The 66,627-nt window shown below is 45.3% G+C and overlaps 1 long non-coding RNA gene across 1 annotated transcript; it reads left to right on the top strand.

The window, feature by feature from the left end:
- Positions 1 to 6,321: 6,321 nt before the first annotated feature.
- On the top strand, positions 6,322 to 49,048 carry LOC147659213 (uncharacterized). Its single transcript, XR_015307295.1, has 3 exons — positions 6,322 to 6,505; positions 17,791 to 17,813; positions 48,999 to 49,048. It is a non-coding gene; the product is annotated as an uncharacterized LOC147659213 (long non-coding RNA).
- Positions 49,049 to 66,627: the final 17,579 nt, after the last annotated feature.

The raw sequence follows: 66,627 nt of genomic DNA, 5'->3' as shown, positions 1-66,627 counted from the left end.
TGCTTATCTATGTGCATGTGTGTTTGAGGGCTGTGTATGCTTCAGTCTGGATGTATTGACCCTGCGTTTGTACCTCTATATGTGAATGCCTATCTATTGGTCTACATATCGCATGGTCTGGTGGCATTTGTGAGTGTGCAAATACATGTGCATCTGTGAGTTTGTGTATACATGTCTGGAGTTCACATCCGTAAGATTTTATTTGCAGCTATGTGTGAGTGTGTGTGTGTGTATATATATATATACATATATATATTTATATAGTATGGATGTGTGCCTCTGAGAGTGTGTATATGCATAGATTGAAGCTATCCGTCTGTGAGTTTGTACAAGATTTGTGTGTGTGTGTGCAAATTAATGTGTGCATCTGTATAAGTGTGTACCTCTGTGGGTGTGTGTATGCATGGACCTGGAGTTATTTATCCATCTACCTAACTGATCAAGCCTGGTTTAAGACCCGTCCTAAACAAAGATTTTAGCAATGTAGCCATGCTACGGTATTGTATATACATCCTCGAACCACAGATCATCTAACAGAGTTCATCAAAGTGATAAAGCGAGCATGGAAGCTCCAGCATTGTGTAGATGACGTTTAACCCACAAATAGTTCATCTAAACCAAATGCCCTCTAATCTTAGCATCTTTAGGGACATGTACATTCCCTTCTTCAGAATTCTAGAAATTACATGGGCCCAGCTCCGCTTCAGCCACTGTTCTTGGACATTCTCTGTTCTGCTCAATCCTCATTGTAAGGTTTTCCTGCAACAGTCTCATTAATCAGACATATTTTGACAGGTCACAATTTATGCCTTCAGTAGACCTCTGTTATAGGGATAGGCCACAGGTGACTGCAGTGCCCCAGTATAACTAACACCCGTAGCCTGCCTCAGGATGGAAGACAGGCCAGGCCTGTAATGTGGAAACCCCTTCAGCAGTGGTGCACATTTCTCACTACTCTGACACTCCTATTGGCTGTGATATTGAAGAGTTCAACAATGGTGTCCACAGTGAGAAAGTTAACAAGGTTGTCATTACCATAAACAAATCATGGTATCCGATAAACTCTCTCTCACTCTTAGTGAAGTGTTTTTCCTAATGTGCACTCTTCATTCTTTAGTGGTTGTCCCCTCACTTGTCGCTATCCCCCCCTGTACTGACAGCTGGGAGCCTTTTCGATGCTGTAAAACACTGTGCACCAGGCTCAGGGTTTGGGCACTGCCAGACCACGGTTAGGGGAGGAAGGACACTGGTCAGAGAGGAGCTAATGATCATGTTGGTTGAGGTCGTTTGTCTCTAGTGCCCTGAAGTCTGTACTACTATAGCTCGGGCCAAGGACACCCTTTGCTGCACTGGACTCCCAGGATAGCGAGGTCGAGCAGTCAAAGGCTTTATGAGGGAGGTAGAGGGTGGGGCAAGCACTCAGAACCCAACAATCAACCAACAGACACAATAATGTTATGTCTAGCGCAGTACCTATTTTTAGTAAGAAAGAGAATCTTTTAATCTCACAACAACAAAAATACTACCCAGTTCAGTAAAGGTACAATTAAAGGGTTGCACTGTACGAACCCCCTGAGTAGCGTATGTTATATGGGGATAGGCTTTAATCAAGCACCGACTTTGGGTTACCACACTGGCTGCTGTGTAGATCCATTCAATGACCTTTAATTCAAAGAGTTCACACGAGCAAAACTGATAATGCTCAGACTGCAGATTTTGTTGCGGTGCTATACCTACTCGGTGGCGGCGTGCTCGGTGTACCCGTTCCTGTTGAAGTGGCTTCAGTCGTGCAGGAGCTCCAGGGAACTCTCATTCAAGTCAAGGACCGCTAGCGATAATCAGTTTATCAGGCCTCCACGGCGCCAATTATGTTTGATAGTTGTGGCCTTCCAGGCCCGTTGCACACAGATGTTCGGTGATAGAAGTTGCGACTGCAAAGTCGGGTCTTCAGTGAATGGTTGTAATTGGCAGGTGCGGCTTTCCAGGCTGGATCAATGATCATTGATGGTGGGTCTTCAAAGGCCACTTCTGACGTCAGGCACCAGCGACACAATGTGGATTCTTCCTTGAAAGGTTTAGCACAGCTCACTATGGGAACTGCTCAGGGAAACTGCAAAAGCCCTCACAAAACAGGTTGCTCCTGTCCTCTCTCCGACTGGCAGTCAGCTTTCTTTGCGTGTTTCTTATGTTGAGAATATGCTCTCTTGGACAGGCTGTACTCTTTCATCACATAGAAGTCTCCTCTCAATTAACCAGGCAGGTTTCTAGGTGCTAGGCAGACCCTCAACTCTTCCTGCAAGCAGTGCAGACCCTGTGTGTTATCAGGTGTGGTATGACACACTGCAGCATAGAGCAGGAGCCTTTGTGTTATCAGGTGAGGTATGTCACACTGCGGCTTAGAGCAGGAGCCTGTGTGTTATCAGGTGAGGTATGTCACACTGCGGCTTAGAGCAGGAGCCTGTGTGTTATCAGGTGAGGTATGTCACACTGTGGCTTAGAGCAGGAGCCTTTGTGTTATCAGGTGAGGTATGTCACACTGTGGCTTAGAGCAGGAGCCTTTGTGTTATCAGGTGAGGTATGTCACACTGTGGCTTAGAGCAGGAGCCTGTGTGTTATCAGGTGAGGTATGTCACACTGCGGCTTAGAGCAGGAGCCTGTGTGTTATCAGGTGAGGTATGTCACACTGTGGCTTGGAGCAGGAGCCTGTGTGTTATCAGGTGAGGTTTGTCACACTGCGGCTTAGAGCAGGAGCCTGTGTGTTATCAGGTGAGGTTTGTCACACTGTGGCTTAGAGCAGGAGCCTGTGTGTTATCAGGTGAGGTATGTCACACTGTGGCTTAGAGCAGGAGCCTGCGTGTTATCAGGTGAGGTATGTCACACTGTGGCTTAGAGCAGGAGCCTGTGTGTTATCAGGTGAGGTATGTCACACTGTGGCTTAGAGCAGGAGCCTGTGTGTTATCAGGTGAGGTATGTCACACTGTGGCTTAGAGCAGGAGCCTGTGTGTTATCAGGGGAGGTATGTCACACTGCGGCTTAGAGCAGGAGCCTGTGTGTTATCAGGTGAGGTATGTCACACTGTGGCTTAGAGCAGGAGCCTGTGTGTTATCAGGTGAGGTATGTCACACTGTGGCTTAGAGCAGGAGCCTGTGTGTTATCAGGTGAGGTATGTCACACTGTAGCCTTGAGCAGGAGCCTGTGTGTTATCAGGTGCGGTGTGTCACACTGTAGCTTAGAGCTGAAGCCTGTGTGTTATCAGGTGAGGTATGTCACACTGTGGCTTAGAGCAGGAGCCTGTGTGTTATCAGGTGAGGTATGTCACACTGCGGCTTAGAGCAGGAGCCTGTGTGTTATCAGGTGAGGTATGTCACACTGTAGATTAGAGCAGGAGCCTGTGTGTTATCAGGTGAGGTATGTCACACTGTGGCTTAGAGCAGGAGCCTGTGTGTTATCAGGTGAGGTATGTCACACTGTAGCTTAGAGCAGAAGCCTGTGTGTTATCAGGTGAGGTATGTCACACTGCGGCTTAGAGCAGGAGCCTGTGTGTTATCAGGTGAGGTATGTCACACTGTGGCTCACAGCAGGAGCCTGTGTGTTATCAGGTGAGGTACGTCACACTGTGGCTTAGAGCAGGAGCCTTTGTGTTATCAGGTGAGGTACGTCACACTGTGGCTTAGAGCAGGAGCCTGTGTGTTATCAGGTGAGGTATGTCACACTGTAGCTTAGAGCAGGAGCCTGTGTGTTATCAGGTGAGCTATGTCACACTGTGGCTTAGAGCAGGAGCCTGTATTGTTCACCGGCGCTTGCTGAAAGGACAGGAATGAACAGTTTCTCGTATATAGAGTGCATTCCTGCATTTTCGAATTGGCATAGTACAGCGCTGCAAAATAACTTATGGCGCCGCCCTATGCCAATTATTTGCAAATGAGGGTCAAGTTTTGTGGATCATTAGTTATGGCCAGACCTTTTTCCTGGCCCGATGAGAGCGCAGTCTACTGTACTGCTTTGATGTGAGCCCCAGACCCTTACACTAACCTTCTGTGTACGTGTCCTGTGCATGTAGGTACGGTGGATGTGTACCACATGTGTGGTACAAGGAATATGTGTATGCTGAGAGTCAGAGGATTGGGGCCAGTGGCATCAATTTCGTATCACTTTGGTACAAGATGGAGGGTGGATACAGCTTCCAAGAGAATGGAAGTGTATTGACTGCATTCCTGTGGCTTGAGGGTGGAGATCCTGATACTAAAGTGAGTGAGGATGAGACAGCACTTATTACAGGAAATTAGGTTTAAGTCCCTGTTAGCAAAAGGGTGCTTATTACTTTTTCCTGTGCACTGCCATTTAATAGATGGTAATGCTGAAGGGTGGCAGAGCAGTTTCTGTTAGGACAGGAAATTTCTAGGCAAAACCTGTCCTTTCATCTGTCTCTTATTACAGCTTCAGGAAGGCTGATGACAGTCAGGTGGAGAGATCTCACACTTCATTGAACCCCTGTCGTGGGTACTCCTGCTGAAGCAAGCATCACTGCTGCCTCCTGTGAGTGTCATCACCTTGCACAAAGGCTGCGTCTGAGAGACTCCAGAAAATGACATTCGAAAGAGAGTCAAACCAAACCGGTTTCAAAGCCTTAGAGAGCGACCAGCCTCTCCTGTTAGTACAGTAAAGTAGGACCCAAATCACCTCACTTTGTTCTAATTCCGTGTTCTTCTTGACCCAGGGCAGGAGTGCTTTGCATGGCACTGGGATTGCTGTGTGACCAGGGCTGGTGTCTGCAGAACAGACAGTTTCCCAGAGGTGAGGGAAAATCACCTAAAGTCTGCACTGCTTGCTGGAAGAGTTGAGGCTCCTGCTGTAAGCCACAGAGTGACATACCTTACCTGATAACACACAGGCTCCTGCTCTAAGCCACAGTGTGACATACCTCACCTGATAACACACAGGCTCCTGCTCTAAGCCAGAGTGTGATGTACCTCACCTGATAACAAACAGGCTCCTGCTCTAAGCCACAGTGTGACATACCTCGCCTGATAACACACAGGCTCCTGCTCTAAGCCACAGTGTGACATACCTCACCTGATAGCACACAGGCTCCTGCTCTAAGCCGCAGTGTGACATACCTCACCTGATAACACACAGGCTCCTGCTCTAAGCCACGGTGTGACATACCTCACCTGATAACACACAGGCTCCTGCTCTAAGCCACAGCGTGACATACCTCACCTGATAACACACAGGCTCCTGCTCTAAGCCACAGTGTGACATACCTCACTTGATAACACACAGGCTCCTGCTCCAAGCTGCAGTGTGACATACCTCACTTGATAACACACAGGCTCCTGCTCTAAGCCACAGTGTGACATAATCTAAGCCACAGTGTGACGTACTTCACCTGATAACACACAGGCTCCTGCTCTAAGCCACAGTGTGACATACCTCACCTGATAACACACAGGCTCCTGCTCTAGGCCACAGTGTGACATACCTCACCTGATAGCACACAGGCTCCTGCTCTAAGCCACAGTGTAACGTACCTCACCTGATAACACACAGACTTCTATCTTGGGAGAGGACCAGATATCTAATCAACCTCCTCACTCAACCTCTATAGACACAGCAGACGTACCTGCAGTAGCCAGTGCAGTAACATTGATTTATCTGATAATTCTCCATTTTGTAGCAGAAGAAACATAATTTAATTATAACTTTGAATGTGAAAATACCACATCAGTGATTCCCCATCACTCGGAATGTGGATCATAGTAGGATACGCCCTCAGCATCTCCTTCTGGGTGAACACAGCCAGTGTCCTGGCCGGAGAGGGGCAGCCCGCACTGTCCAAATCTTGTTTCTTTTATCACAAGGGCTGAATCTTCCTGGCCCCCCTTCTTTTACATTCTCTCCTGTCTTTCACATCAACCCACACTTGACTTCAGCCCGTCTCTCCACTCAGTCTGTCTCTGGGTCTTTGACTGTCTCTGCCTGCGGTGGGTTCTCTTCCTTGCACTCGCTCCATGGGTTGAGCTTCTCTGCAGCTTCACATATTCTGATCTCTCTACAGTTCGTGGGGTGTCTGAGGGAAGAGGGAGGGTTGGAGTGAGAGAAGGACGGAAGACTGTAGAAGGAAAGTAGTAATAGGCTGCAGTTCAGAAATGATGAAACGCCTGTTAGTGTTCTGATTTAGGAAAGAAAGCATCAACCCCTCCACCCTCCCACTCTAGTGACAGCTTGTAGGAAGCCTTTTAATATGCAAACAGCTTTTCTTTGCTTCTGACAGAGCAAGCTAAGAACTGAGAAGAAGAAAATTGAATCTGAGTTTGAAAAACTACGGCAGCTCCTGAAAGAAAGTGAGAAAACACTGCACAGAAGACTGGAGGAGATGGAGAAGAAAATGACCATGATAGCAAATGCATATATCACCAAACTGTCTGTTCAAATCCCCCCTCTCAAGGCCCTGATAACAGAGATAGAAAAGAAGTGTGAGGCACCGGCGTGGGAACTCCTGAAGGTGAGATACTCTTTGGTAAATACAACAAAAGAAGGAAGTGAAATATTCATATTTTGTGTACATTATTAAATGTATGAGTGGAACACACATGATTTCCTAGCAGAGTCAATTCACAATGACCCTGTGCACTCTGACAGCTGCACACAATATACAGACATGGACAATTTACATTGTCCTACTTGATGCTAAAACCCCAATGCAATAAACAGACAGTGGAATGAACAGTGATGTCTCACAGTGTTATATTCAAGTTAATGCAACACACCAAGCAATTCCAGTGATCTCAATTAACATATGGAGACTGTTAGACCTGTCAGCCCTAGGGTGGTCTTTCCCTATTTTTTTCGCCCTTGCCTCATTTTTCCCACTTTCTTTTTGTTGGCCTTAGGTTTCTGGGCACCTTCCCATTGCTAGGCAATGCTAAGGTGCAGGTGCTCTCTTCCCCCAACATGGCTGCCACTGACCCCTGCCACTGCAGCGTGGTCTTTTTAGACGCACTCTAGTAGCCAGGAGCTGGCTAGAACCCTTAAACATTGTTGCAATACCAGCCTGCCTGCCTGCCCATAGCTAGATTGAGGAAGCTCCTGGAACCTTCCAGAATAGGGGAGTGGCCACCAACTGCCCACTGCCCACTGCCAACTGCCAACTATCACTATAAAAGAAAAGGGAGGGAAACTTTTTAGTCAGTTGGGGCATCACTTACCTGGGGGACCCTACGCAGGAGATTTAGACGGTAGGGCCTAGTCAGGAACCTATACCACTGGGGGTGACAGGGTTTAGGCGCTGCCCTCCAAGCTGTGTGAGGAACACTGAGCTAGCCCACTGATCTGGCCCGGCGGGAGGGGAACCCAGGGACCACCTGATGTGACCTGCTGAGGAAAGCCTTCAACTCAACCCCCCCCCCCCTCAAGAAACCAAGAGACTGTAACCTATCAAGGGCGCAGGAACCACCAAGCGCTAAGAACAACCCTGTACTAACCAGGACTGCCGGGGATCAACCAGGTAACCAGCTCCTGTCAGCTGCCCTGCGCTGTCCTGCCTGTGCCCCTGCTCTGTCCTGACTTAACTGCCTTGCCAAGATTGCCTAATTTATGCCTCAGTTCTCTCCTGCAGAGTCCCCTGAGAAGCGCTAAGGTTCTTGAGGAGATTGCTGCCCTGAAGCGCTATGCCCCCAAAGCGCTATTGTTGAGACTGTCCCAGCGCGGTAATCTGCCAGAGACTGCGGTGCCGCTGAACAGTTCTTGAAGCGCTGTGCCCCTCAAGCGCTGTGCTGTCCATCGCGCGGCACCCCCTGACTCACTGCTGCAGCCCGGGCTCCCCGGTGGGTGCTTTAGAGAGCTGCCCCTTTTTCCCCGAGTGCCAAGGCTGGAGCGCTTGCTGCCGATCACCCGGCCCGGCGTCCCATCATTGCAGGATCGCTGCCTCGGAGTGCGCCTGAGGGCGAGGTTTGCCGCTTCCACCGGCGCGTCCCTGGAGGAGTTCCCCCCTCGCGGGGTGCATAGTTGCGGCGGCCCTCGGTGCCAGGAGGGGGCCGCCGGAGTCAGAGTAGGCCACGCTAGGCCTGAAGAAATCCTCTCACCTCACGTGACGGGGGCGTCGAAACCAACTCCGCCCCCGCCGCGCTCCTATTGGGTCCTGACGTCGCGCCCCGTAGGCCACGCTGCCATTGGCGGCTGCGGGAGCGCCCTTGCTTCCTATTTGTCCCCGAGTGCTGCCAGGCTGAGGAAAGGCCCGGGATCGAGTGAGACACCGGCGCGGGGGCTCGGAGCGAGTTGGGAGCCCCTGCCGACTGCATGGGGCCGAGTGAGCCCCCGGAGAGCAGGAGCCCTCCCTTGCCTTCTGATTCCGTTGAAAGGGGCCGGAGGAGGCTCGAAGCCCTCAGGTAACGTCCCGGGGGAGGGCAGACAACCCGAGCAGAGCGGGGCCTCCCAAGAGTGAAAAGGAGTCCCGAAACCGCCCCTCCCTTCGGGAGGACTTGAGACTGGGCCACGTTGGCCCCATATCATGATAAGAATTGGCCCAGACTCTGGAAGAACCCTAGACCCGAGGCCAGTCGAGTTAACCCCTGCCTGGGGTAAAGTTAAAGGCTCAACTTAGTCCTATGCATGTTTAGTGCTGGCTAGTGCCAGGGTTCACTTCTGCTAATGAGATGGTTTACCTTTAACACAATGGTTTACTCCCGAATGGTTAAATGTTGCCCTAAATAGGGATCTGATTATTTCTGGCATGGTGAAATGGTTATTCCTGATTGATTTTACCTAATGCAACAGTTTACTTCTACTAAATGGAAGGTTGTTCACCCCTGATGCAATGTTCAGAATTACTTGGTGAAATGTTTTCTCTTGCTTAATAAGAGGTGGCATGATTTGTAGGGAACTGATTATTCCTACTTCATTAAATGTTATTTAAATGTCTTTATAAAGAATTCCTTGCATGCGCTAACTAGGAGCAAGGCTGTTGCTAGGCCTACAGTTTTTAATATTCAATTTCTAAGTATTTATGGCCGAACTAGCAGCCCGCCCCAGCGTTGCCTGGGGCAGAAGGGGGCTGGGGGCTGCATTTTTACCCCGGGGCAGAAGGTGGCTGGGGCAGCATGTTCTCCGACTCCCCTCCCCCCGCCGCCTCCCGCCCGGACTCGAATTAAGTTAAGAAGCGGCCCCCCCCGCCTCCCGCCCGGACTCCATAAACATTAAAGCCCGCGCTGGGCACCCGCCGACCCCCTCCCCCCTTCCCCCTCCTGCCTCCCCCCTCCCCCCTCCCTCCTCCCTCCTCCCCCCTCCCGCCTCCGGCCCTAGCAACGTACCTCTCACTGCCACTGCTCCTCCGGTTATCCCAGCTCCTATCGGCGCTGTTGTCCTCCGCTCTTCCTGGTTCTGGCGCCGCTCCTCCCCTCACGTCGCTCATGTCGTCGCCGCTCCTCCCCTCACGCAGACATTGCGGCCGGCGCTAGTTGCAAGGGACTACTTTTTAAAATGTATTAATATTTTTTAAAACGTTTTTTTTTTTTTATGTAGCCTATGTCCTTCGGCTTGCCCTGAGGTTTTCTAAGATGTCTTGGGTGTGTGGATTGGCGCTGTAGTTCCCGAGTTTACCTTGCCTAAAGGTGCAAGTTCTCTCTTTATAATAGTAGTATAGATTGAAAGGTGTTCTCTTTAATGTATGCACTCGGGCTAAGCATTGAGGGTGGTAACTTCAGGAAAAAGTGTTCTTTGCAGAGGAGGCTCATGAGTTTAGTGGGTAAAACAAGCCAAGAAATACAAACACACCAGCCAGCATAGGTCACAGAAAAATGGAAACCTCTAAATGCACCACTGACATCCATTTATGTGATTAATTTGGCTACCATACGTTGGAATGTTGAGCAATTGGTCATTTAGAAAGCACTTAAATTGATCAATACGTACTATTTCTGCACACACGTTCACCTCGAGAAAGGAACTACACATTATTGCTTTATGAATACTGATTGGCTGATCGAGTTTCATTATGACATAAACCAGTTTTAAACAATCCATTGGAATTCTTGTGCTTCTGTTCACAGCGCTGTGGCCTGCAGAAGTAGAACATGGCTATTGTGCATTAGCAAAGAAAATACCATTTAAGTATTTGTGTAGTTCTAAACTATTTACATTGTTGTAATAACAGCAGCATGATTGCTTCATCTCGTTTCAAGCTCTTCTGCATCATCCCTAAAACTAAAATATTTAAATGTATTTTCCACAGGGATTACCAGTTAATACATTGGGAAGAGCTAATCAGTATAAGGCAGAAAAGAAAGCAGCCTCGGGGTGCCACCTAGTGGTTGCATTCGAATTACAATAAAAGACCAGACAACTATCTGCATATCATTGGGGAGTGCGCCAACCAAATTGCCTAGAATGCTGAAAATGCCTCCGCCTTTCCGTTAAGTCACGCTGGAGTAAGCAATTTTATTATCTAACATGCTCACATTATGGCACCCGGAGTCGGTGATTCGCCTCATCTTAGAACAGACATTAGTTTCATAACAGCAACTTTTGCTTTTGTAATTTGTTCACTTGTAATGCCTTCCCCCTCCCGCCCCAGCAACGTACCTCTCACTGCCACTGCTCCTCCGGTTATCCCAGCTCCTACCGGCGCTGTTGTCCTCCGCTCTTCCTGGTTCTGGCGCCGCTCCTCCCCTCACGTCGCTCATGTCGTCGCCGCTCCTCCCCTCACGCAGACATCGCGGCCGGCGCTAGTTGCAAGGGACTACTTTTTTAAATTTATTAATATTTTCAAAAACGTTTTTTTTTTTTTTTTATGTAGCCTATGTCCTTCTGCTTGCCCTGAGGTTTTCTAAGATGTCTTGGGTGTGTGGATTGGCGCTGTAGTTCCCGAGTTTACCTTGCCTAAAGGTGCAAGTTCTCTCTTTATAATAGTAGTATAGATAATGAAACACCTGTGCTTTTAAGGGAAGGTAATAAGTTATTACTACTGTGATTATTGAGTGCCCTGATCTTGGTTTTAGATAAAACGTATTTATTTGAATCAAACCTACTGGTGTGGTCTCAGTCTCTGCGTGCACTTATTGTCTCAGTGGAAGCGTGTGCTGTGCAGTCGCTTAGCACCTAAGCTTCGGGTGCCTAGCGGCTCGGTCCATGCTACCCCCGGGGATCTGGTGACCCCAGGTCCTACAGACACCAAGGAGCAAAATGTGAAAACAGCTGAGCCAACATCTTAGAGAATTGGAAAGACCCACATTTCTCATCTCGTAGGAAGTTTGAAAACATTTCTATTCTAAAGCAGTTATTTTTCTCCTAGTACAAGTGTCCACTTACTTCCACACGCACCGATCTCTTGGTAAAGTGAACAGCTATATAATTAGGCATTTGGAATAGATAATGGCAGCTCCCTGGGTTTTCTTGTTACCCCAGATAAAGATAGAGATTGCCTCAGAAAACTCCATATTTTGAAGAATAGTGACAATTTTATATCATGGGTATCCCTTGGTTATATTACGGAGTGTGTGAAATGAATGTCCACAAATAGCTGCCCGGCAGCAACAAAACTTTGATTTATAGCTGGATTCTCTTGACACCCTACACGGCAACCAAATTCCTCACCAATATGGCTTTGGGTGGGATTAGAGGTATAAACCACCTTATTGTGGTCATATGCTGTCTGCTATTTTTTTTTTACCAGTTGTATATTTATGTAATGCTGATTTATGTGTCCCTTAGAGTAGTACAATGAATCTTTACTAATATCTAACTCAAAGGTATGACAAGGAACATCCCTACCTGGTTCAAAGTTGTTTCTGAAATTGTTTAAGTTGAAGTTGCCTATACTGACCATGACCTCTCAATGTTGGTACAAACATGTAATTCACCAGTTAGCCTAAACCAGGGGTCTTCAGACTGGGAGGCGGCACCCCTAGGGGGGCTTCAAGTGATCACAGGGGGCGCCAGGCTCTAGCTGAAAGAAGCATTATGCTGATAGCAGTACTTTTGTTTTAAGTGGAAAGAAATGAGTGTCAGTAAGACCCGCTGTTATGGGCCATCACTAGCATCTTTTGTCATTTACATCCTGTCTGGTAGAAGGTTTCAAAAGAGAAGGGATTCCAAATATTCTTCGGAACCCCCTCCTCCATTTCTAATAATCACACTCTGGATACGTTTACACGTAAGTAAGGCCTGTCTGACCAGAATACTATGTTTGTCAACCATGTATTTGATTGCATTTTAAAAAAATTTAGCATAACTTAACTGCTATGTTGAAATAAGTCTAGACATATTTAAACATTGGCCGTTTAATAGACTAATTGTTGACAATTTTGAGGGGGGGGCCCCGGTGATGTTCATTTCCACTGGGGAGGGCGCTGCATTAAAAGGTTTGAGGACCACGGGCCTAAACACATATTCAAATGCATTTCAGCTTCGAAGAAAGTTATAGATAACAAATCTATGTCTCCCTGGGTGACCAATTTGGGAATCAAGCCCATCACCAACGTAGCTAAAAGTTTGGCGTATAGTTTTGCGTCAGTGTTGAGAAATGAAATGGGACCAGTAAGACCCACTGTCCAAGGGAGGCTCCTCCCTCTTACAAGAGAGGACCACTCTTGTCTCCTGCTAGAATGGTGGACCCTGACCCGGTGATATGACCTCGCAATTCAGTCTAGGATGATCTCTTTTGACCTTTTTGATGTAACTTCTCTTGTAAATACAGGAAGATTACTCTTAACCGGTGGATGAACTTATTTTGTCTGCCGATGATGATGGCCCATAACCTGTGAATGACCCTCAAACAATCCTATTACTTTGTCTGATAACAGTGGTCCTTTGCTTGGTACTACTCACTAAGACGGGAGCCCTACTGACTTATGATTTAAATAGACAATGCTCAGATGTGGAGAGCAGTACTCTCAAAGATCGTCGAATTGTAGAGAAACATGTGAATAACACACAATTTTTTCATGAAATAAAAAAATATCAATGTTTATTAGAAAGATATTTATCATTGACACATTCTGAATCCTATCAAACGCAAAACACCATTTATGTCATTAATGGTCATGAATTGCTGTAGTAGTCCCATGTTCAGCTCTTCCTAAAAGCTCTGATGTCACAGAGCATTATATCACAAATGCTGGTCCTTGGAGGGTGATCTGTGAATGAATACAGCCACTACAGCCAACACACATCCCACGGTTGTAAACATTGAACCCAAAGGACATCCCAATTATTTCTTTAACAGTTCACAGTCTAGAGTTATACTCTATTTTTAAAAAGGGCACTTTCCATTCAGCAGCTGTCTAAATGGTGTCACCCTCTAAACAGTATGTTTGAGTCCTTATACTGATGTGAACTTGTAATGTAGCCACGCCGCATGCAGGTCACAGACGACTCGTCATAAAGAGTCCAATATTCCAAATCCTTTGCTCATACCTGCTTCTTCTCCTACATTTTATAGAGGGTCCCCCATCCCAGCCTCTTCACTCCAACAGCTCACACCTTTCTGGGATGAATTAATCCAGTAATTGGCGGGAGCTTCACACAAGCAGATCCTTCAAAAGTCCATAACTGCACAAGAGGTGGTCACATGTCTTTGTTATTCCTGGCAGCTGTGATCTCATTTCCTAAATGGCTTCCACTTACACACATTCCTCTAATGCCCCTTCTGCCCGTACTTCCTCCCCCTGCAGGGCACTCTTCCAATACCTCTTCTGCTCGTACCTCCTCCTCCTGGCACACTTCCAGTACCTCTTCTGCTCGTACCTCCTCCTCCTGGCCACTGTTCCAGTACCTCTTCTGCTTGTACCTCCTCCTCCTGGGCACACTTCCAGTACCTCTTCTGCTCGTAACTCCTCCTCCTGGCCACTGTTCCAGTACCTCTTCTGCTCGTACCTCCTCCTCCTGGCCACTGTTCCAGTACCTCTTCTGCTCGTACCTCCTCCTCCTGGCCACTGTTCCAGTACCTCTTCTGCTCGTACCTCCTCCTCCTGGCCACTGTTCCAGTACCTCTTCTGCTCGTACCTCCTCCTCCTGGGCACACTTCCAGTACCTCTTCTGCTCGTACCTCCTCCTCCTGGCCACTGTTCCAGTACCTCTTCTGCTCGTACCTTCTCCTCCTGGGCACACTTCCAGTACCTCTTCTTCTCAGTGAGTTGGCCTCTTCCACCAAGGTAGATCCAGCTCCTTCAGCAGAGTTAGGACCCAAGCCCCTTGCACCGCTCCTTACTCGCCAGTCAAAAGGACTGATGACTCCCCAAGGCAGGCTTCTCACTGGGGATTTTAATTCACCAACTGCCTCTCTCCAGCAGGCAGCTCCTCTATTCTATAGGTAGCCTTCAGCTCTCCTTGCAGGAGTCCTTTCTAGGTTGCCCTCACCTGTAAGTAAGCCGGCAATCGGGGATCCTGGCTCTGGAGCTCATATATTTGTCTCCATCAGTGCTTTGTGGGTCTTGACACAGGTCAAAGAAAATCCTGGGACAGTGCTCTGGGTTTCTCACAAGTTTTTGTTCTAGTTTTTTAGATGTAGATGAAAATTCAAGAGCTCCTTCTCTGGAGCTGGTTTCAGGCAGTTTTAACATTTTATTTATTAGCACAGACTGGTCAGGTTAAAGTCCTTCTCACTCAATCTTGGCAGGAAGAGAGAGTAGAGCTGTGTGTGCCATGACAGATGAAACTGAGGCAAAGGCTCAGAAGAGACGCCTTCACACTCAACTGCCACACAGAACTGCATTAACTCTTCTGGGGATGAAGGATGCAGGAAGTGGGATGTGAATGTCCTTCAGAGCATCATTTGTCTCCCTCATCCCTTCCCATGTCTGGTCCATTTCAAAGACCCCTGGAAGGTTTCCACAATCTACCTCCCTGTCTGGCAGGCTCCCTCCATCCTCCATCATATGTACTATTCACACACAGGATCCAAAATGGAGTCCTGTCCCCATACATTAAATCACAATAGACACACTCCATGCTCACTCTAACCCCCTCATGTAGCACGTAGGCAACATGCACTCTCTCCTTAGGTTTCTAGGCACTATAGATTACAGCTAGTACCTTAATTATAACAAAGATTATAGTAGTTGAGACTCCATTAGGAAGGCTCAGATCACTGCAGAGGTCTGAATACCTGTATTCAAAGCGTGACATACAGAGGGTTCATGGGTAGAAACCAGTGTCCATTTGCCACTCCAGCTGTGCTCTCAGTGTGTGTGATATCACCTGTAGGTCTTGTAAAATGTCTCATCTACGGGTGGAAACCATTCATGACTTGTAATATTATGTGAAGTTCGCCATGGGCTGAGTTTTGTGACACAGATTAGAATATAACAGACAATGCGGTGTCATGTGACCTCATTCAGAATATCACAGACTGTCATGTGGCCTCATTCAGAAAATTATAGACTTCACTGGTTCATGTGATAACATTCAGAATATCACAGATTGTGCCATGTGAACTCATTCATATGACCCACTGCTGTGTCATGTCACCAAGGACATTGATTCCCCAAAATGCCAGCGATAGTGGAAGTGACATTCCACACTCGCAGACCAATGGCCATTTTAGAAACCATCTGTATTATGGTGGAGACCTGATTTTTGAAAGTGGTAGGATGTAATACTTACCCTGGACCACATTTCTTCTCATATGCTTCAGGGGAGGAGGAGGGACTGGGGAGCGCTCTCCCTCTGACAAATGCCTTTTAAAAAAAATTTAACTATTAGTGTACTAAAAAGCACAATTTTCACAGAAATGTGTTTTTTTAAAAAAAAGCAGTTTGAAAGAGCACTCATTTATATTCAAGATGTGTCAAGCCAATGCAACCTGACCCTCTCAAGGAGTTCACCCCATTGTTTACAGAATGTGCTATGGATGCTCCCTTAGGTCAAAAGACACCTCCATTGTGCCAGGGCCAGCGTTTTATCAGGGGTGTCCCTCATATGCAATGCGTGCCCCTTAATGCCACAAATTACCTACACTATCCCAGTATCAGCATTTTGCAATTAATGCCATCACAACCTTAGGTTACCCTTAGGTCAAATTACATCTAGTACATCGGGACTAGAATGTTTTAATGGTTGCGTCCCTCCCCAAGCCCCCCAATGTGCCATGGTTTTCCTCCCTTATGGCAAGAAGCATCTCCAATGAGGAGCTAGTGCCAGCATTTTGTCGTGGGTGCCCCCATGCCAACAATTGCCTCCAGTATTTCTCAATGGGTTCCTATCATGCCAAGATTTACCTCCAGCATGCCAGTACCAATATCTTTCACAGGTGAATGTCATTCTAACAATTGTCTCCCAAATGCCAGCGATAGAATTTTTCCGTGGGTCCCTCTATAAGCCACAAATTACCTTCAGTGTGTAAGGGCCAATGGCAGACTAGCAAGCATAACAATACATTTTCACTCACATTTACTTACTTTAACTCAACCACACTCAATCATTCATTCTCACAAGCCCTCATTTATTCTCACTCAGTCTAAGTCACTCTCACTCATTCTTACTGACACCAACATGCTCACTCATACTTGCACTAACTCTGTCATTCTCTCACACTTTCACTTACTCATTCCCTCATTCATTCACACTCACATTCTAGCTCTTACACACTCATGCTTTCTCACTTGTGGGATCCGTTTTATTGTCACTCATTCTGGCTCACTCACACTCATGGACACTTAATCTCACTTATTTATTTTCAGCCACTTCCTTTTAGTTGCTCTCACTCATTACCTGTCACTGACTCACTCACTTTTACTCTCACACACTCATACTCACAAACACAAACACACTCTCACTCACAAGCATGCACACTACATACATTAAAGAACATGTTTTACTTAAGACATTTGCACTGAAGTTCTCATTCTAGATCCTAGTGCAGCATTTTGTTATTACACTTATAGTGAATAATAAACTTGTTATTCACTATTAGTGTTATAAAAAAAATTGGCAGGAAATGTAGGTGTTGCATGACTCATTAAGGAGAAGCTGTCTCGATTGGTTCAGATGCTCCGTCCATCACCACCCCTTTTGTACCGCTTTGTTCGCCGTAAGTGTGGCAGGGTATGCTCAGAAGTGAGTCCCTTGCTCACTTTGCCACTGGATTCAAGCAAGCCTGGCTGAAGACGGCTGGAATGCCAGAAACCGGTCCTCGGAAGCTTGTTTCCAGTCCAGGGAAGACATGGCTTGGCAGTTCGGGCTGGACTGTTCCCATGAGGCACAGGGTCAGACTGATTTGCATATGGCCATGTCTGAACTGGGGTGGCAGAGTGGGCTAAAGAACGGTGATGGATTAAACCCAGATCTGTTGACTGGGTGTGAGTGTTTGATTGGTTCAGATGCTCCGTCCATCACCACCCCCTTTTGTATCGATCTTCTTGGCCCTGATTTTGCTACCTCTGAATCCAGGGGTCGCACAAGCAGTGGCAGGGGTCACGAGGCAATCCAGGAGTCACAGCTGCGACCCCTGGCAATCCCTAAATAATGCCCATGCATGTGACCCTGTACACCATACAATGTTTCAAGTGACTCCTTTCAGAATATCAGAATGTGCTGTGTTTTTGTGACTCATTGCAGAATGACGCTGTGCTCTGTCATTACCATTCAGAATATCAGTTTCTGCTATGTCATGTGACCTCATTCAGAATATCGCATTTTGTGCTTAGTCATGCGATACCCCACAATGTGCTGTCATGTGACCCCAGCCACTGTTTTCTAACCATAGATAGTTAAGTGTTTCACTCCTAAAAATACTGCCATAACCTTAACATCTCCTGTGGAAACTGATTTCACTGTGTTTGTTTCTCTGTTTTGCAGGATCTCAGAAGCATCTTAAGCAGGTAAGGCTGGTTTATTATCCTCCTCTCAGTGTGTAAGGAGCAGGTCTCACTGCTGCATTGTGTAAATGCCACTACTGAGCTCACACAGAGTGTTAGTAAACTTTCAGATTCTCATAAAATCTCTTTGCATCCTCAAAAAAAAACCCTTATGCCCTCAGAAATTTCCTTTGATACCCCTGAAAGTGTAAGTCCGTGGAAAACTTCCCTGTGTCATGCGGAAACTCACTTACATTTTCATAATTCCTTCAAGTCGTTGGAAAAGTCCTTTGAGTTCTGAAATAATTGCTACAGAAATGAGATGCTGTCCTCACAAACATATTTATATCTCTAAAACGTGACTGAAGTCCTCTGAAGGGTGCCCTGAACACAAAGAAAACTAATGCACATTCTGGAAACTTTCGCTCAGATTTTCCTCAATTAGGAATTGTGCAAAAACTCATTCCAGATTTCCTATCTAGGATGCCAGTCTTGAAAACATCCCTTCAGTGACTCTGGACATCATTGAAATTTCATTAAAGCCATATTCAGCCCTCATTCATTAGTGAATTCCCTCCAATGAGAAGAGGTCTCGCCCAGTTCTCATAAACCTCATTGTAATCCTCAAATCTGCTCCTAATCCTAATAAATCTCTCTCCAGTCTGCAGTGACCTCCCTCCAGTCCATGGCATCCTCTTGAGTCTTCAGAAGTCTCATTTCAATCCTCAAACCTCTGCCCAGGTGACTGACCACTCATTCCAGGCACCAAATTCTTTTTTAAGTCCTCCGAGACTTCCTTGTGTGTCTTCTAAAGCCTCATTTCAATCAATTTTTTCAAAGTCTATATTGATCATTTTTTGTTAACAATACAGATTCAAACCATAAACATCAATGGATCATCGTCATCAGTCCCATGTTGTGTGATGGAACAATGCTTCTCTTAACAACGCATGCCTGAACCACGCAGGTTTAACCACAACCTCGTCTTTACCATGCACGCCTCTACAACGCATGGGTTTAACACACAATTTTGTGGCAGACATGATTGGTAAAGGGACATCTGTGGTAAAGAACACACCCCTACCTAAACCCCTAAAATGTGTCCCTCCTGCAGTGTATTCTACCCGCCTCAGCCCTGTAAACTACCCTGACCACCAATCCTGAGCCTTAAAACCCGTCCCCTTGCCCCAAGAAACTACTGCGACCCCAGCATCCCCACCCTGAGCCCAAAACCCAGCCCCCACCCCCTAACACCTACCCCCACCACCCCCAAGCCCCAGCCCAACTACCCCCTAGGCCTGAAGCTGCCCCTTTCCTACCCCTGCTCTAGGCCCTAAAACTCAGCCCCCTAAAAACGACTCCAACCCCAGTCCCCCTCTCTGATTCCTAAAACCAGCCCCCACCTCCAAAACCTACCCCACCTCCCCAAGCCCCAGCCCAGCCCAGCTTCCCAAGCCCCGTCCCTGTCCGTCCTTCCTGCTGCACGCTTTCCGGCTCCTCTCCCATCCGCTCGCACAGCCACGCCGACCGCCTTAGCTTGGTGGAAACAGCCGCATGATTAAGGCCCGCAGCGAAGGGGTTAGAGCTGTTTCCATACATCATTGAAAATATAGGGTATGGTTCGGGCGCATCAGTTTATTGTAATTTTTCAATTCTGAAATAAGATAAAGAGACATTTCTTTACAACTATTGTATCATGGTCACACCGTTGGCCGGGGTGTCTGTCTCGACGCATCTCTGTTCCTATGGGGGGAGGGGCTGACTCCAGCCCACTCAGCCACCTTCCCTCACCTGCACAGCCTGACCCCACATCTTTATTTCCTGTGGAGTGTCTCCATTCCCGAGGGATCCTTCCACAGGCCTCATTTCAATCCTCAAACCTGTAAATAAGTTTCCAAACCTTCACCATGAGGTGACCCACACAAATGTGCTGCTTGTTTACAGGCTGGTCTTGTAACTCATTATTAACATATCTTAATGAGCACTGTACTTCTCAATGATGTATTCTGTTGTGTCGCTAACAATGCAATCTCCACAAAGCCTTAACAGCTACACGCCCTCTGGATCACTTAACAAAATAATCTATTATGGTGGTGGACGACTCAAAATAATTGCACAAGGTTTCAACACTGATCCACGAAGTGAAGTTCCAGTCAGTTTCACAAGGAGTGTGCGGCCTGGCTGTTTGGCTGTTTGGCTGCTGTGGTCCAGAAAGGTGCAAGGTATGAACAAGATTTAAAATATATAACGCGTTTGTCTCCCTGAGAGTTTAGTAGTGAAGCGAGAGCCCAAGTCTTGCTGCTCTGATGCAGTTTTATTCCCCTCTGAGAGCCTCGCGCTCAGCAGACTGGGCGGAAGTTCTTTCCATGTCCTTGCCCCAACCCCAGGGAACTCTTTGCTATCTTCGCTAAGATCGACTCAAAGCCACTTAAGTTTTCCGACGCAATTCAAGACCTGTATGTTTCTTCCTTATCCTAGCCTGCCTTCCTCCTCTTCTGTCGTCTTACCTGTGACCAGCTTTAGAAATCGATTTAACATGATTCAACATTTAAAGAAGCACTTTATGTAATGCAGCCAGGTGCAGTCTAGTTATGCCTGACTCCAACCTATATTAAGCATTATTATTCTGATAAAATAATATTTCTCCACAATATGGCACTTTGCCAAAATGGCTTACCCTTTGCCTCATCTTTGATTGCCACTTTTATACTTATGGGCCTTTAATATATCCTTTGTATGGCAGACATCAGTGAGTGTGTGTGGTATGTCCAACCCTGTGCATAGATGCACCAGTAGTGTCTCAAATTTATTAGTGAAAAAACATGTCAACAAATATAAGTTCTTCATGTCTTGTTTGTTGATATCTGTTTGGGCGGAATGTGTCCACTACGGCAGAGTTAGATTCTAGAAAAGACCAGAATTTCTATGCCTCACAGGACTCGCTAATATTGGCAGCTGCCAGTAAATGAGACACAGAAAGTATTAAGAAGAATTAGCCCAGGTTTTTGAAAAAAAGAGGGGCGCAGGTTTCTACTTTGTTTATTCCAGCTTCGCTTTAGACTCACAGTTGCACTTCCATGAGCACCACAGACTCCGCTGCTGCGCTCAAGATTGTTTGACTCGTCAGTGAACGAAGGAGAGGGTGGGATTGAACTAGGGAGAGGGGACAGATTTGGAGCTTGGTTATTTATTAGAAACAGAGATTCATCAACTGAGAAATTATGTGATCTGAGAGTAGTAGGACATAGAACATGTCTCAGGATCATTGAAAGAGACTTGAGGTAAGGGCCAGTCCAGAGAAGGACTGAGCCTTCTGGGGCGAGGATGTAACTTTACGGCTAGAGCGGTCAACCTCGCACCTGAGGAACCCGGTTCGAGTTTCGGCGATGACGCTCAACATCCTGTGATTCTGATTCTGGGAAAATCACGTAATCTTCCAGTGCCTAACAAAAATTAATGTGTCCTTCTGTAACGAAACTGGTGCTCGTGTAAAGCGCTCGGATACCCGATGTCTCGGATCTAGTTTGCTCTATAAAAAACTCCTAAAATAAATAAAAAAGTACAGATTCCTGTAAAATCTGCTTGATGTTTGTAGACATCCTGTGGTCTCATGAGTCCTGTCTCTGTTGTTACCCCTCATGTAGTCTCACACCCTTGTCTCTTTTGTACCCTCCTCTCTCCTTGAGGCCTAGCTAAGCTCTCCCCTCCTGTGGTGTTGTAAGGCCTGGCTGTGGTCTCACTGGTCTCGCACCATCGTACTCCTCCTGTTGTCTCTTGAGACCTGGCTCTGCTGTCCTTTCCTGTGATGTAAAATCCTGTCTCTGTTATACTCCCACATAGTCTGGTCAGGCTTGTCTCCGGTGCACCCTTCTCTGGTCTTGCAAGGTATTTCCCTGTCTTACCCTCTTGTGGTCTCACAAGGCCTTGCTCTGTTGTTCCTTCCTCTAGTCTCACGAGGCATCGCTCTATTTTCCTTTCCTTCCTCTCACAAGGACTTGCTCTGTTGTATGGCTCCTAAAAGTCTTATGAGCCCTGACTCTGTTGTACCCTCCGATGCTGTCATCATGCCTGGCTCTGCTGACCCCCTCTTATGGCCTCACAAGGCCTGGCTCTGTTGTACCTCCTCTTGTAGTCTCACTAGGTCTCGCTCAGTTATACCTCCTCCTGTGGTCTTAATGGGTCTCGCTCAGTTATGCTTCCTGTGGTCTCTCTAGGTCTTTCATTGTTGTACTTGTGCTGTGGTCTCACTAGTATTTGCACTGTTTTATTGTTTAGAAATTCTTTTTATTAAACAGTAGAGAGTCAACATTTGTTAGAGACAAATAAAAGGGAAACTACCAGTCTCAAATATACATACATGGATAGTTACATCATGCACTTATTCTTTGATCACTCAATTGTAACCTTTATGGAGTACCCGGATCTTCAAGAGAGTGGGTACAGGGTGGGACGCAAATATTGCCAGGAAATGTGTTCCATTTGCACCATATAGAAGACCACTTTTGGGGACAGCCCCGTGCAACTTATACAGTTATTTCTCTGAGCATACACCAGTCCATCTTTTCTTTCCAGGTCGCGACACCAGGCAATACCCCGGAACCCCACAACTGGTCTATATTTCGTGTGGCCACCATCAATCCTAGAGTGACCCATATTGGGTAGGGGATTTTAATTGTACCATGTGCAAATATAGTAATGAAAGAGTATGTGGTATTTGGGATACTGATGATCAACCTTTAGCACATTTTTTTCATACCCCCAGGGAGAGGCACTGAACACTGTCATTGTGGAGAACAATCTGGAAAGTTTAGCCAATTACTCCGTAGCTCGGTGTCCAACTTTTATTGGAGGGGGGAGAGAAAGTACAATTGTTTTTATGTTTATTTCTAAGGAGTATCTTTCCTTAGTATTTGATTTTGTTATAAAACCTGAGTTAGTAAGCGACCATAACCCACTAATAGCAAAGTTTAAAGCTATAGCCAAAACAGTAGTGGGTGATAATCGTAGCATTGAATATACCCGGAATAAGGGTGTGAGGATAAACTGGGGGGAAATTAACCCAATTCCATTTGAGGAAGAAATTATTCAATCAAATCATGACTTGCTCTTAGCTTGCCTAGATTATGACACTTCCCCAGCCATACTAGTACAAAATTTTGAACGACTTAGTTCCATCGTACCCAATAACTGTATACGTCAGGCTAAGTCCAAATAACATCGGGAGTTTTGTAGGTTCAAAGCAGAATGCTCCAGGGCGCGCAAGTTCCTAATAAATGCCCTTAAATTAATGCCTCGAGATAGAGAAAATATAAAGCAGGCGAGGTGTTTATATAAAACCACTATTAAAGTCAGAAAAGAAGAACTAAGGCACATTGCCTGGCAGGACTTGGAGAGGGTTAGTGCCCTAAAAGATACGAAAAGTTTCTGGGCAGTTATTAATCGCCCCCAGTTCACAGAGGAAGTAGGGAAAGTGGAGTGCAAGATTTTGGGTGATACTTTAGAAACACATTTTACTTCAAATTTTAATCCAAATGGTAGGGAACTAGCTGTAGGGCATGAGGATCCAGTAGCTGACATGGCACAAGCAATAGAACTTAGTAGTTCACTTACGATGGCAGAGGTGGAGGAAGCACTTCTAAAAGGAATAGGTAGAAAGGCCCCAGGCCCAGATGGAGTCCCATTGGACTTTTTTAAGTTGACTGTATATCTCTGGGCTCCCCTGTCGACCAACCTGTTTAAATCCATTAAAGTTGGACCAATCCCTCTGTCGTGGAAAGAGGCTATAGTTGTCCCAGTGTTCAAAAAATGGAAGAGAGATGACTCCGCCTGCTATAGGCCCATTTCACTAATCGATTCCATGGTGAAGGTACTGGGCAGGGTAATCCTGGCACGACTGGAGACATGTGCCGGTGGTAGGGGGGTCATCTCCAAAACACAGTATGGATTTGGTAAAAGATTGGGAACTACAGAACAGTGTCTGAACTTGTCCTTGATCATGGGAAAGTACATGAAGGCAAAGAGTGGCTCTGTTCACTTTGCCTTCATGGACTTGTCAAGTGCCTTTGACACTGTCAACAGAGGGAAACTGTGGGTACTGATGGCAGAGATGGGTTTTGAAAATGCATTAATTCAGCTCTTAAAAAGATTACATTCGAACACCTCTGTCTCAATAAGATTTGGCACTCATGGGGAAAGAACAAAACCTATTGCTTCAACAGAAGGAGTGTGCCAAGGATGCATTTTAGCCCCTTTCCTCTTTTAGTAGACACAAATGGTTTGGAGGATTTCCTGTTGAGTCAGAAAATTGATTTCCCCCAAGTCAAGGGATAACCGGTTGCGTTACTGTTCTTTTGTCGCTGACAGCGAACGGCTTACAAATTTCCCTGGACGTCTTTACAAATTATATGCCGACGTTAGACTTAAAGGTTAACTTTTCAAAGTCTTATATAATGGTCTGTGGTCCAAAACATGTAAAATCCAGGAGTTTTAATGTCGGAGGCAAACTGGTCGAAAGGGTGGACAACTTTACATATTTAGGTAATATGTTCAGCAGCGATCTTAAATGGGATTTTTGTATTACAACGAGGGCCCCACAAACTAATAGAGTACTGGAGGGGCTTTTTAGGTTTGCTCGTAAGCTAGGTCGTAGGCCGGTGCCACAGCTTGTTACTCTATACAATGCTCTGTTACCATTTTCTGTGGCTGAGACCAATTCAGCTACGTGGCTTATCCACAGGTTAATAGCTCTACCTTTTCCCCTTTTCAAGTTCGAAGCATGTTTGAAGTACTATGCAATTGGCAGATATGAACCTCTGGGCACCGCTTTTCTTCATGAAGCTTGGTCGCTACCATTTACCTATAGATGCCTTAGGGAGGGAAAAGAGGTTTACTTGAATGGTGAGGATTGCACTACAACGCCAGATCACTCATTAATGTGTAGGAATATCCAATTACATGGCTCTTGTAACCAGAACGAGTCAAATTAAGCCTGTGTTTTAAAAGGTACACCAGCACCTGCTATCATACCAACATTCACATTACTGGCAAACGGGAGTTATTTACTTTTAAATAATGAAGATTGTTGTTAGATGGTGGCAGGAATTCCTTACGTGGTTACCGTCAGTGAGTGTGTAATTTGCTGTAAAAATGTGATGTTCCCTCCTCCACAAGGGAAGCTTGATGTTTCAATCTGGCCGAAATTTGCGACCTTGAAAGCAGAGTTCAACAAAATGAGTCGTATAAGAGCTCTATTGTCCCAGAAAGAAGTCGCCCTCCCATCTGCTCGTGAAACATTTGTCCTTCACGTGGCAAACACCCGCACAGAGGTGCATGCTTTCTTAAATACTCATTTGCCCTTGCATTTCGGTGAGTTAATTTACACTATCTTTAATGCATCCTCCACCACAGGGCTGGCTCACTTTTTTAAAGTTGTTAGCAGTGGCCTTGTGACTTCTTTTCAAACTATATTTGGGGTGTTCCCGGCATTTTTTCATTCAATTTTTTCAAGCCTGTTTGGTGGATTTCCCTTAATGCAGGCTCTGGCTGCAGGCGTACTTCTGCTGTTTTGTTTATTTCAAAATGGATGCACGTCCTAAATTGCGAGGAGATCTGTCACGACTGTTGCTGCAATGCAGCCGAATGCTTGAGTATTATGGAGCGCTGCCTCTTGCTACATTGAGTGCGGCTTATGGATTATCGTTTCGATTTTCCTACTTTACATGCGTCCAGCCTGTCTTTCATTGCCTTCGTTGCGATTTCAATTGAGCCCCTTAGTTGCTCATGAATTGCTTTGTTCTGACGGAGGGATTATGGCCTTTGCAGCGATGCATGGACTCCTGGGACGTTTTCGCAGCGGCTCAAGATTTCTTGGCACGCAGCTTCATTGAAGAAACACAGAGTTGCCCTCTGATGGTGCTATAGGCTCCGGTAATTGAAGAACATGTATGTTCTTTCCCTTTGCTAAATTGGATGGCTGACATGTTTTCGGATGAGAACAGTGACTTTCTATTGGAGGCTGTTGCTACGTATTTTGCATATACATTGTTGGATTGAGATGTGTCATCGCTTCTCTCTCTTCCATGACCGAGGTCACGAGTTGGACATCGGATATTTTTTTCTCTCAGTTTCATTTTTTTCTTCTTCTGCCCAGACCTATTCACTTCACTATGTCCATGTCTAAGATTATTTGTTTTGAAATCCATTCAAATTATGGAGTTTTTTTTTTTTGCTCACGTTTTTTCCCTGTGGCAATTTGAACTTGGGCCTGACAGTCGTTTAAACGCCATTTTTCCTTTCTGCTGCCTTTGCACACGGCACACATTATTATAAATGTTTAGAGTCTAGCAGACTGTTTTGCTTCACACGAGAATAATATGTTTTCCTATAGTAGCAGCCTTGCTTGGTAAGCTTTGTCTGAACAGTGAGTGCCGAGGCCTTCAAGGTTATATTACAGAGGAGTAGAAAGAGTCCGTTTCCTGTCCCACCCCATACTTCAAGTGGCGGCATGCCATATCTGTACCGAGTGTTGGGTGGGTCCCGCAATAGGGATCGCATTTGCAAGAGTTAGAGCTATTGGTGGTGCAAATGACAATGCCTTTTACCTATGTGGTTTAGTTTTAAGTGCAGTGGCCTTTGGGACGTTATAAGTGGGTCATGCAGTCTGATTCAGGAATATACGCTTGCCCCTGGAAACATTTATGGACAAATCTTAAAGCTTGAGGACCTGTGATGGCTAACTGAAATGTGATTCCTATGGCTTCCTCCCCAGCATAGAGGCCATAAAACAGTAAAATATACATTTGCCTTTTCCGGTCCTGTATGGCAAACACCGTAAAAGGAGGCTATCTCCTGCTCTCTGGTAGCTGTAAACATCTGTCTCTTCGCCTTTTTGGAGAATACACCTGACAACCGCAAACCTAGTGTCCCTAAAGGCGTTATGCAGGGTGTTATCTCTACCGCAGGTGATATGATGAGGTACAAATAAAGTGTCCAGCAAATACCTATAAATGTATAAGTCAATGCTGATATGTTTGAGTCAACATTTATTCAAAAAGGCTCGGGATCACTCATTTAGAAACAATATAAGTTTATTAAAATATTAAAGTGCAATACAGAAGGTAAAGAAATAGATAGTCTCAATTGCATAACATATGAGTCATTGGGGATAGACAGCATGAGCAAAATGAGAAACAATGGTCTAAGTCCAGACTATGCAGCAAATCAATAGAATATCAGGCAGCATCCCAAGCGGCTCGAGAAAAAGTCTGAAATATCTCTCTGGCTCCACCGCAAACATGCATCCTTTTATAACAAAATGAACCATAACCACAACTTAAATCGCGCAGTTAGCATAGGGTATGCAAATATACGGCACAACGTCCAATCAGAATACAAATTTTATAATGCCACCATCCTAGCACTATTTCTCTAAGTTGACAATAATTAGCTCTCCTTTGACCTGAAGTCATCGGACGTTTTAGCACAAACCTGGCTACGTAAACAATATCAGCTTTAGGAATGGATAGGACTACAGCAAGTGAGCAGGAAGAGGCAGAGAAAAGCAACAATTCAGCTAAAGAGTAGCAAATCAACACAAAGCATTAGGGTAGATTTTGCTTTGAGCAGTGTCAGTGAGAAATAAAAACATGGCTATTTCCCAATCCAAGATGGAGTCAGACTAATTGAGGCCTTATTCGCCCATGTCAAGAAAACACAGTTCTGTACTTCACAGCATTGTCATTTCAATTGCAAAATGTTTATTTTACAAAGCAACTATTATTTAAACTGAAAATAACACCAACTGGGTAATGCATCTCCTAAGCGACACCTGAACAGTTTTAAGTATATAAAAGCTGCCTGAAGTGTGACCTTTCATGTTTCTCATATAATCTTTAAACATGAGCATGCAGACTAGCAGTGTCAGATTTGCTGTGATGTGACGATACCTTAAGTCAGTACCACGTCCTACTCTTCCCTTATAAGGCATAGAAACAATAGCACTCCTCTCCAAACCATAATATAGGTCCTTCTGTAATCCATCCGGAGAGTACAAAGTGCCACACTAATGGCAGTTGCATGCTATAGAATTGCCAGATAACACAATATGTCAATCTTGAAGACTGTGTTTTTGCGTTGCCTTTCTCTTCCTGCTTAAATTCTAAATGTCTTCAAGACAAGAGCAACATCACCCAGTTAGGATTTTTATCAAGCAGCACTTTGCATTCATCTACTTTCAATTTATTTTTTCCTGTACTGTTTAAGTAGTAGGTTTAGGCACGTACTGTGGAATAAAGTCGCCATGTAAAATTATGTTGGTTAATATTATTCAATGCGTGACTTAAGGTGTATCACTCAAGCTTGGCTACTTGTTGGCTATCACTATACAACGCACTTTGTATATTTTCAGTTACTTAAATACCGTACATATTTTCTTGCTACCTACTCTCATCATAAATGTACAGGTTCTCTGATCACAAAGGTGAAAACTTATTAAAAGTGATAATTTATTTGTTTTGTTTATTTTGCTTTGTGGGTTTTTAAATTGATGTTGCAAAGGTGCTTTGGGTCCTAATGCAAGAAATCAAATTGGGGCCCTTTCCCCCAGCTTTCAATAAAAATAATATAAAACACAACTAATATGAATACAATGGGCTCCTTGTGCCCCTGGGCTTGGTGCCGCTGCTCCTGCTGCACCTATGACAGCTACACCCCTGGGTTTTTGCATAACTCTCCAGTATATTATTGCACGGCGTGCTGTTTGTTTGCAGAACTAATTTGATATATTCTTGCATCATTATGTATATTGCTTACAGAAGCGGTACAATGCCTTTCGACTGTAACCAAGTTCTTGTTCCATAAACATTATGTTCGAGGCATATGAGCTGCAGATCGTATACTATGCATTAGATCGCCACCTGATGTTGGGCTCGGATGATTGCAGGTTATTGTCTTCTTGGAAGAAGTCTTTGTAGTCACGAGATAGGTGACTCCTCCCTTGGACAAGGCTGCGCATGGTCATCCACTCCATCCTCAGATTGTTTTTGTCCGCCACTGGGTTCAGATGAAAGTTCTCCGCTCCGGCTAGAAAAACTTTTCCAGCAACTTCGAAGTGCAAAAACTTTATAAAACTAATCTCGACGTCGAATATACTACTTTCGACCCCATATCATACCTTCAGGTCAATGACGCGGGCCGCTGGGCCTACCGACGCCATGCGGCCTACACCTCATGGACAGACTCCATTTAAAAGATGCCCGTTATGTCGAGCCAAATTCCCTCATAGCGATCGACACGAGGTTTGCAACCTCTGTCTGTCACCAGATCACGACGAATCGACCTGCACAGCCTGTGCCTCCTTTCGATCAAAGAAGACTATTCGAGATCGGAGGGCCAGTCGACACGAGATGAGGCAAACGGCCCCAGCACCGGAGGCCATCTTCGACGAAGAGATCTCAGACGAAGAGGTCTCAGAGGAGGACGTCTCCGAGGATGAGGCCCCACTCGCCGCTGAAGAAGATTCACCTGATCTCCAAATCGTATCAGAGGCAGAGGCACATGAATCGGATGACTCGATCCCATCTCGTCAACCCGTGAGTACTCTTGCCCCTGCATCACAGACACTGCCCAAACCAAAGGCATCGGTCAGCACTCCGCCCATGGGGCCCAGTCGAGACCGTACTACTCCCTCCAACGCCCCGCCCTCGAGCCCTGCTGCGAGGAAACCAACTATGCCTTCCGGTGCTTCGGCACCGAACAAGCCACACGTGCCAGTTCCCCCTCTTCCATCAGCACCAAGGCACCCTTCGGCACCGAAGCCAAAACAACCTTCGGTGACATTAGAAAAAGTTCCTTCGGCACCCAAACCTAAAGATGCACCGGTGCCGAATACTACACCGGAACCAAAGAAGCATAATGCTCCAAAACCTTTCGGTCCAAAGGACAAAGACGGAAAAGCAGCGGTCGATGCCTCGACGCCAAAAAGACCTGCTTCCACCCCAAAGACTCCGGTCTCAGTACCGAAGAATACTAAACCTGGTCAGAGGCCCCCACACCCTCACCCAAGCCAAAAACACCTTTGGCACCGAAAACATTGCCAAGGGACTCTACAACAACTCCTAAAGCAAAGGACACAAAAAGACCTCTATCGGCACCGAAAAAAACGACGCCGAAGAAGGTGATAGAGGAAGAAGAACTGTTTAAACCAGACCCTAAACAAAAGAAGGTCTATATAAATCCAAAAACTGGACATGTGGAAGCTATACCTCATAAAAAGAGACCAGCAGACATACCACTTCAACCTGTGGTTCCTGCCAAGAAAAAGGATTGTGCAACGTCTCCAATGCACCCTTACTCTCCTTTACCTTCTTCTCCTCCTATCCTTCCTCACATTTCACCTACAGCTTCTCCTCCTCAATCTCCTGCATCTTCACACCACACAGATGAGGAGTATGATTTGGGGGGGCGGAGGGGGAGGTGGTCACCACCCTTGCTCTCCTTTACCTTCTTCTCCTCCTATCCTTCCTCACATTTCACCAACAGCTTCTCCTCTTCAATCTCCTGCATCTTCACACCACACAGATGAGGAGTATGATTTGGGGGGTGGGCGGGGGAGGGGGGAGGGTCACCAGATCCACACACAGATCCTGGAGACGTAGTTGAGGAAGAATTTTATGTGTACCCACATAATGTGCCTGATCCTCAGTCATACCCCACAAAGCCTTCCCCTCCAGAGGATAGCATTGGCTTTAATCACCTCTTAAATAGAGCTGCGCTCTACCTCGGGGTTACAATGCATTCTGATGCTATAGAAGAGAATTTTTTACTAGACACATTTGAGCAGTCACAAAGGTCTACAAAAATACTGCCTATGATCAAAGGGGTTATTAAACATGCTCCAGAAGTATTTAAAGACCCTGTACGTTGTAGAGTCTTAAATCCAAGAATTGAAAAGAAATATAGACCAGCACCAGCAGATCCAGTTTATATTAAAGGACATATGCCACTGGACTCTCTAGTAGTGTCTAATGCCCGAAAGAGAGCTAATTCGCAAACTTCTAGTGGCACACCCCCTCCTGACAAAGAATCCAAAGTTATTGATGCATCAGGAAAACGTATTGCTGCGCAAGCTACAAATATATGGCGCATTGCAAATACACAAGCCCTACTCTCACGTTATGACAGGGCTCATTATGATCAACTAGAGAAACTATTACAGCACCTCCCAGATCAATTTAAAGATCAGGCTAAAGAGCTCATTCAGGAAGGGAAACTAATATCCAATGCCTCCATAAAATGTGCACTAGATGTAGCTGACACAGCATCCAGAGCAGTCAATACTAGTGTAATACTTGGACGACATGCGTGGTTATGCATTTCTGGATTTAAAACAGAGGTTCAAACTACTATTTTAAACCAAACCTTCCATCAAAACCAATTGTTTGGCCCTGAAGTAGATGCTACACTAAAAAAGATGAAAAAGGACACAGACACAGCTAAGTCTATGGGGGCTTTGCAGCCCACACAGACTAAAAGTTCTTTTTGTCGCTCCTTCTACAGAGGAGGCGTCAAACAAACTGGTACAGATTCAACATCGGCTTTCAAAGCAAACACACAAGCCTCCTCTAACAAAGGCTTTTACAGAGGAGGATATAGAGGCAATAATAACAATGGAAGAGGTAGAGGTAATAACAACAACCGCCCCTCTTCCACTCCCAAACAGTGACTTCCCACTGTCTCCCCCTACAGCATTCCACTCCTGTGGGGGGCAGACTATCACAGTTCCTACCTGTCTGGAATTCCATCACATACCCAAACATACCACCCAAACAGCGCCCAATGTCTACAGACCATTTGACTCTGCTTCAACAGGAAGTTCTAGCGCTTCTTCAAAAGGACGCTATTCAAGTAGTTCCTTTAGAAGAACAAGAAACAGGGGTTTACTCCCTGTACTTCCTAATTCCCAAAAAAGACGGGACTCTACGTCCAATTCTCGACCTAAGGTCCCTCAACTATTACATACAATCAGATCATTTTCATATGATCACTTTGCAGCAAGTGCTCCCACTACTACAATAAGGCGATTTCCTATCAACACTAGACCTAAAGGATGCCTACTTTCACATTCCTATACATCCTGCTCACAGGAAGTATTTAAGGTTTGTCATACAAGGACAGCACTACCAATTCAAAGTACTCCTGTTCGGAGTCACAACAGCACCAAGAGTATTCACAAAGTGCTTAGCAGTAGTAGCGGCACATCTCAGAAGACAACAAATACTTGTCTTCCCTTATCTTGACGACTGGCTCATAAAAGCAAAAACATACAAACAATGTGTCCATCATACAAAGTACACAATTCAAACATTGCACGACTTAGGGTTTACGATAAACTACACCCAGTCGCACCTAGAGCCTTCGCACGTTCATCACTATCTAGGAGCTACCATAGATACATCTACAGCTCTAGCGTATCCCAGTCCAGCCAGGATACAGAGCATTCAGACCTTAGTCTCTATTTTTCAACACCAGCACGCTCTCCAAGCCAGAGTCTTCATGAGACTAATAGGCATGATGGCATCTTGCATCTTCATAATTACACATGCAAGACTGCAAATGAGACCATTACCAGAATGTCTGGCACAACAGTGGAATCAGGCTCAAGGTCAGCTCTCAGACCTGGTGTTGGTAGACAGCCGTACACATCGCTCTCTGCAGTGGTGGAACACCAAAAACATGACAAAGGGACGGCCGTTCCTAGAGCCTCTTCCACAGATAGTGCTCACAGCCGACGCATCCCTCACAGGATGGGGAGCCCATCTCTTGCAATATACCACACAAGGTCAATGGAACACCCAACACAAACTGTTCCATATCAACCATCTAGAGCTGCTAGCGATCTTCCTAGCACTCAAAACCTTTCAAGTGCAGGTACAAAACAAAGCTGTCTTAATCCGGACGGACAATATGACAGCCATGTACTATATACAAAAACAGGGGGGACACACTCTCTGCAACTGTCCTAGCTCGCGCAGAACATTTGGAGATGGGCCATTCCTCAAAACATACACCTGACGGTAGAACACCTTCCAGGAATTCACAATCAAATAGCGGATCTGTTAAGTCAACAGTCACAACAGATTCACGAATGGGAGATACATCCACAAGTTCTTCAGCCATTCTTCCAAATGTGAGGGCATCCACAGATAGATCTGTTTGCCACCCACAAAAATGCAAAATGCCCAATCTTCGCCGCCAGGCTCCCACACCCACGGTCGGAGGGGAATGCAATATGGATAAACTGGTCAGGCAGATTTGCGTACGCTTTTCCGCCTCTCCCACTCATTCCACTAGTAGTGCGCAAACTCAGACAACAGTCTCTCAAACTAATACTAGTAGCTCCCACATGGGCACGCCAGCCGTGGTTCACCACACTGCTGGATCTCTCACTAGTTCCACATCAAAAACTAAAGATCACACCCTCCCTGTTAACACAGAACCATGGAGAAATAAGACGTCCAGAACCAAGCCAACTGAATTTGGCGATCTGGCTCCTGAAGTCTTAGTTTGGTTACCTGAACCTACCACCAGATTGTATGAACATAATAAAAGAAGCTAGAAGACCCACTACCAGAGCGTGCTATGCCGCTATGTGGAAAAGATTTGCGATATATTGTAACAATAATCATATTGATCCATTGGATGTTTCCATCCGAAATATCATTTGCTATCTTCTACACCTGCAAAGGTCCAATTTAGCGTATTCTTCCATACGTCTACATCTAGCAGCAATTGCAGCCTATTTACAAGTTAGACAACATCTATCTCTATTTAGAGTACCTGCAATCAAGGCTTTTATGGATGGATTAAAACGTATAATCCCACCTAGTTTACCACCTGCTCCAGTATGGAACCTGAATGTGGTCCTTACAAGACTCATGGGACCCCCTTTCGAGCCTTTACATAAATGTGAATTACAGTTCCTAACATGGAAAACTGCTTTCCTTGTTGCTATCACCTCTCCTAGAAAAGTTAGCTAAATACAAGCATTCACAATACAAGAACCATTTTTTCAAATACATAATAAAAAAGTGGTTCTCAGGCCTCATCCAAAATTTCTGCCAAAAGTGATTACTCCTTTTCACCTTAATCAATCCATAGAGCTACCCGTGTTTTTTCAAAACCCGGACTCTGTTGCAGAAAGGGCTTTACACACCTTAGATGTTAGAAGAGCCCTGTTATACTACACAGACAGGACTAAAGCCTTCAGAAAGACAAAACAATTATTTGTATCTTTCTCTCCTCCACACAAAGGCAACCCCATCTCTAAAGGGGGGATCGTCAGGTGGATTGTAAAGTGTATACAAATATGCTATCAAAAAGCTAAACGTACACTAACAGTTCCTCCTAGAGCACACTCTACTCGTAAACTACGAGCCTCTATGGCTTTCTTAGGAAATATACCACTAGAGGACATATGCAAGGCAGCGACATGGTCTACAATACACACCTTGTGTTGATGTGCAAACCAAGCAGCAAGCTGCAGTAGGCCAAGCTGTCCTTAAAACACTATTTCAAAATGCTGCAACGGATACAGGTGACCACCGCTAGGGGAGACACTGCTGCACAATCAATGCATAGTATACGATCTGCAGCTCATATGCCTCGAACGGAATATGCTACTTACCAGTATGCATCTGTTCTTGGCATGTAGAGCTGCAGAGTCGTATACGCCCACCCGCCTCCCCGGGGCTTGTATCCGTTCCAGCTATCATCTTAATTAGATGCACACGCATGTACATCCTTTTCTTTATCTTTACTTCTACTAACCCCATCATTTCCCATCATGGCGAAAAACAATCTGAGGATGGAGTGGATGACCATGCGCAGTATTGTCCAAGGGAGGAGTCACCTATCTCGTGACTACAAAGACTTCTTCCAAGAAGACAACAACCTGCATTCATCCGAGCCCAACACCAGGTGGCGATCTAATGCATAGTATATGACTCTGCAGCTCTACATGCCAAGAACAGATGCATACTGGTACGTAGCATATTCCTTTACAAGAAAGTTACCAGAACAGTTGCTTTAGGAAAGAGGGCCGAGCAGTAACGCAACGAAACATTCTCCGTGCGTGGGTTTGGTGAGTCATTTCCTCATTCACCTCGCGCAGACTACAGCCAATAACTGAGGCGAGTGAAGTTGAATTTAGTTACCAGGAGTGGTTTCACGTGTACCTCAAAGTACGATACAACCAAACTCCCTGCACAGCAATGAACCCTTTTTAGGCACAATCTGTGGATACAGGTGGCTCCTACAACACTGCAGCTCTTGCAACATGGCAGGAGGGGAGAGAGATAGGATGGGAGCACCAGGCACTAGGAGGAGTGGGAGGGGCTACCAAGGTTCTAGAGCAGAGATGATGGTGATTACAGTGTTAGCGGTTGTGTGCTAGTCCACCAAGGTTCTAGAGCAGTGATGATGGTGATTACAGTGTTACCAGTCGTGTGCTAATCCCTTCAAGGTTCTAGGGCAGTGATGATGGTGATTACAGTGCCAGGGTTTGTGTGCCTGTCTGCCTCTGTAGTGAGGGTATGTGGGCAGAGATCTCCCAAAGTACTGCAGCTTTTGAGCATTCATCATTGCTGTTCAAAAAATAGATATTGTCCACTTTGATGGTGTGCAGTGAACCCACCCAAGCAGGATGAAAGGATAAGTGTGCCTTGCTGGAATCACAGTTGTGTCTTACAGGTCAGACAGATGCCAGCAGTGTGTAATTCCCTCACTGAGCCCTCTTGTAAAATTGAGGATATATTTTTAGGGGAGATTGTGTTTTAAAGTTTTAGAGCAGTGAAGATGGAGTTTGTAGTAACAAGGTTGTTTGCTAATCCTTCCAAGGTTGTAGAGGAATGATTTAAATTTTTTTGGCCTCATGTCACCATCCAGCTAAGTGAGCTGTGAGCCAAGATGCCTTCAACCAGAGTGTCCAGCGTAATTGTCTATTGAATATTTGTATGAAGGAGAACCATCCATTTCTCTGCAAGATAGAGGTGTAATCATAGGACGTTACGATTTACTTTGCCATATCACAAAGGGACGCCATATTTTCTCTACTGTGGCCGACTTGTGGTCCAAGTCCAGTCTACTGACATCTCTTACAGATCTGCCCCATTCTATACCCTTGGTGAGTCGGGAGTAACCAATTTCTTACAGATTTTTTTTCTCGCTAGAAATATCAGAAAATATAACAGCGAGGTCTGATTGGAGTTTAATTTGTCCCAGTAAGGGCACAGTCGATCTCAAATAGGATCAGGCAGGGGCTTCGCAGCCAATAGTTTCTCAAACATTCTGACTTGCATACCCCCAGAAGAAGGCCAATAACGGGCAGTCCACAAACATGTGTATATTGACCGCCTCTGTTTCACTTCACTTCTTAAATATTGATTGTTTCAGCTTGATCTTAGCCAACTTCACTGGTGACCAGTAAGCTCTATGGGGGTAAACAAATTATTCTTTTTAAGTGGTACTGGTTTGACCAGAGTGTATGACAGATTTCAAGATACTCGCCATAATTTTTCTTTAACCAGCTCCGGAAGATCCTTTTCCCAGTGCAGGTATGGAACTCCCATTTTCTCATCTGCTGCAGAAATAAATATCCAATACCACTGGGAAACTTCTTTCTTAGGTTGTTGCTTAGCTCTCACCAGCTTGAGAAAGTCCTCCAGCACCGAACCGCTCATCTCTGACAACTTTTGGAATGACCTCCAAGAACATAGCTGCAATGTATTTCAATTTTGAAAGCCCCCCCTTCAACAGGTCAGATAGCTCTTGTTATGTGATGAGGGCATCGCCCTTCCTGAAGGCTCTCCAGGTTGAACATTTGCCATGCTTGAGAGGATAACCAAGTTTATCTTTAAGACCCTTGAGTATTCCAGGAGAGCCCCAAATTGATGCCAGGTCCGCATAGTAATCTATTCCGAGAATTATCCTAAAGAATACCCACACCCTCAGGGCTGTTAAGAGCATCTTCAAATTTCCTTGTTTAAAAACGTTTGGGTACCCAAACTTAAAGGAAAAACATATTCAGATCTAAATGCTCCAACATAGCTCTATACAATTGACCCATTTAAGAATGATCTAGTTATCCAGCCAACAGCTGGGAATTCTTGAACTGGAAGGCATAACAATGGGTTTGAAAATCCGGAAGAGCCAGCCCCTCTTGCTTGAGTCACCTCCGGAGCTTTTTACATGAGATCCTGGCTCCCCTGGATACCCATATAAAGCTGCTGACCCTCCCTTGCTTCAGTCTCCTCCTTCTTTCATGAGATCCTGGTTCCCCTGGATGCCCAAATAAAGCTACTGACCCTCCCTTGCAACTTTTGCAAAAGCTTTTTGTGGAAGGGAAGTGGTTTAGTGTTAAACAAGAAGGTCACCTTCAGGAAGAACCAGCATCTTAATGTTCAACCTCTCACAGATACCGAGGGGCAGATTTTCCCATCATCTTGTAAGGAGAGCATCTATATCATGGTGTTACTTGAAAATGAAATATCTTTGAAAAACTAGAGACGAGGCCATCGACAAAACAGGAACAGTTTGTTTAATAAAACATAGCGGCCGGGAGAACAGTCACAGCCACAGGTTCGAGGACTGTCTCAAATTACAATCGATCTGTAGCATTCTTGTATACAGTTTATTATAGGCAATAACATGTTTCTTGTGATCCTTGTATGGTGAGGATTGTAAGTTGCTGCCTCTAGATTCCTAAATTAATTTTAATGGATAATACTGGTGGCCTCTACCTTGCTTGGACTCAATGTTACCAGAGGTTAACGTGTCCAGATGTCTGGCATGGTGAGCGTGTGATCACTGTGTGTGCTGTATTCTGATTAGCTCTGTGTTACTAACTCATGTGGCATCCGCCTTTATGATGCTTTGGGAGTGCGTGCACCGTATCCAGCCATTCGTACTTTATTAGGGCCAATCTCCCTTGACCCTTGTAGTGTTTCTGCGTCTATCTGTGGGATTGATCTAAGGTTTCCTGGCCATGCACTTGTCTGCCGGCTATGTGCCACCCCACTTGTGACGTGCCAATTAATAACCTCAGACCTAGGTCTCAGTGCTTGCCTGACTATGTATTTGCAAATCGAGATTGATGAGGAGTTAACGGGTGAATTTGTTAATAAGAACCTTAGGTTCGAGGCATATGAGTTGCAGATTCTACACTTTGCATTAGATCGCCACCTGGTGTTGGGTTCGGATGATTGCATGTTGTTGTCATCTTGGAAGAAATCTTTTGTAGTCCGAAGATAGATGACTCCTCCCTTGGACGATAGTGCACATGGTCATCGGCTCCATCCTTAGATTGTTTTTTTCCGCCACTGGGTTCGGATGAAATTTTTCCGCTCCGGTTCGAAATCTACTTTTCAAGTACTTCGAAGCGCAAAAACTTATTAAAACTTCACCTAACTACTTTCCATATCAACAAACATCATATCGACTCCGTCAGCTCGATTCCGGTTGTTGACGTGGGCCATTGGGCCTATCCATGCCGTGAGGCCTACACCTCATGGAAAGGACACCGTTAAAAAGATGCCACAAGTGTGGAGCAAAGTTTCCACACAGTGACCACCACAAGGTCTGTAACCTGTGCTTATCGCCAGAACACGACTAATCCAGCTGTACAGTCTACGCGTCCTTTCCATCCAAGAAAACCATTCGAGATCGGAGGATCCGTCGACACGACATGCAGAGATCAGCTCCGGAACCGGTGGATATCTTAGACGAAGAGGTCCCGCTTGTTCTCGAAGAAGATTCCGATGATCTCCAAATCGTCGTATCAGAGGCAGACGACTCAGATGACTCCATACCATCAGGTCAGCGCGTGAGTACTATTGCCCCAGCACTCAAATCAAAGGCAAAGGTCAACACTCCGCCTCCGGGGCCCAGTCGCGACTGAAAGAATACTCGGCTCCGAAGAAAATACTCAAGCTTCTGGTAGCTCCTTACCGTGCCGATCCCAACAGCCGAAAGAAGTCTCTGCTCCTAAACCGGCGACGTCTAAAGACAAAACTATGAAGCCAGCATCCGACGCCTCAAAGCCGACGAGACCGGCTTCCACTCCGAAGCCATCATCTGCGGTACCGAAACCTACAAGGTCTGATACCGGTGCGCTCAAGCTTTCAAAACAGCCTACGACTCCGAAGACAACACCTTCGGTGCCGAAGGATACAGTAACAACTCCTAAGGCTAAAGACAAGCAGAAACCACGCCCCGGAACCGAAAAAAATCGGCGCCGGCAAAGGTTCCGCAAGGAGAAGAACTTTTCCAACCTGATCCTCTACAAAAGAAGATCTACATTGACCCAGAAACAGATCATGTATCCACCACACCACACAGGAAGAGGAAGTCAGATACAGCACCTACACCTGTATTGCCTACCAAGAAGAAGGACTCTGCCACATCTCCTATGCACCCTTCTCCTATACTTCCTTCTCCTTCATCTCCTGCTCCTCTTAACAATTCACCTCAAATTTCTCCTCAACATTCTGCTCTTCATTCTTCACATTCACCTAAAAATGATGATGAGTACAGCCTAGGGGGAGGGGTCGACCCAGATGAGCCTTTCCCATACCCTATTGATGATCTAGACTGGGGGTACCCAAACCCACAACATGTGCCAGATATTCCTGACCCACAGTCATATCCATCAAAACCTTCTCCCCCAGAAGATAATAGTAGTTTTAGACACTTGCTGAACAGGGCTGCCGTTTACCATGGGGTCACTATGCATTCTGATAAGGCAGAGGAAGATTTTTTGACTCCACACCACTGGAGTCAAGCTATCCTGGCTGAAGACGGCTGATAGCCAGAAACCGGTTCTAGGATGCTTGATTCCGGTCCAGGGAAGACATGGCTTGGCAGTTCGGGCTGAACTGTTCCCATGAGACCCTTGGCTGAAATTCACCTTTACATCCAGCAGAACAACAATCGATTTCTTGGACCTGACCATTTTTTCCGAGAATGGAAAACTAGAAACCAAGACCTATACGAAGCCCACGGCCAAGAACTGCCTATTGTCATACTACAGTTACCACCCACGGCCGTTACGAGACAACCTTCCGTACAGCCAATTTCTCAGACACAAACGTAACTGCAGCAAAACAGCGGATTATAAGAAACAAGCCGAGGAACTCAGTCGCAAATTAAAGAAAAGAAACTACACACCGGCAATAATAAAGAAGTGCGAGAAACGAGCAAAACACCAGCCGAGAGAGTGCCTCCTACAAAGCACCACTAAAGAACCGGTGAAAGATCTCGTGACTTGTGTAACAACTTTCTGCCCTGCCACCTATGAAGTCCAAAAACTTATAAAGAAAAAATGGCAAATACTCACCTCTGGAAACTTGAATTGGCCTAAACCAAGGTTTGCAAATAGAAGAACTAAAAACATAAAAGACGTTCTGGTCCATACTAGACCGAAAAAATCTTTACCTAGGTCAAACATCAGAGACATTAATATGATGCCAGTCACTGGACATTACCCTTGTGGCACATGCGGGGTCTGCAAATTTACCACCAGCACTAAAACCCTTCAATTGAATGACAATCTACTGTGGACCCAAAGGAGTCATACGAATTGCAATTCCACACATGTGATTTACCTAATCACATGCCCCTGTCAAAAACAATACATCGGCATGACCTGCCGCAAAGTCAAACTCCGTATAGGAGAACACCGGAGCAATGTGAGGCTGAAAAAGAACACAACCAAACTGTGTACCCACTTTGTAGAAGCTGGCCATACGTGCGATGAACTAAAATGGACAGTTCTGGAAATGCTAGATTTCAAAGACCAAAATGCTGAGCAAGTCCTGTTCAACAAAGAACAGAGATGGGTCGATCGCTTGAGAACCGACGTAGTAGGTATGAATGACCACATTCCATGGCATCAGTTCTGTTAATCCTGCCATCCAATGGAGTGATAACCATACGGACCGAATCAGTATATCCATAGGATACCGTAACACTTCACCAGCGATTCCACCATCTTACAGTGTCGTTTCAATTTCTAGACATTAGTCCTTTGTTAGTGTCTGTGACCAGTACATAAGCACAGAGAGTTAAGACCCACCCTTAACCGGGGGCAGAGTCAGCACTAGGCACGAAATCCGCGCCGCATGGGTAAGAATGGCGTTTCCTGATTTTTCCTGCAGCAATCAGGTAAGAACGCCCCTGCTAATAACCATAGACCCTCTGTTGTCTCCCACTCAGTAATACTCCAGGAGCGACTCCCAGTCCCTGTTGATGCCAAAAAACTCAACTAACAAGGTAATACATTAATGAATGTATGGGTATCCTTTGGATATGTTACACACGGAAGGTAATAACAATCACTGATTGCCTGATGTATGGTGTAGTTACAGAGCAGCGACTATGATCATGATCACTACTCTATGTTCTGCTCCCAACACGGTCATCATATAAAGACTTCTGCATGACAACCGTCTTTAAGACATTGATCAATTGACGGCCATTTGGCTGGATCCCACTCCCCCCTCTTAGACCTTTCGTTTCTCCATTTTTACCTCTTTCCTAGATTACTTCTACAATAAGGGTAGTCTTGTATAAGCGTAAATCATGCTTTATACATAATGTGTGCTCTAGAATGCCATACCTCACATACAAGCCAACTTATACTTTGCTTGTTGGTTCCTTTTTTTCCTTTTCCTTGAATACAGCTTGGAAATTCCAATTCATCAATTACTCGAACCACACAACAATTGTGTGTGCTCTTTTTTTGTATGTTTGTTATTTGTCCTTGTCCTGACGAAAGCTCCCCTGACCCTGTAGGGCCCCGAGAGCTGAAACATGTCGACACCCTTTTGAAAAATGATATGGTAGTTCAATAACTCGACTACCTGTATATCACAATGGTTTTAAGTATAGTGACTAGTCTCTAGTTTTGAAATTAAAGTTTATATTTTTTGACCTAGTCATTATTTTTAAATTTTCCAAAACCCACTTTTTATTTCTGGACACTTCTGTAAATTCCAGAAGTAGCCTCTGGTGAGGCAGGCATCCTGCACGTTAATCGTTGACCCTATGACTATGCCATGACTCCTGACGGGGCGGAAAAAAGATATACCGCTACGATAAAATTCCAGGAAGTCTATGAGGGTTCTCGATAAAAAACTATTTGGTTTTTTGCTGAAACTAGTGTCCATTCTCCTTTTTGATTACCAGTTACTCATACAGGGGAACCGAATGGACTCCATATCCTCTTCCCTCCCTTTTTGATATCTAAACTGTTCCCATGAGGCACAGGGTCAAGGCTGATTTGCATATGGCCATGTCTGAATTGGGGTGGTGTGGAGTGCAAAAAAACGATGGATTCAGGCCCAGATCTCTGTACTGGGGTGAATGTATGACATTGTTCTGCATTCTGTCCATCAATTGTTGTTTTTAGATTTTTTGTTAGATACATTTGAACAATCGCAAAGGTCTGTTCAAATTCTTCATATGATTAAAGGGTTCATCAAACATGCTCCAAAGGTATTTGAAGATCCTGTACGTGCTACGATCCTAAATCCTAGAATTGAGAAAAAATACAGGCCTGCACCTGGGGATCCAGCCTACGTTAAAGGACAACTACCCTTAGATTCACTAGTTGTCTCAAATGCTAGAAAAAGGGCACACTCACAGACGTCAGGTGAAGCACCTCTACCTGACATAGAATCTAAGGTTGATAGATGCTTCAGGCAAAAGAATAGCTGCACAAGCTTCCAATATATGGCGTATAGCTAACACACAAGCCCTCCTTGCAAGATACGACAGGGCTCTGTATGATCAGTTGGAGAAACTACTAGAGCAGCTACCTGACCAATATAAGGTGCAGGCAAACAACCTTATACAAGAAGGCAAATTAATTTCAAATTCCTCAATCAAGTGTGCACTTGATGTAGCAGACACTGCATCTAGAGCTGTAAACACTATTGTCCTACTTAGAAGATATGCGTGGCTACGCATTTCAGGACTTAAGCAAGAAGTGCAAACTACCATCTTAAATCAGCCATTTAACCAACATCAATTGTTTGGACCAGAGGGAGACACAGCACTTGAAAAAATGAAGAAGGATACAGATACAGCCAAATCTATGGGAGCTTTGCAGTCCACACAAGCTAGAGGCTCCTTTCGTCGCCCCTTCTATAGATGAGGCTCCATACAAACTGGAGCAGACAATACAACAACATCCTCTAGCAAAGGATATTTTAGAGGAGGATATAGAGGCAACAACAACAAGGGAAGAGGTCGGGGTAACAAGAATAATCAAACCTCTTCCACCACAAAACAGTAACTTCCCTCTGCTCCCCAACAGCATTCCACTCCTGTGTGGGGGCAGATTTATACAGTTCCTACCTGCCTGGAATTCCATCACAACCGACAGTTGGGTAAAACAACTTATTCAGTATGGTTACTGCCTTTAACTTACATCAACCCCTCCACACATACCACCCAGGCAGCATCCAATGTCTGCAGAACACCTTACACTGCTCAAACAAGAAGTCCTTTCACTTCTTCAAAGGACGCAATAGAAATATTATCTTTACAACATCAAGGAACAGGGGTTTACTCGCTGTATTTTCTAATACCCAAAAAGGACGGGACACTAAGACCAATTCTCGACCTCAGGCCCCTCAATCATTATATACAATCGGATCATTTTCATATGATCACTTTACAACAAGTGCTCCCTTTGCTGCAAAAGTGCGATTTCATTACAACACTAGATCTAATAGACGCCTACTTCCACATTCCTATACATCCTGCTCACAGGAAGTATCTAAGGTTTGTACTGGAAGGACAACATTATCAATTCAAAGTCCTTCCATTCGAAGTTACAACTGCACCAAGAGTATTCACAAAGTGCCTAGCAGTTGTAGCAGCACATCTCAGAAGACAACAAATACATGTCTTCCCTTATCTAGACGATTGGCTCATAAAAGCCAAGTCATTCAATCAGTGTGTCCAACACACACATCAGACAATTCAAACATTGCACGACTTAGGGTTCACAATCAACTACACCAAGTCGCACCTGCAGCCCTCTCATGTACATCAGTATTTAGAGGCTACAAAAAACACGTCTACTGCTCTAGCTTATCCCAATCCCAAGTGGAGAAGTGTGGCTCAATGGTTAGAGCGGCAGACCCTGATGCAGAGGTCTAGCCCGGGACCAGGGTTCAATTCCCCGCCTCGGCGGGTCTTGGGCTCAAAAATTCCACGGACCTGATAATTCTCGCCTCGTGCCTATTCCAATCGTGGAGTCCCACTCTGCAACTCTGGGCAATAGCTTGCTTAATCTCCACAACGGCCCCACAACGTTAAGGATGCCTGGCCTCCACCTTGGGGTGCCCAGGAGTGGACACCTCAGAGGGAAAGCCAGGATGGGTTCCACAGTGGTATTCGTACAAGCGCCTTGAGACCCTTGCGGGTGAGTAGTGCGCTATACAAGTATAAATTTACATTTTTACATTTACAATCCAGCAAGGATACAGAGCATTCAAGCCTTAGTCACAAACTTCCAACATCAACACTCTCTCCAAGCCAGAGTGTTCATGAGACTAATAGGCATGATGGCATCTTGCATCTTCATTGTGCCATATGCAAGACTGCAGACGTGTCCGTTACAGGAATGTCTAGCACAACAGTGGAATCAGGCTCAAGGGCAACTAACAGACCTAGTGTTGGTAGACAGCCGCACACATCTCTCTCTGCAGTGGTGGAACACCAAAAACTTGACAAAGGGGCGGCCGTTCCTCGAACCTATTCCACAAATAATACTCACAGCAGACGCATGTCTCACAGGATGGGGAGCCCGTCTCCTACATCATACAACTCGAGGGCAATGGACCATTCAACAGAGATCGTTTCATATCAATCATCTAGAGCTGCTAGCAATATTCTTAGCACTCAAAACATTCCAAGTACAAGTACAAAACAATGGTGTCTTAATCCAGATGGACAACATGACAGCTATGTACTATATACAAAAACAGGGAGGGACACACTCTACAACTGTCCCAGCTTGCACCGAAAATTTGGAGATGGGCCATTCCACAAAACATATATCTGCTAGCAGAGCACCTTCCAGGAGTTCACAATCAGATAGCAGATCTGTTGAGTCGGCAGACATAACAAATTCACCAATGGGAACTACATCCACAAGTTCTTCAACCATTCTTTCACAGGTGGAGTCATCCAGACATAGATCTGTTCGCCACACACGAAAGCGCAAAATGCCCAACCTTCGCCGCCAGGTTTCCGCACCCATTGTCCAAGGGCAATACAATATGGATGAACTGGTCAGGCAGATTTGCGTACGCTTTTCCGCCACAACCACTAATACCATTAATAGTGAGCAAGCTACGACAACAGTCGCTCAAACTGATTTTAGTAGCTCCCACATGGGCACGCCAACCGTGGTACACAACTCTGCTAGAACTATCCCTAGATCCACAACAAAAGCTACGTCTGACACCATCCCTGCTAACGCAGAACCATGGAGACGTTAGACATCCAGACCCAAATCAACTGAATCTGGCGATCTGGCTCCTGAAGTCTTAGAGTTTGGTTATCTTAACCTACCACCAGACTGTATGGACATCATTAAAGAGGCCAGGAGACCTGCTACCAGAGCTTGCTATGCTGCTAAATGGAAGAGATTTGCCATTTATTGCATCAATAAGCAGATTGATCCTCTGGATGCTTCTATCCAAAATATAATTTGCTACCTTCTACATTTACAAAGATATAACTTGGCATATTCATCTATACGCCTACATCTTGCAGCAATTGCAGCATATTTACAAAACAGACAACATCTGTCTCTTTTTAGAGTGCCTGCTAATAAAGCATTTATGGAAGGATTAAAAAGAATCATTCTCCCCTGGTTACCACCTTCTCCTGTGTGGAACCTGAACGTTGTTCTTACAAGGCTCATGGGACCCCCTTTTGAACCTCTACACAAATGTGAACTGCAATTCCTCACATGGAAAACAGCTTTCCTTATTGCTATTACCTCTCTTGGGAGAGTAAGTGAGATACAGGCTTTCACTATACAAGAACCATTCTTAGAACTACACCATAATAAGGTGGTTCTAAGAACTAATCCTAAATTCCTTCCAAAAGTCATTACTCCTTTTCATTTAAACCAATCTGTAGAGTTACCTGTGTTTTTCCAAAACCCTGACTCTGTAGCAGAAAGAGCTCTACACACACTAGATGATAAAAGAGCTCTTCTCTACTATATAGATAAGACTAAATCTTTTCGTAAAACAAAATAATTGTTTGTATCTTTCTCTCCACCATATAAAGGCAACCCCATCTCTAAAGCTGGAATTGCAAGATGGATTGTAAAATGTATACAAATATGCTATCAAAAAGCAAACTGTACATTAACAGTTCCTCCTAGAGCGCACTCCACACGCAAACTGGGAGCCTCTATGGCTTTCTTAGGGAACATCCCCCTAGAACACATATGCAAGGCAGCAATATGGTCTACAACACACACCTTCACTAAACACTACTGTGTTGATGTGCTAGCCAAGCAGCAAGCTGCAGTAGGCCAAGCTGTTCTAAAAACTGTCTTTCAAACTACTGCAACAGATACAGGTGACCACCGCCTGGGGAGACACTGCTGCACAATCGATGCAGAGTGTAGAATCTGCAGCTCATACGCCTCGAACGGAAAATGCTACTTACCAGTATGCATCTGTTATTGGCATGTAGAGCTGCAGAGTAGTACACGCCCTCCCGCCTCCCAGGGACCTGTATCTGTTCCAGTTTTATCTTAATTAGATGCACACGCATGGACATCCTTTCTTTACTTCTACTAACTCCATCATTTCCCATCATGGCGAAAAACAATCTAAGGATGGAGTCGATGACCGTGCGCACTATCGTCCAAGGGAGGAGTCACCTATCTCGTGACTACAAAAGACTTCTTCCAAGATTACAACAACATGCAATCATCTGAGCCCAACACCAGGTGGCGATCTAATGCAAAGTGTAGTATCCTGCAGCTCTACATGCCAAGAACAGATGCATACTGGTAAGTCGCATTTTCCTTAGGTTTACAACTGATATTTCCTCCAAACTAGTTTGAAGCCCTACCATTGCCCTACCTTTTCTTTAGCCCATTTCCTAATCTCAGTCTTCCTCTTATAGATTAGATACCCTGAAAGACCCCCAAAATCTCTGGCATGCATCTCAAGCTTAGGAACAGAGAGCTCTCGGTTTGATGTACACAGAACTATGTCCTCAGCATACAGTGCTATATCGGTTGGTAACCCTGCAGCTTCAAAGGGAAGAATGGTCTTATCATGCCACACCATCTGGGAAAAGAGCTCAATATGTAGACGAAACCGAATTGATGATAAAGGACACCGATGTCTAGTACTCCCGGATTTCTGAAACGAAGCTGTAAATTTGTCATTAACCAAAATCTTGACTGCTGGCACCTTACATAACATTTGTACAACTCCAATAACATTCTTGCTGAAACCATAATTCCGCAATACCTCTCAAAGATAGACCCAAATACAGCTATCAAAAGATTTAGCAGCATCAATTCTTGTGATTGTCAACAAGAAATTAAATGCCTCATCCGTATCATTAGCACAGATAAGTCAGTGGGTTAATTCATACAGCGGTCTGTCAGCACAAACCCCTGTGATCAAAATGGATCAGCGTTTGCGAGATATCTGCCAAACTCTTAGCCAAGATTCCTGTGATAATTTTGTAATCAAAGTTCAATCACAATATAGGTCTGTAGGAATCTGCTACCCTAGCATCTTTACCCGGCTTAGAGATCATAACCACAGTTGCCTGATATTACGGAAGGGGGAATTGAACAGCCCTACAGATAGATCTCATTAAAATAAGATACCCAGAAAGGGACCAAAGAGTTTAACAATTTATTATAGAATTCAGATGGGATACCATCTGAGCTGCTGCTTTACGATTGCTGAGCCTCCTAACCTTATCTCTCCCTATGTGATCCTTCCCCTAAGGCCTAGAATATGCTGTTCTGTAAAACATTGGAATTTTTGTTTTGCAACCAGTTTTTCATGACTCAGGGGTCTGGGTTCAAATCTTCCTTATATATCTCACTGAGGCTACCTAACATCTTGGTTGTAGAGGAATGGTGACACAGTTTACACTGGCAGGGATTGGTGTGGCAGTGTTGTGGGTTCTGGCAGGAATTCACATGGACCCCACTTAAGGTATTTATTAAGTACTAGCTTACCCGTTGCGCGTTGCAGTGACCTCCGAAGAAAGGAAATTCAAGGAAACTCGTTATGATAGCATTCAATTTACATTGTGTCATTTTTTTTAAAACGTATTCATTTTAATATGGAAAACATTTCAAAGTGTCGTTTTAATTCTATTTATTTTTTCGAGTGCTTGTGGATACACAATTTTTTGTTTTTCTGTCTGGTGCGTACATCAGTATTCGAAAGATTATGAGGGCCCTGGATGCCGATATTTAAAAACAAATTATGCCAGAAACCTTCGCGGGAGTGTACTCAAGAACTTCCCAAAGTTTCCTAGCGATCGGATGAATGGTGTTTTAATTCTATTTGTTTATTCGAGTGCTTGTGGATACACAATTTTTTGTTTTTCCGTCTGGTGCGTACATCAGTATTCGAAAGATTATGAGGGCACTGGGGGGACGATATTTAAAAAATGTGTATGCCAGAAACCTACGCGGGAGAGTACTCAACAACTTCCCAACGTTTCATGTTGATCGGATGAATGGTGTTGTAATGCATAAAGGACAAACAGACAGACAGACAGACAGACAGACAGATATACTTTCGTTTTTATATATATAGATATACCCGAGACTCCACCAGGAGCAGATGGAACCTGTTAGTCAGCCCTACTCTCACTGAGCTAACCGCCGCTCCTGTAAGACCCACGTGTAGCACTCCATTGCAACATATGAATCATGCTTGTCTCAGTGTGCTATTTGCCTTAGAACACCCCCATCCTGTCATAAGATATGGAACATACTTTTGGATATCGTTAGAGCTTTGGCTGTTGTGTATAAACAGTAACTCATACTGAGCTCTAGTCCGCAGGCGCTGCTCTTAATACTGAATCTTGTTTCAAATACAGGTCTTATGTGATGTTCATCCTTTGTTATTACAGGTGTGATGATGTGAAGATTCAGTGCCTAGAGGTGGCGAAGAGTTATAAAGGTAAATATCCTTGTGATGAGGAGCTTTTATATTACTGTTCATGAATATGATGAGGTGTGGTATGGGATGGTGTGGTATGGTATGGTATGGAATGTTATGGTGGTATGGTATGGGATAGGAAGGGAGGGATGGGATGTGATCGCATGGTGTGGTATGGAATTCTATGTTATGGAATGTTATGGTGTTATGGTGGTATGGTATGGAATGTTATGATGGGATGGTGTGGTGTGCTGTGGGGTGGGATCATGGGATAGAATGGTATGGTATGGTATTTATTGGTAATGTGCACTCGAGTCGGGGCACAGTTGATTTGTTTCTGTAAGCTTTGTCTTTTTCAGATTTTTCTAGAAGTTTACATCTCTCCATTCTGTATATGTGCTGCTGCATTTCCTGACTTCCCACTTCGACATTTATGCTCAGTTTGTCAGAAATTCAGATGCGGTAATTTCACACCTCACATTAATGATACTGTTAAAATGGACATCTGCGGGCAACTCCGTTAGTGCAGTATTCTGAGATTTTCACTATTGAATGGGAAATTATCTCAGAAATAGATATTTACCGCATAACACATTCTATGTTCCAGAGTTCTAGCATCTATACTGACCCAGCGCATGCACCTACACAGACACAGCGCATAGACCTACACTGACACAGATTGTGAACCTACACTGACCTAGCGCATACATCTACACTGACCCAACGCACGCACCTACACTGGACTAGCACATGCACCTATTCGCACCTATTGCAAATACCTACACTCATCTGTTGCATGCTTTACAGTGACCTAGCACATGCATCCACACTGGCCTAGTGCTTGCACCTACACTGACCTATTGCCCGCACATAGTTTCTAAATCTTCCCTCACAGCCCACACTCGTACCTTGCACCCACTGCAGTGCCTGTCGCATCATTCACATCTGTGCTCATGCCATGCACGCACACACCAGGCAAGACAATAGTAGTGTACTACTGCACTGATTCCCACAAGTTGACCTCGCACACCAAATAGCTGTATAGTAAACACAATGTCAGTGTTCAATCAACATTCATTTTATAACCAAAGTAAAGTCCAACTGTTCTCCCAAGAAATTAGTACAAGTCAATTTTTCTTCGTTTTGTTCTCTTTATTTGTCGAAACACTCGCAGATAAAAAATAGCCAACGCGTTTCGTCCGAAACCGGACTTCTTCAGGGCTTTGCGCAGTGTGATCTTATATTAAAGGTCTCATCCGTCCTGGCCGGTGTACAAATAGTGAGATTTATGGTTAAAAAGTTGGCAGATTTAGTAAGACATCCTTTCATTTAGGGATCCGGTAAAATAAGCAAGAGATCAAAGTAAGTGCCTTAAATTCGGCGAGTACGTCGCGTGCACGTGTGGTCGTCTGGTCTCCCGGAGACCAGACGACCACACGTGCACGCGACGTACTCGCCGAATTTAAGGCACTTACTTTGATCTCTTGCTTATTTTACCGGATCCCTAAATGAAAGGATGTCTTACTAAATCTGCCAACTTTTTAACCATAAATCTCACTATTTGTACACCGGCCAGGACGGATGAGACCTTTAATATAAGATCACACTGCGCAAAGCCCTGAAGAAGTCCGGTTTCGGACGAAACGCGTTGGCTATTTTTTATCTGCGAGTGTTTCGACAAATAAAGAGAACAAAACGAAGAAAAATTGACTTGTACTAATTTCTTGGGAGAACAGTTGGACTTTACTTTGGTTATAAAATGAATGTTGATTGAACACTGACATTGTGTTTACTATACAGCTATTTGGTGTGCGAGGTCAACTTGTGGAAATAGATATATGGAACAAATTTTATTTGTTCTAAATTGGGATCTAGGGGGTTGTATCCCAGACCATTCGCACCCTCGCTTTGAGTAACTATTGGGAACCTGACTTGTGGTGCGGCACTTAAAGCCTCAATCCCCTTCCTTGTTGTGATATACTACTGCACTGATGTCTGCAGATAATTCTTAAATTCCATTTGTCATTTTCTTGCTACAATTTCTGTAATTTCTGCTGAGGCGGAGTGTATCCCCGCTAATATCTGGTGCAGTGGTACAGCATGTGGTAATACTGCATGTGGCTATGCTGCGTGTGGCTATACTGCATGTGGTAATGCTGCACGTAGTTATGCTCCATGTGGCTATACTGCATTAAAGTGATACTGCATGTGGTAATACTGCACGTGGTTATGCTGCATGTGGTAAAACTGTATGTGGTTGTGCTGCGCGTGGTTGTGCTGCGCGTGGTTGTGCTGCGCGTGGTTGTGCTGCGCGTGGTTGTGCTGGTGATCTGACTGCACGTGGTCTGGCTGCACGTGGTCTGGCTGCACGTGGTCTGGCTGCACGTGGTCTGGCTGCACGTGGTCTGGCTGCATGTGGTTCTACTGCACATGGTTATTCTGCATGTGATAATACTGCATTAGGTAATGTCATATAGTTCCTATAATAATTATACAGGATCTGCGCGTTAAGACATAGGATTGGTGCCAGACTGATTCTGAATACGTTGTATATTAGCTTTTTGTACCGACTAGCTCACAGTGCCACTAGAATCTCCTCTTACAAAGGATATAATAGTTCTTGGCAACCATCGAACATGACTACCCTGATCCCTCAGTACTGTGGAAACAATATACTACTTTTCGCTCAGTCAGTCTGTCTCGGAGATATACACAGAATAAACAGGCCGGACATTTTCAATAAGTATTTATTGAACAGTTGTTATTCTGGTGTCAAATAGATGAACTGCAACAACCGTTAGACAGTATCTATACTACTATTATAAAGCAAGAACTGGGAACCTCTGAGGCGGGTAAACTCGGCAACCACACTGCCAATCCAAACACCCAATACATCATTGGAATTGTCAGGGTCTGCAGAGTGACATAGGCTATATACCTTAAAAAAATATACGTTCTTTAAAAAATATATGTTAAAAAAAAGTTGTCCCTTGGAAGTAGCGCCGGCCGTGTGCGCTAACGACGTGCGTGCTGACATCATCACGAGCGCGGGGAGGAGCGGCAGACAGGAGCGGTGAACTTTGGCAGACTGGAGCGGGCTGAGGTCGGTCAAGTGCGGGGAACTTTGGCGGACTGGAAACATGGCGACACGGAGCATTAGAGCCTTGCATGCATAAAACAAATTATTCGGGGTTAGCAATTAACTCCCAAAATGCTATGTGCAAAAGCGGCTGTGGACTTTAGCCATTTCGCAATAGCCCCCTGGGAGACTCCACGTGTCGAAATGCCTCTGCACAAAGCTTTAAAATTATCGTGCGCAGGTCGGTTTCAGTTTTTCATCTTCTAGAGTAGGTTGGCAGCACAATCGGAAATAAGGAAAGTTGTAATGTGCTGCCAGACTGACCGAAGAAACCGGAAGTCGTACACTGACTTAACCTCCAATAAATGACATGCTCTCGCCATCACCGACACTCATCACTACACCACTGCCCTGCTAGAAAGAAGCCTTGCCCGTAAAACAGAGACAGCGTGGGGGTATGTTTCAGTTCTGGGCCGTATCAAAATGGATTTTCGCGGCGCAGCACCAACGTCTGTTTTATCAGCCTGCAGTTTGTAATCAGAATTCATTTAACCCGATATTTCTTCATGTTAGTGCTTTATTTTCAGACAGTACTAACAGCTCAGCCACAGAACGAGGGAAACCGTGCTCATTGCTTCCGAACTGCACAATCTGAAAATAGGCCACTTACTCAAAGTAATAGCAGACTAAATTAATTCACTTAATGCCCAGCAGATGCATGAGACAGGAACTCCTATGTGCGCTGGGTGAGGAGGGGGCAGCAGCACCTGTGCAGCATTAGGGAAGGGGCTGTCCTGGGCTGAAGGTTAAACACATGCTGTAAAGAGCTCCAGCAGGTAAAATGCGGAGCAGCTAGACGAGGCTGGGTTAGGGGGCAGCAGCAGCACCTGTGCAGCAGGGAAGGGGCTGCCACTGAGCTGAAGGTTACAAATTGCAGTACAGGTCTACAATAACTAAAACGAGGAGCAGCATGACGAGACTGGGTGAGGGGGCGGATACATGCAGGGTGCAAAAGTTTCTAGGTCAGCCCTTTTCTTTTGTCTAGCCGAGATTACTGCTTCCAAAAGCTGATGACAACCGGACGCCGAAACCTTACACTTAATTGTGCCTGTGTTATAGATGTTTTTGCTTGGAGACAGATCAGTGCTATCTGCTACAAGAAAAGAGGAGAGTTTGCTGTGCCTTTACTAGAAAGAATCCATGTCAATGCCACAGAAATCAGTCTTTCTTAATAAAAATGCATGTTATATATATATGTTCGAGGCATATGGGCTGCAGATGGTACATTATGAATAGATCGCCATCTGGTGTTGGGCTCGGATGATTGCACTTTGTTTTTCTCTTGGAGAGTCTTTTGTATGTTGGTGACTCCTCCCTTAGTTGGTAGTGCGCATGGGCATCGGCTCCATCCTTAGATTGTTTTTTTCCGCCATCGGGTTCGGATGAAGATCGAGACGCTCCAGATCAACTTCATAAGAAAGTGATTTTTCGGCGCGTATTCCCTTTCCAATTCGACGGTATTGTTATCGAACGCGTTCTTTTCCATTCCGACGCGTTATAAATTTAAAATAGAAGAGAAAAACTTGGATCTACGTCGAAGAACAGGAGACCTTTCTCGACGCAGTCAAGCCCGGAGTCCATGGAAAGGACTCCATTCAAAAAATGTCCATCGTGTGGTGCTAAGTTCCCACACAAGGACCTACACGAGGTGTGCAACCTCTGTCTATCGCCTGAACACGAATCCAGGGACTGCGAAGCCTGCGCAGCATTCTCCTCCAAGCTAACGATTAGAAATCGTCGAGCTCGAAGACACGAGGCTTCCAGAATGCAGGCGGAGGCAATCCCGGAGCTGTTCGGAGACGAACAAATCGAGGAAGAAGAGGACCAGTCGGGGTCGGAAGGGGACCAGTCGGAGGTTGAAGAACTCTTCGAGCAACAAACCGTGAGTGACGACGTCCCCTTACCGAAAAACCGACCCCGTGCGGTAACGACCCCGCCCTCGGGCCCGGTCAAACCGCTGAAAAAAGTTTCCGACGCCCCGCCCTCGGGCCCGGCAACGAAACCGAAACTGAAACCGAAGCACTCGGAATCCCACCATGTCGGATCCGAGAAAAGGGCGACATCGACTTCGACACCGAGGCTACATACAAAGGAGAGCTCGGTATCGAAACATTCCATGTCGAAAAAGAAATATTCCTTATCGCCCAAGAGACACTCGATACCCAAAAAGTCGGAATCGAGCAGACATTCGGTGTCGAAAACAGCAAGATCTGAAGATCAAAAACAAAAACAGCTCTCGGAACCAGGACCTTCGGTACCGATTCAAGAGCAACAAACAGATCCCAAACAAAAGATCTTGTTTATTGACCCACAAACTGGGAAAGTGGTCACGAAGAAGAGAAAGAGTGAACAGTCAGAAGATAAACCTCTTCCTTCAAAAAAGAGAACAATGGGGCCGAACATAACTCCTCCTGCTTCTCCTCGTCCTAGAGACACACCCTCTTCTCCTATTCCTCACAATAGGCCACATATTCCTACACCCTCCACACCAAGACCAGCTACACCTCAGTCAGAGGTAGACAGTGATATAGGGGAGGGAGAACCTCAAGGGGATGACAAATCCATCCCAGATGAGGAAGATCCATGGGAAAATTACGATGTAGGGTCAGATGAGGACAACGACCCAGAGCTATATCCCTCAAAGCCTTCACCACCTGATGATAACACAGGTTTTGTGCAGCTCATTAATAGGGCAGCAAAATATCACAAACTAGATATGCACACAGAACCTCAGATAGAAGATTTCTTGTTAGAGACTCTACCTAGTGCACAGAGAACATCAGGTACTCTTCCTATGCTGAAGGGTCTTCTCACTCACACAGAGGAAATATTCCAAAACCCAGTGAGAGCCAGGGTGTTAAACCCAAGAATCGATAAAAAATACAAAGCGGCTCCAAAGGACCCAATATTTATTAGGGGGCATGTACCTCTAGATTCGCTGGTGGTCTCAAACGCTCGTAAAAGAGCAAACTCATTATCTACAGGAGAGGCTCCTCCACCAGATAAAGAGTCGAAGTTAATAGATGCATCAGGCAAAAGAGTAGCATCACAGGCAGCGAATAGCTGGCGTATAGCCAATACACAAGCACTACTCGCACGTTATGACAGAGCACATTACGATGAGTTAGAAAAACTTCTCACACATCTTCCAAAAGAACATCAGAAGAAGGCAGACCAATTAATACAGGAAGGTAAAATAATAACCAATACTTCCATTAAGTGTGCATTAGACGCAGCAGACACTGCAGCAAGGTCTATTAACACTAGTGTCATGCTAAGAAGGCACGCATGGCTTAGAATCTCAGGATTCAAACAAGAAGTACAAACAGCCCTACTGAACAAACCATTTGATCAAAAGACATTGTTTGGTTCAAGTACAGACGAGACATTAGAAAAGATGAAGAAAGATACGGAAACGGCTAAGTCAATGGGAGCATTGCAACAGCCAATGCACAGAGGTTCCTTTCGTAGATCCACCTATAGAGGGGGCTCAAAAAACACAGGAACAAATCAGCAATCCACATCTTTCACACCAACATCACCCAGAGGTAATTCAAGAGGTAGTTACAGAGGTAACAACAATAAGGGTAGAGGCCGCGGAAATAATAACAACCGCAACGCCTCAACACCAAAACAGTGACTTCATAGAACTCCCCCCAGACCACATAACACCGGTCGGGGGACGTCTATCACAGTTCCTACCTGTCTGGGAAAACATCACGTCAGACAAGTGGGTGAGACAGATTATCCAACATGGTTATTGCCTAGAACTCACAGCCACCCCACCAAACATCCCTCCCAAACAGCGTCCAATGAGTCAGGATCATCTGACATTGTTAAGAGAAGAAGTGCTAGCACTTCTACAAAAGCATGCAATAGAGAAGGTCCCAAAGGATCAACAAGGAACAGGAGTATACTCTCTATACTTCCTGATCCCCAAGAAGGACGGGTCCCTACGACCAATATTAGACCTCAGACCTCTCAATGCTTACATAAATTCGGAGCATTTCCACATGGTCACGCTCCAACAAGTACTCCCTTTACTGAAGAAAGGGGACTTTCTTTCTACACTGGATCTAAAAGACGCTTACTTTCATATCCCAATTCACAAAGCCCACAGAAAATACCTAAGGTTTGTGTTAGAAGGACAACACTACCAGTTCAAGGTCCTTCCGTTCGGTGTCACAACAGCACCAAGAGTTTTCACAAAATGCCTAGCTGTGGTGGCAGCACACCTAAGAAGACAACAAATACATGTCTTCCCATACTTGGACGATTGGCTAATAAAGGCCAAATCAAGGGAAGAATGTCTTCACAACACACAGAAGACAATTCAATTGCTGCACCACCTAGGGTTTACGGTGAACTACAAAAAATCACACCTGCAACCAAACCAGATCCAGCAATACCTGGGGGCTACAGTAGACACAGAAAAGGCAATAGCATACCCCAACCCAATCAGAGTGCAGACAATGGTAGGGTTAATACAAAGATTTCAACCACAACACTCACTACCAGCACGAGTGTTTATGCAACTATTAGGCATGATGTCCTCTTGCATACTGCTAATACCACATGCCAGACTACAAATGCGCCCACTACAAGAGTGTCTAGCGACACAGTGGAATCAGGCTCAAGGTCAGATTACAGATCTGGTGTTGGTAAACGACCGGACGTATCGCTCTCTGAAGTGGTGGAACACCGAAAACATTTCCAAGGGACGGTCGTTCCTAGAGCCAATTCCACAAGTAATAATAACAGCGGACGCATCGCTCTCCGGATGGGGAGCGCATATGGACAAATACACAGTACAGGGGAAGTGGAGTGTGCAGCAAAAGAAACTGCACATCAACTACCTAGAACTATTAGCAATATTTCTAGCACTAAAAGCTTTCCAAATGCAAATAACAAACAAGGCAGTCCTGATCAGAACAGACAACATGACTGCAATGTATTATATTCAAAAACAGGGGGGGACACACTCTCTCCAACTGTCCAAACTAGCACAGGACATATGGAGATGGGCCATTCCTCAAAAGATCTACCTGTTAGCGGAACACCTACCAGGAATTCAAAATCAAATAGCAGACATCCTAAGCAGACAGTCAGAACAAGTTCACGAATGGGAGCTGCACGACCAAATACTACAGCCATTCTTCCAAAAATGGGGGCAACCAGAGATAGATCTGTTTGCAAATCATCAGAACGCAAAATGCAAGCAATTTGCATCCAGGTACCCACACCAAAGGTCCCAGGGCAATGCACTGTGGATAAATTGGTCCAACAAATTTGCTTACGCGTTCCCTCCTCTACCATTAATTCCATTACTGGTGAGAAAACTGCAGCAACACTCAATGACAATGATACTAGTGGCACCCACGTGGGCAAGACAGCCGTGGTTCACCACGCTGCTACAACTCTCACAAGTACCACATCAAAAGCTAAGGTTATTACCCATGCATCTTACACAGAACCATGGAGAAATAATGCACCCAGATCCCAAACAACTGAACCTAGCGATCTGGCTCCTGAGGTCTTAGAGTTTGGGTATTTAGATTTACCACCAGAATGCATGGAAATCATTAAACAGGCAAGACGTCCTACCACCAGAGCATGCTACGCAGCAAAATGGAAGAGGTTTGCTATACACTGTAACAGTAAGCACATCAACCCTCTGGACGCATCCACTAAACAAATCATTTGCTATTTATTACACTTACAGCAATGTAACCTAGCATATACCTCTATCAGGGTTCATCTAGCAGCCATAGCGGCGTACCTACAAAACAGGCAACACCTGTCACTGTTTAAAGTACCAGCAATTAAAGCTTTCATGGAAGGACTCAAAAGAGTCATTCCACCAAGAAGACCACCTTCCCCAGTCTGGAATCTCAACATAGTGCTTACCAGACTAATGGGGCCACCCTTTGAACCTATGCATAGGTGTGAAATACAATTCCTCACATGGAAGGTAGCCTTCCTCGTAGCTATCACGTCACTTAGAAGAGTAAGTGAACTGCAGGCTTTTACGATTCAAGAACCATTTATGCAGCTACACCAAAACAAGGTGGTTCTTAGAACAAACCCAAAATTCTTACCAAAGGTTATTTCAGCATTCCACATCAATCAGTCAGTGGAATTACCGGTTTTCTTTCCAAAACCACAAACAGTAGCCGAAAGAGCCCTACACACACTGGATGTTAGAAGGGCCATATTGTACTATATAGAAAGAACACAAACTTTCAGAAAGACAAAACAGCTATTTGTTGCGTTTTCTCCCACACATAAAGGCAATCCCATCTCCAAAGCGGGCATTGCCAGATGGATTGTAAAATGCATTCAAATATGCTACTTAAAGGCAAAGAGAACATTAACTGTTCCTCCTAGAGCTCACTCTACACGTAAACTAGGAGCATCTATGGCATTTCTGGGAAACATTCCACTAGATGACATATGCAAAGCAGCTACCTGGGTTACACCGCACACCTTCACAAAACACTATTGTGTAGATGTGCACACAACGCAACAAGCTAGAGTGGGACAAGCAGTATTAAAAACATTGTTTCAGACAGTTGCAACAGACACGGGCGACCACCGCTAGGGAGAGAACTGCTGTATAGTCTATTCATAATGTACCATCTGCAGCCCATATGCCTCGAACGGAATATGCTACTTACCAGTATGCATCTGTTCTTGGCATAGAGGGCTGCAGAGTGGTACATGCCCTCCCAGCCTCCCCGGAAACCTGTGTCTGTTCCAACATTATCTTATTTAGATACACTTACATGGGCACCCTTATCTGTATTCTACTATACTACTCCATCTAACCCTACTATGGCAAAACAATCTAAGGATGGAGCCGATGCCCATGCGCACTACCAACTAAGGGAGGAGTCACCAACATACAAAAGACTCTCCAAGAGAAAAACAAAGTGCAATCATCCGAGCCCAACACCAGATGGCGATCTATTCATAATGTACCACTCTGCAGCCCTCTATGCCAAGAACAGATGCATACTGGTAAGTAGCATATTCCATATCTATCTATGCTACTATTATAAAGTAAGAACTGGGAACCTTTGAGGCGGGTAAACTTTGAACCCTGTATGGATTTTATTTTTCCTGTACTGGCGAGGAAATTGTTTGTGCAATGGAGGCTTGGCACACTCCCTACCAAAACTTTTACTTGTAAATGTACTAAAGGGGGTGACAAACTGTGTCCATGTTGCAACACCCATGAGGAAGATGACCTCCATATCATGTTTGTATGTCCTGCCTATCACAGACCCAGGAAATATTGGATAGCGCCCCTCTGTAGGAATTTGGGGTTCAGGAAGTACACACAGGCGTACAGAGTAATGAAAACTAGCACTCTGGGCCACATTGTGTTTGCTATATCCAAATTCCTAATGGCAGTATGGATAATTAGAAAGAAAACAGCCCTCTGAATCATGGTATTGTTGTGCACTCCCCATTCCTCGCTGGTCGAGAAGAGACTCTTTTATAATGTATTTTATATTGTATTTTAAATGTATGTATTGTATTTTACTGCATCTTTTATGGTCTATATGGCCGAAATAAAGAATTTTTGGATTGGATTGGTAAACTCGGGAACCACAGCACCAATGCAAACAGCCGATTCATCATTGTAATTCTCAGGGTCTGCAGATGGACATAGGCTATATAAAATAAAAAAAATACGTTCATAAAAAAATTTAAGATAAAAAAAAGTAGTCCCTTGGAAGTAGCGCCGGCCGCAACCTGAGTGCTGACATCAGGAGCGCGGGGAGGAGCGGCGTACACGAGCGTGAGGAGGAGCGGCGGACATCAGCGCGGGGAGGAGCGGCGGACAGGCGGGGAGGAGCGGTGAGGAGCAGCGGAGGACAGGCAGTGAGGAGCAGCGGACAGGTGGTGAGGAGCAGCGGACAGGCGGTGACAAGTGGCGGACAGGCGGTGAGGAGCAGCGGACAGGCGGTGAGGAGCGGCGGGCAGGAGCGGTGAGGAGCGGCGGACAGGAGCGGTGAGGAGCGGCGGACAGGAGCGGTGAGGAGCGGCGGACAGGAATGGTGAGGAGCGGCGGAGGACAGGCGGTGAGGAGAGGAGGACAGGCGGTGAGGAGCAGTGGACAGGCGGTGAAGACCGGCGGACAGGCGGAGAGGGGCAGTGAGAAGCAGCGGACAGGCGGTGAGGAGCGGCGGACAGGCGGGGAGGAGCGGCAGCAGAGGTAGGTGAAGCAGCGCGGTTGCGCTCATGGGGCGGGCGGGGGCCCTGAAGCCTGATTGCTCCCGGACAAGTTCGAGACGGGCTGCTAGTAAGATATAAATGATTAGCAGTACTAAAAAGGTAAAGGGATGGTATAGCTCTACCAATTTACAATGATCATGAATACATAAGAGTATATAAAACACATGTTAAAAAGATGCGTACTCCTGTGATGCGTCACTAACTAGATGTACTTAAATGTACCTAGCATGTGTATAGGTGTTAAGCCAAGAATCCCTCTAGGGTTTAGTCAACCCTGTTACCTGAAGTGAGAGACTATGGGACTCCGCCCTGGTCTCGAGCCGGACACCCCGCAAGGGATGTTAGACCACTGCGAGCTGGAGTGTCTGCATGCAGGAACCTCCGCGTCTCTGGCCAGTGTGTCGGCCGGGAAGTCTTGGTCTCCTCTGATCTATCTTAAAAAGATGTGATGCATATATACCCCTAGGTCTCCCAGGGGTCCTACCTCGCTGTATTACTGTGACGGCCTAAGGATGACGTCGGGCATGAACTTTATACATAGATATTTTACAGGAGATGGTCGTCCTGCTGTGCTTCCAAGAACCCTCATGAGATCTCGAACCAGGGAAAATCCGTGTTCTGAAAGCATTGTCGTAAGAGGTCAGTCCATGTTAACCATGACAAGTGTAATGTAGGGAAGAATATAGGTGAAGGGTAATGAAGTTACCAGGACCTATATTATGGTACCTGTATGGAATATAACAGTAATACTGCATGTGTTAATGCTGCATGTGTTAATGCTGCATGTGTTAATGCTGCATGTGGCTATACTGCATGTGGCTATACTGCATGTGGCTATACTGCATGTGGCTATACTGCACGTGGCTATACTGCACGTGGCTATACTGCACGTGGCTATACTGCACGTGGCTATACTGCACGTGGCTATACTGCACGTGGCTATACTGCACGTGGCAATACTGCACTTGGCAATACTGCATGTGGTTATACTGCACGTGGTAATACTGCAAGTGGTAATACTGCACCTGGTAAAAACATCAGTGAGAAAATCAATGATGACTTTAGTATTGGCCTCCATCCATAACAACTAGGATGTACTTATTCTGTTCACATAAAACATCATATGGTCCCTGAACGTCAATACCCACCAATGGCATAACGAACGTTGAGGGGGCCCCCCTGCAAAGCACATTGAGGCTCCCCCCTCTGGACTCAACCAATGGCTCCCAGGCCTGGGGAGTGTGCTGAGGGGGCCCTCTGGAGCAGGCCCCCTGCACTGCGGGGGTTGCGTGGGCCTTTGTTACGTCACTGATACCCACCTTAACCCATGGACCATCAGGACAATCAATAGGAAGTATAGGAGGTGTAAACACTTTCATAGACTTGTTAGAGGAACTGCAAACGCAACACTCATGGACCATGTTCTCTACATCAGCATCCATACGAGGCCACCAAAATGCATCACGAATGCGACGTTTTGTGAGTATGGCGCCTCGATGTCCTTTATGAGCATTTCTCAAGATGTTCAATCTGAGAGAAGACGGAGGGATGAGCTTCTCCTCTCTCAACAATAAACCATCCTCTAAGGATAATTCAATTTCAATCTTGCAAAATAGTTGCAACAAAGGAGAGAGAACTTTTTCATGTGGCCAACCTTTCATTACCAATTCACGAACATCTTGGAGAAAAGAATCGGCAAGAAAAGAAGACCTCCATTCTTCTTCAGAACCAACTCTGAGTTCAGGAATATCCATAGTGGCGACAAAGCAATCTTCACAGTCCTCATCAACAAGATCCTTAAGTTTAACTTCCTCTAGCTCATTGCTACCAAGTGGAAAACGAGACAGAGATAAGATTTAGTTTCTTCCCCAAAAACCAAAACATCATAATGAAATACCAAGACAGAATCCAAGTCTTTCAGAATATTATTCATGACCCTTTGGGAGACGGAGGCCGCGGACGCTGACCAAAAAGACATGCAGTGGTACTGAAAGGTGCCCAAGGGGGATATAAATGCAGTGAGATGCTTAGAATCAGGATGGAACTCAACCTGATGGTATGCACTAGCAAGGTCAAGCTTAAAAAAGCACTCAGCACCCTTGGTGGCAGCAAATAGATCACAAATGTTGGGTAGGGGGTGTGAATCAACCCATATCTCCTTGTTAAGGGATCTCAAGTCGACACAGACCCTAAGTTGGCCATTTTTCTTACAGGCCACGACCAGGGGAGACAGCCACAAAGAAGACTCAGAAGGATCAATGACCCCCTTGGCACACAGATCCTTAAGTTCTTTCTCTAGGTCAGACCTAACACTATAAGGTACCCCACTGAGTTTATGGTTGACCGTTGTGGCACCATCCTTGACAAATATTTTGTATTTGAAACCCGTGATTTATCCCAGCTGTTCCCCAAACAAAGAAGAAAATTTGGCTTTCCAAGTTTGTTTGGTATTGTCATTGCATTCCACCACCAACACTTGTTCAAGTGTGCCAGGTCTTAAAATCATACCAAATAAGCATTGGTGAAACCAGTCAAGGATGTTTAAACCCTTGACTGCTACATAGATCTTTCCCCTAATATGTCTTCCTTTGAAAAACATGTCTTCCTCGAACAATCCAAGTAGATCAATCTTGCACCCTTCATAGGACACAGGAGATCGACACAGGAGATCGATCATGAGGAGACAAGACTATGGAATCACCCCAAGTTTCTACAAATAACTTCTGAGTTATCATGGTGATGCGAGCACCTGAATCAACAGGCAAAGTAAGAACCTTTTTCTCAACAGTAGTGTTGACTATGGTATCGACTCATGTGGAAGGATCACCCTCAATGGCTTTAGAATGAGTATTGACATGATCATTTTGGGTAAAGTCATGCTCTTCCCGAATAACCGATATGACCTTGGAGTCACGCTCACAATCAGAATCAACAACACACACAACCGGTTTCTTGGGGTTATTTCTTTGGAGACAGACCTTGGCAAAATGTCCGACCCTCTTGCAATAATTGCATGTGACAGTAATTGCCGGACATCTTACATTTTTAGCAAATGGGTTACCGCACCTCAAACAGATATTAGGATTAATACCATCAAGTTTTACCGGTTCGAGAGAACCTTTTGTACTAAAATTCTTGGCTTTAGGATGTAATTTACTAATACTGACCACATTAACATTCATTAACCTTGTCGTTGCTTTTGTCATCAAGCTCTTTCAAGGATACTATAGATATTTCAAAACTCTTAGCAATTTTGATGGTCTCATCTAAAGTAGGATCACCTAAACCTAAAAGTTTTTGTCTAATGATTTTATCTTTGCATTGACAGACAAATTGATCTCTTATGAGCTGATCTGTAAAATTTTCAAATTTGCATACTACTGCCAATCTTATCAAAACAGAAATGTAAGAGTCCACAACTTTATCATCTGTTTGTTTTCTCTTGAAAAATGTATGTCTTAGAGCCATAAGACTTGGCTGTTTGTCGAATCTATTTTTCAATTTCAAAACAGTCTTGCGATATTCGTCAATGCCGTCACTTTCTTCCAGAAACAAATTGGGTAAGTGTTTGTAAATAGATCTTCCTTCAAACCCTAAAGAATGAAGGAGACATTCTTTCCTGTCAGGACAAAATCTGGTTGCCCACTTGGCTCCTAGGTAAGTTTCAAATGCATCATTCCAGATTTCCCAACAGACGGGAGGTTCTCCTGGGGTGTCTAAAAATGCAGGAGGTGGGTTGACTGCTTGCACTGTGCACATATTGTTATAGTAACAGTAAAAGTAGTGTGCGAATCACTGTGTGACACACAAAAACCAGAAATAGATATTTGAAAACTAGAAGTGGCAGGAAAAAACTCTATAATAGTGGAATCACTGTATGGCAATAATAAACCTGAAATAGAAAAATGGTGTGTGTATCACTGTGTGACACACAATATTATTGTAAAGATAATTAATATGAAATAAATAAATGGTGTGTGTATCACCGTGTGACACTCAACATTATTGTAGAAACACAAAAAGAGGTCATTAAAAAGAAAAAAATGTAGGTGTGTGTATATCACCACCTGACACACAAAAGCAAAGGTTTCATAAGTTTCGAAGATAGAATTGTGGGTTTATGTGTGACACTGCTTTTCCAAAAATGATGAAGCCAGACGAAAATGAAGAAAACGTCATGACAACACCACTTCGCAACATTTTCAACGACCAGCCAGATCGGCGATAAGATCCCAAAACAGGCGATAAGGCGCGTTAGCAGCAGGGATGTAACACCTGCTCTTACCTGGTGTTTAGTTGGACGACAACTTGCACCATAAAAAGGAGCCCAGCCCAAAGCCACACCTGAAGAAGAAAAGATGCCATGGAGCTACTGATCATGCAGCTCGGAGCCCCAAGAGGGCCACAACACCCACTGCCACCGCCCCTCCCCGGACTACCACAGAGGCAGCGCAGACAAAGACAGCGGACCTTCAGAAAATGCACCAGCCTCACAGACTGAACACCAGAGGATGTAATTGCCCACCACTGGCTCAAAAGGACAATCATCCTCCGCATCCTGACCATAATTGCCCACAGGCTGACTGTACCAACCCAGCGGACAACCAGCAACCCTCCTCAGACAAAGCTGCTGGCTGTGCTGCACCTGTTGGCCTCTGGTACCTTCCAACCAACAACCGCCAGAGTCGGAGGAGTTTGACAGCCAGTCCTATCAAAGTTCATCACAACTGTCTCGGATGCCATCATCAGCTTGGTACCCCAGCACCTTCAATTCCCCCACACTGCGCAGGAACAGCTGGAGACCAAGCAAGGCTTCTACGCCATAGCTGGCTTCCCGCATGTGTTGGGGGCAATTGACTGCACACATGTCCTACTTGTGCCCCCTGCCGACACGGCACACAATTACCGCCACAGAAGGCACACGCATTCCATCAATGTGCAGGCAATAGTGGACCACCGGGTACTCTTCACCAATGTCCTCGCCAACTACCCAGGCAGTGCGCATGATTCCTTCATCTTCGGACATTCCAACATCAACCAGCGCTTTGAGGCTGGCACCTATGGAAATACACTGCTCGTTGGTAAGTACCAAATTAACTCTACAATCATGCAACTCACAACTCTGGGAATGCACACGTTACAAACTCACATACAACATGCCAAACAACATGTCCACCTACCAGACACAACAGCACAACTTACTGTGGTTACCTGGGCTAGCCATGTACACAAGCCATCAATGTCATGGCACCTCAGCCACACAATAGCAGAATGTGGGGAGAGGTGGGAACCAGGCATGTGCGAAGGAAGCAAGTGACCCATGATTAAGAATGTACACAATGAGAGGAGGAGCTACGCTAGCACCCAAGATGGCCGCATAGGCTCCCGGCTCCGCCGACCTCCGTCCCCCGTCGGATAATCCTGCTACAAATCCTGAACTTACACCCTGCCTCCGGGTGTGTGAACTTTTGTGTTGTACTTTGGAGCGATCCCGGGACTTTTACCAGCTTGGTGGATGGAGTTACGTCGAGTTTTAATTTGGGGCCTACACCAGCTTGTGAGCCGGGGACTCGAGTACTGGCCCAACCGGGTTCCAGTTGAACAACATCGGCTGTGGGTGATCGACAGGGTCCGGTCCTTGGATGTGGAGAATTGTTTTTGCCCGATTTGACGGCGGTAGTTGCCCTGGCCTACAATTGATGGAGGGTTGACGAGGCACAACTGTGGCTGTGGGCGGAGGCCCCTGACCCGGAGAACCGGTTCCCCGCCGCTGGTGTTTGCCGGTTCGGAGTCTTCGTTTGCGGTACCAGAGTTTGATCTATGGCCGTGATAAGTCCTAGGTCTCCCTCCGTTCCAGTCCGTCCCGAATTTGCCGCTCCCCCGGGGAAACCGGTGCCTCTGGGGGACGCAGACATGGTCGACTCGGAACAATATTCGGTGGGATGGATTGGGTCTGAACCGTCGATTCGGACTGTACTGGCAGCACTCTGGGCACTACATTCCCATGTGGACTCCATCACTCAGAAAAAGATAGCGGTCCCAATGGGACATGGGCAGGAAGGACCGGACCCTGATTCGTTCCAGTGTCCTGTTAGTTCTATACAGCCCACGGAGGTCCCTGTAACGGCAGTGTGCCCTGCGCCACAAGAGGTGTTGGAGCTTCATGGTACTATGATGGCCGACGGTCGTGCACTCGATGCTCACTATGGATCGCCAA

The sequence above is a fragment of the Lissotriton vulgaris genome, unplaced genomic scaffold, assembly GCF_964263255.1.
Source record: "Lissotriton vulgaris unplaced genomic scaffold, aLisVul1.2 SCAFFOLD_1821, whole genome shotgun sequence".
NCBI lineage: Eukaryota > Metazoa > Chordata > Amphibia > Caudata > Salamandridae > Lissotriton > Lissotriton vulgaris.
This window is presented reverse-complemented; position numbering and strand designations above follow the sequence as displayed.